General features: G+C 37.8%; 3 protein-coding genes and 1 non-coding gene across 4 annotated transcripts; 3 read left to right on the top strand and 1 right to left on the bottom strand.

Moving 5' to 3' along the window:
- Positions 1 to 27,530: 27,530 nt before the first annotated feature.
- LOC141603672 (small nucleolar RNA R71) lies at positions 27,531 to 27,639 on the top strand. Its single transcript, XR_012525530.1, has one exon. It is a non-coding gene; the product is annotated as a small nucleolar RNA R71 (small nucleolar RNA).
- Positions 27,640 to 30,586: 2,947 nt separating this feature from the next.
- On the top strand, positions 30,587 to 32,377 carry LOC141600991 (protein FAR1-RELATED SEQUENCE 5-like). The gene is made up of 2 exons (XM_074421252.1): positions 30,587 to 30,599; positions 31,512 to 32,377. The coding sequence occupies exons 1-2, from the start codon at positions 30,587 to 30,589 to the stop codon at positions 32,375 to 32,377; spliced, it is 879 nt and encodes a 292-aa protein (XP_074277353.1).
- Positions 32,378 to 33,172: 795 nt separating this feature from the next.
- On the top strand, positions 33,173 to 34,513 carry LOC141600990 (protein FAR1-RELATED SEQUENCE 5-like). Its single transcript, XM_074421251.1, has 2 exons — positions 33,173 to 34,067; positions 34,293 to 34,513. Exons 1-2 carry the CDS (start codon positions 33,173 to 33,175, stop codon positions 34,511 to 34,513), a joined length of 1,116 nt encoding a protein of 371 aa, XP_074277352.1.
- An 812-nt stretch (positions 34,514 to 35,325) lies between these two features.
- LOC141602654 (uncharacterized) lies at positions 35,326 to 37,551 on the bottom strand. The gene is made up of 2 exons (XM_074422823.1): positions 36,601 to 37,551; positions 35,326 to 36,062 (listed from the first exon to the last, which is right to left on the bottom strand). Exons 1-2 carry the CDS (start codon positions 36,650 to 36,652, stop codon positions 35,638 to 35,640), a joined length of 477 nt encoding a protein of 158 aa, XP_074278924.1. The 5' UTR covers positions 36,653 to 37,551; the 3' UTR covers positions 35,326 to 35,637.
- Between the last annotated feature and the right edge of the window lie 34,538 nt (positions 37,552 to 72,089).

Below are 72,089 nucleotides of genomic sequence, written 5' to 3'. Positions count from 1 at the left end.
TACTCTAATGATAGCATTTTTTTACCACGAATTTAATTATACTATTTTCATAATTTTTTTAACGATACCTTTTTATTCAAATGAAATGTAAAAATTTTTTATATAAAAAATAGAAAAATCACTTGAATATAATTTAGGAAGTATATATTATAACAATTAAAAGATTTTTTACTTTATTTTTTACATCAAACAATATTATTTATGATACTTTCCTAAATTGATTTTTGATGATGTGGTCAGTTTAGAATCGCTCGAAAATAGTCTCTTTTATAAATATACTAGACTAGACTAGATTTTTGAAAATTATTTAGTCGGGATATCTAATTATTCTTACTAGTATTGGTGCCCGGCTTTGTCCGGGCAACCTCTACTTACCATTAATTTTTTTTCATTAAATAAAATTATTTAAATTTGCATAACCCATAAATTTATCATTAATATATTTTTCTATGACATATCCTAAAATTATGATGAAATAAATTTTGAGACAAATTAACTACTCCCGCTATTAATATTTTACTTTTATTAATGAAACAATAGTAATAACATTTCACTACTTGCCCGTAATCATTGTTACTTTCACTACTCACGCCGTAATTATTATAACTAGCACTACTGTCGCATTAATATTGATAATTTCACTACTCCCATCGTAGTTATTGTTACTTTCACTATTGCCGCATTAATATTGATTATTTCACTACTCTCAATCTTCTTTCTACCACTTTCACTAATCTCGCTGATAATATTGTTACTTTTACAATTAAAATGAGTGATTACTATCATATAACTATATCCAATGTTACTACAATTCTTTCTTTACTGACAAAATTACTTTTACTACTTAGGCATGCAATTTTAAGAGGATTATATATTTATATAAATATATTACAAATATGCATTAAATCAAATCGAATAATTATGCAATATATATATATTATGGAATCTAACTTGAATTATTTATAACCTAGTTATATTATATTTTTGTATGTTAAATAATTAACATCTCTATACATCTAATAAACTATAAAATTTAATAAAATTACATATATTTTAAATTTAATATATAATTTTATAATGATAATAATTAATACCATAAGTGTACATGTTTATACTAATTAATTACTAGTTTGAATGCCCGTGCGTTGCAACGGGGTAATTAACTTATTTATAATGCAAAAAAAAACATAAGGGTTTAATATTTATATTCTATGTCTAATGATTTGTTTACATATTATTAAAATATTTCTTTCAAAAAAAATAAAAGATTAATATATACGTGGGCTAACTCTTATTTATAATCATATAATCACCCCCACCTTATACTAATCTTTCGATGTGGGACAATTCTACTATTTATAACTAATATATTCATTAAACTTGGATTATTTTTCTGATGTGGGACAATTCTACCATTTATACGTAGTATATAATCAAACTTGCATTGTTTTTCAATGTGGGACAAATAACATACTCAGAATTACACCATCTTCTTTGCATTTAGTTCGACATTCACCAAATCCCGAATACCGAATACGGTTAATTGTTACTCATTATATCTAATAGTTGTATTTAAATTTAATAATATGATCAAGTACTCCCCATCAATATTTGTCGTTGTTTTTCTTCATTTTTTTTATCATAATTGAGATACGAAAATTTCCTGTGGTACCCCTTAATTTTGTCAGATTTTCCACGTTACCCCTACTTTTAAGAATCTGCCTATAGTATCCTTGAGGTTCCATTTTTTTGCCCGTGGTACCCCCATATAAAGGCTGTTAAATGGACGTTAAGTTTGATGGCGTGACAATAAAATAACAATTAAAAAATAATACCTCCTTTGTTGTTTTATTGGTACGGATATCTCTCTCTTTTAAATGAAAATTTAGTTAACTATATCATTATAATATTGTAAATTTATCATGTTAACCTTGAACTTTGATAGATTACACATGGTACCCCTAATTTTAAGTTTCTACAAATGGTACCCCCTGTGTTCACCTTTTTCTTTCCTAAAATACCATTTGACAACTTCCGTCATAATGTCATTACTCCTATGACTTTTGACGCCTTTTTCTTTTGTTATCGTCTATTACACAAACACTTCATCATCTAATTCTTAAATCCATATTTTATTTAATAAACTAACATTTAATACCTAAATAACAAAACACAAATAGCATGACATGCTCAATTACTCATCTGGTTACTCATAGGAGTAACGGCGTTATGAAAAAAAGTAAACACAAGGGTATTATATGTACAAACTTAAAATTAGGGGTATTATGTGTAATCTAACAAAATCCGAGGGTAACATGAAAAATTTCCGCTATAATATTAACCATTTTATCAATCTTTCTCCCACCTAAAAAATGTTGCAACTTTAAAAATTAAACATTTAATTCAAGATTATGCTTAAAGTCTCTTATATACTAAGTATACTTTAAGAGATTTAATATATTTGGGATGATTCCTAAGTTCCAAGGATAAGTCCTATTTATAATCATGGGATCACCCCACCTATGATAATCTTATGCTGTGGGACAATTCAACTATTTATACGTAGTATATATTTATCACTGTGGACATGGGCCACGTCTCGGTCTGCGGATTTGGGCCACCTACCGGTCCGCGGTCACGGGCCACCTGCACGCCAGGCCAATCTGTGGACATGCAGCGGTTTTTTGAAAGCCACGCTCGGCGGCGTAAAAATGCTTTCGACCGGATCGCTTTAGATCGGTCGGTATCGTCTCGGCAAGGGCCGCGAAACGATGTAGAGATGTTCGGAGTCGCCACCAAGCATTTGTGGGATGCTTGGAACCCGTTCGAATCCACTTTATACCTAGGTCAACCAAGGCAAAAAGCGGTGTTTGACATAGGTACTAAAGATAAGGAATCATCCCCCTTTTAGCATTCTATGCCTAAAATGACTCTCGTACGCCCTGGATAAGGTCATCCACTATCCAAAGGTTCTGAGTAAGGGGTGAGGGTACGTATTGGGAAGCCCTTTAATCGGACACCCAATCCCGCCCGCGTTAGCGGCCTCTACTGATCGATCGTGGTTGTTTAAGTGCAAGAGTTGATAAAACGGTGTAAATGCATGAATGCACATCCAAAAGTGTTAACCTAACATGTGAGCTTTCTAAGTCGGTTTGTTAATCCAAATATCAAGTATAAGATGTCAAGTTGGATTTATGGTTGATTTGCATGTGAGAATGGAAATTAAACATCCATTTACCAAGTTCGGATTATGATGCTTAACACGATCCATTTATTTGAAAAAGTGTGTTGAATGACAAAGTGTAAAAAAACACGTAAATTTGTCAATCTGGTCCGTCATGTATACGGGTTAACCGTAGTCGGGATCGTCCTAGACAAGTGCTAAAAACGAGGCAGAACAGCGCCAGGCAGCCCCATTGGGGCGCGAGCCTATTGGCGATAGAAGGGGCTCTGCCCTGGTTTTGAAATGTGAAAACAGGCGGTCCCTTGGGGCGCGAGCCATGAGCCGACCGAAGGGGGCGTCTTCTGGTTTTTGAAAAGGTTACTTAATACCGTATTTGTGATTAAATAATTTGCAAATGTTGTTTGCATGACTCGAAATAATTACTATCTTATTAGTAATATTCGTTGTCGGATTTGCAAGTTTAAAAAGCATAGTAAAATGGTAAAAGGAAAATGTTTGATTTGAACTAATTATGTTAAGTTCAATTATTTGTAATTAGTCAAGTTTGTCATCGTACTCGGTTTAAACCGACATGGTATAAAGAACCAAGGATGATTATGAATTATGACTAATATATTTACAAATGTAAACAAATGAGAAAAATGGTAAATAAAATAAAAGGGTGTTAAAATACCCATTAAAATGTAATTAACCAATAATATCATCGAGTCACGGAATAAACCGTCATGGTATAAAGAACCAAGGATGATTTTTATAATGGTCAAAATATGTTTATCATAAAAATGAATTAAAACATTTGAAATGGTAAAAACCGTAAAAAGAAAGAAGTGAGAATAAAAGAAAGTGTTGAAGGAAAGACGAACTCAAACACGGATGAGTCTGACCCGAGACCCACAAGAGGCGCGAGCTCCCTTGCATAGCAAGGAGCTTCTGTCTCAGGCCAAAACTCGGTTTTGGCTCGTCTAACCTATAATTGAATCGTGTTATGCATTGTTCATGCTTATAGACTCATAAAAACAGTAAATACATGAAATAAAGGAGTTGTTTACACCCTCAAACTTACGTGTATTGATGTTTGTGAAGTAGACGACTTTAGAGACGGTTTTCTCGTTGTGACTAATCGCGATCAAAGAAGTTTAAAAGAGTGCCTTAAAAAAGGATTTGGTTTTGAAAATGAGTTGAAAATATGTTAATTAAAACATGTTGATTAATGTTGAGTTGGTCGAATGGGTCGGTCGAATGCACGGCGACGGTACCAAACAATATGTGTAAGGCTTGTGTTTACGATCGGTAGGTCGTAAACACGTGTCGATTTTGTGACTTAGGAAGTCGAGTCTAGAAGTTTAAGAGAGAGGTGAAAGGGCGGACGCTCCCGTGAATATTATGGTGTGTGATGGTGGGTATTTATAGAGAAATGTGGGATGGTAGGTCGGTTGTGTTTGCTTGGAGGCTAAGCAGACACCTGCTTTAGGCGCGAGCCACCCCGTGACTCAATGGGGTGTACTGTCCCTTTCGCAAATTTGGATTTTGCATTTGTTTTAACCAATGTTTTGTTGGTTGTGATTTGTGGTCTTTGAGGTTTGCTTAGCCGTGTAAACTTCCTCTTAGGTGATATTTGGGGTAGGTATTTTGTGTCTTTGACTCGGGTTTGACCCGCGTGAGTCGGGATTTGAATTTCGAGTCGGTTTTTGGCTCGGTGTCGGTTTTGACTCTAAATAAGGTCATTTTAATGGAAATGACATGATGAAGACATTCATGGCATTATTTTTGACATTCGAGATTTGGGTTGACTCGGGTTGACTCAGGTTGACTCGAGTTGCGGGTTTCTGAGTCGGTTTTGGGTCCGAAGGCGGTTTTAACTCTAAATAGTGTTATTTTAATGCAAATGAAGTTAGAAAACTTTTGAAATCATTTTTCATATTCGAGTAGTGCATTAAACCGTCTCATGTATAGCCAATCCACGCACGCATATCAAAAACACGTTATAGTCCGATCATCATCGGGTGGTTTTTGGGAGGTGCAGATACTGGGTATCTACAGAGCCCCCACTTTGACTGAGGGTTAGACAGGGCGAAAGTCAAAGTATGATCTCCAGGTCAATCGAATATTACAACCTGAAGACCATTGCGACGTCGAGGCGACTCAAAAAGGTTTGAGCCAAGGACCTGCCGTCGGGAAGGGCGACGTCGAGGCGACTCGAGGATTCGAGTCAAGGACCTGCCGTCGGGAACATTTTAGAGTTTGTCGACTTCCGATTCGGGTCGTTTAAAGTCCATTGGACTACGTATAAAGGCTCGCCAGCCATAAGAAAGAATCATACCTGAGGCATCTTCGGGATACGTCCTTCAATCATTTGCGCGCAAAGGCTCGCCAGCCGGTGTTGAAGGCGGTGCGTTTTGAGGCTCGCCAGCCATAGGAACGAGTCATACCTGAGGCATCTTCGGGATATGTCCTTGAGTCGTATCTTGTGTGCGTGCAAAGGCTCCCCAGATGTGGTAAGGAAATGTACCCGAGGCATCTTCGGGATGTGTCCTTGAGTATCTGCGAACAAAGGCTCGCCAGCCATGATAAGGAAATGTACCCAAGGCATCTTTGGGATATATCCTTGAATATTTGCGGACAAAGGCTTGCCAGCCATGACAAGGAAATGTACCCGAGGCATCTTCGGGATGTGTCCTTGAGTGTTTGCGGACAAAGGCTCTCCAGCCATGATAAGGAAATGTACCCGAGGCATCTTCGGGATGTGTCCTTGAGTGTTTGCGGACAAAGGCTCGCCAGCTTGTGAAAAGGAGTCGTACCCGAGGCATCTTCGGGATACGTCCTTGGGTTGTATCTTGCTTGCGGATAAAGGCTCGCCAGCCACATGCGTTGTAAGGCTCGCCAGCCATCGATGGTCGAATGATCAACTCTGGGAAAAGGCATGTGTGACTTCCATTTGAAAATCGGCACTCGCTGGGGAGTTAGAAACTTCTCAGGACTCGCCGGGGATATTAGTTGTTGCTCGTTGGGAGGTAGCGTACGCCATGTAATCGACAGGGTTAAAGCCCTTGGACTTGACGGGTCGGCGTTTGTTGGGAAGAACCCAATACCTAGTTGGAGTGAGTTTGTCTTCTCAACATTACCTGCATGGTTAGTGACCACACAAATCCGCAGTCGCATAGACAAGCATGTAGCACGCAAGTACATAAGCACATAAGCACATAAGCATGTGAGCAGTTAGCATATAAGCAACTATCATGTAAGAATATAAGCATATGATCACATAAGCATGTAAGCAATTAGCACGTAATATCTCGCGTGAGAAGAGATATGAGTTTTGAAAGTTGTGAAGCTTAAAGACGAGTCTTGTTACTCGTAGATCTGCGATTTGATAGATTGGAGACATGTGACCGTTGGGACACTGACTCACACAGACGCATACTGACAGACTGATAAATAGGCAGTCGTGAACGCGATGCCAACTCAGTATCGACACGACACGGAGGTGACTCTGATAGACTTTGCACATGTAAGTGCAACTCCTAGCCAAGAAAGGGTGACAACGCGTATCAAATCCCTGAGGTAGAAGATCCGCTCGGCTGGGGAATAAGAATTGATTATCTTCTCCAGACATCTTTGCCTCCGTTTGCTCGTTTGAGATCCCTTCTCGAGGTATGATGATTCGGAGAGCGGGACCAAGACCTTGTCATCGCCCGAACCGAGCCCTAGGCTATGGGCGGTTTTTTTTAGGACTGTAGTTGAGACTCAAAAGATGTTTGAGGATACAGGATGGGTGGCATCTCGAAAGAGAAGCCCCCAGAGTGAGAAGGTGAGAATTTGACAAAATAAGGAATGAGTGATGTCTTAAGAAAGAAGCCCCCCAGTAAAGAGGTATAAGATTAATTTTTGCAGCTGGGTGGGCTGCTTTTGAGGATTGATGTTAATGGTTGAGATTTAAATGGGTGTGCGGTTGTGTCCTTGTTGGGGGACTGCCTACGTATTCGCGTGTTTGCGAAATCAAACCAGATCGTAGTTCTGAGCTGTGTGTGCAATTGATTGCAAATTGAAGGTTTGAAAATTGAATGTGTGTGGGGGTGTGGTTGTGCCCTTGTAATAGGACTGCCTACGTATTCGTGTGTGTGCGAAATCAAACCAGATCGTAGTTCTAAGTATGTGTGCCTAAGAGAGCTGTTAGGACCTTAAGTGATTTTGAGGTGTATGGTTGTGTCCATGAAGGACTGCCTACGTATTCACGTGAAGTGAAATCAAACCAGATCGTAGTTCTGAATGTGTGCCTAAACGAAATGTTAGGACCTTAAAGTGTGGAGGTCACGACGGTAAAAGCCGTTTGGTGACTCGAAGATTGATTTGAGAGAACTCCTCCTTGATCATGAATCGAAGAGGTGCAATTTGTGAAAATGTTCCTTATCATGTGAGCACACTAAAAAGTGGACCCTAAGGGTAGATTGGGTATGTCCCATTCTCGGTAGCAAAGTATTCGAGGACTCCGTATCTGGGTCAGGGTGAAAATGGCTTCAACATTAGGGAATGTGGAGCTTGGTAATAATAGGTTTGTTTGACAGATAAAAATCTGGGGTTGAGGGTCACGACGGAAAATTCCGTTTGGTGACTCGAAGGTTGATTGGAGATAAATACCTCTTGATCATGAATCGAAGAGGTGTAATTTGTGAAAAAGTTCCTTATCATTTGAGCACACTAAAAAGTGGACTCTAAGGGTAGATTAGGTATGTCCCGTTCTCGATAGCAAAGCATTCGAGGACTTCGTGGGGATTGTGGTGAGAAATGGCTTCAACATTAGGGAATGTGGAGCTTGGTAATAATGGGTTTGCTTAACAGATAAAAATCTGGAGCAACAATTTTGTGGTGTTTAGGCCGAAGGGTAACGGCTTGTAGTGTGGTGCGGAATGGGGTCTCCGGCTTGATGTGGCCTGAGCACGAAATGGTTGGTAAATAACATGGGATCAGATTTCCACGCCTGGACCTTAAAGGTTAAGGTGTGATATTACGAGCTTGAGGGGAATCCTCAGAAGCCTAGATAGGTCTCCCTGCAACAGTCTCTAGAAGGACTTAGGGGTGAAGCAGTTTTGGTTATGATCTTGAGGGGAATCCCCAGGATCCTAGATAGGTCTCCTTGTAACAGTCTGTTGAAGGACTTAGGGGTGAAGGAGTTTTGGTTGAGGTTTTAGTGTTTGGTGTTTTGGACTTGTCGGTCATTGACTGGGTGTTTTGGACTCATGGGTCCTGGGCTTTGGACTTGTTGGTCCTGGACTTTGGATGTTGGTGTTGGATTTGTTGGTCCGAAGTTTGAAAAGTGAAATTGTGGGAAAATAACGAATTTGAATTTCGCTATTTCATTTTTTGAAAAGTGACGGTTTTGAATTTCGTCAGTTGAAATTGTGGGAAAATAGCGAATTTGAATTTCACTATTTCGTTTTTTTGAAAAGTGACGGCTTTGAATTTCGTCAGTTGAAATTGTGGGAAAATAGCGAATTTGAATTTCACTATTTCGTTTTTTGAATGGGATAGTTTTTAATTCCGTTGTTTGGAATTGTGAAAATAGTGAATTTGAATTTCACTATCTTGTTTTTGATTTGAAATTGACGGTTTTATTTTCGTCGTTTGAAATTTGTTAGAATAGCGAATTTGAATTTCACTATTTTGTTTTTTGATTTGGAAATGACGGTTTTAATTTCCGTCGTTTGAAATTTGTGAAAATAGTGAATTTGAATTTCACTATCTCGTTTTTGTTTTGGCTTTTGCTTTGGCTTTGGTTTTTGCCTTTGTTTTGGCTTGGTTTTGCTTGGCATTGGGTGAATGACTTTTGGCTTGGGCCTTTGATTTTGGCCTTGGGTGAAAGACTTTTGCTTTGTGTTTGGAGATTGGCCGAATGGCTTTTGGCTTGGGCTTTTCATTTTGGCCTTTCGCTTTCGCTTTGGCTTTTGGTTTTTGATTTATTGGTTCTTTGCCGTCCTTCGTTCGAGGAAGATAACGGTGCAGACGGGGATGTACCCGTTGGTAAGAGGTTGATAATTGGTGATGGGATGTTTTTTTTGTGGGGAATGGGCTTGCTTGCCTTCCGTCATTGATTATGAACAAGGAGATGTTCTGGTTTGTTATCTAGGTTCGTCGTAGGATCCCTTTGATTGAGAGCTCGTTCTAGATCGGGTGCTAATGAAAGGTTTCTATTGCCAGACATGGAATAGGTAAATAAAATGGACACGGAGTTTCGAGTCCTCTGCTTACTCGGTACGGAACGTCACTCGAGTGTACTCACATTGAATTGGAACGTGTTGTTTGTTTTAAATCAATTCTCAAATCAATTCTCGTTGTCGACGGGAAATGGTAAAGGAGAGAATATATGATAGATGGAATCGTGCTTTTATTTAGATAAATAAGATGTTAGCACAGACTCGATGGATACATGTGACTCATGGGGACAACCCCCAGTTGTCGCTTAGGAATAAAAGGACAGACATTAGGATAGATATGATAAAGCCTAAGACTCGGATTCGGACTCAGACTCAATCGTAGATACGGACTCCTAATCATCATGTTCCTTCTCGAAGATCTCCCCCGCAGCATCCAGCGGCTTGAATGTCTGATCTTGAGCGTTGACCCACTTGAGCACTTCACTCTCGTTGTTGGGGATGATATGAGGACAACAGTCCATGAGGCTTTTATCTCCTTGCAGAAAGAGATGTTCATTAGGGTTGTCTTCATCACTTGGTTGGCATAGGGATGAAGCTATCAGTTCCTGGTTGTCGATCATATCTTAAATAACATGTTTCAGTTTGAAGCATGTTTCAGTGTTATGACCATTTCCTCGATGATATTGGCAATAGGCATTGCCGTCCCAAAAACGGGATTTCTTGCATTCAGACGGGTCCGGAGTGGGCCCGATTGGTTGTAGCTTCCCTTCAGTTATGAGCTTTTGAAGAGCTTCGGCATAGGTTGTGTTGAGGTTGGTGAATGTCCTTTGAGAACGCTCAACCTTGCTGTTTGATTTGAGACATTCTGGAGGATTGTCTTGACTGAGAGGTGCAATTATGATTTTGCCAGCCTCGATCATATCTTGAATGGCATGCTTGAGTTTGAAGCAGAGTTCGGTGTCATGGCCCTTGCCTTGATGATATTGGCAATAGGAATTACCATCCCAAAAACGGCTTCTTTTGTGTTCAGGTTTGTCCGGAGTCGGACCAATGGGTTGGAGCATTCCTTCTGAAGCAAGTATCTCCAGAGCGGTGCCATATGTTATTCCCAGATCTGTGAATACCCTTTGATGTTTTCCCATGGTTCCCACATTGGTGTTTCTTGGGATGTTTTTGTGAGTTTTGTTTTTGTTTTTATCAGTCCTGGGCGGAAGCAGGATTGGGTCGTTGTCAATGGGAAGTTTTGGGAATGTTGCTTGGTATTTTGAAGGGTATTTTGGTGAGGTAATTTCGTGTTCTTTGTTGGTAGGTTCGTGGATGTGGGAACCATCGAATGACTCCTCATTTTCAACAGCTGTTGGTTGGTGAACCAAGGGTTGGTTTCCTTGATGGTCAGGTTCATTTTCTGTACTACCAAACCTCTTCTCCAAATTAGCCATTCGGGTATTCAAGTCATCGATAGCCACTTGCAGCTTTGAGAATATGTTGTTGATGGAGACAGAGAGCATCATTATACCGCTTTGTATGCCATCCTCATCAATAGCATGAATTTTCTCATCGTCAGGAAAGATGAGATGAGAGCAGTCTAGGGAAGATTCCTGACTGTGTCCAATTGGGTTTTCTAGAGGGTTGTTTTTGTTGTTTGTTGAGGGAGGTAATGGTAGCTCGCACTTTTCGATCATGTCAAGGATGACACATTTTAGGGGGAGACACATTTCAGTGTCATGTCCGCGACCTTGGTGATATTGGCAAAACAGTTTTCCGTCCCATCTATGTCCTCGCTTGCTTGGTGAAGGGTCTGGAGTTGGACCAATTGGTTTGAGCTTTCCTTAGGAGGTTAGCCTTTCCAAGGCTGTGGCATAAGGGATACCCAAATCAGGGAAGGACCTATGAGGTCGTCTGGTTTTGGTTTTGTCGATGGCAAGTATCCGGCTTTCAAGGAGCTTAACCCTTTGCTCAATTTCAGAAGAGGGAAAATTCTCGGTTACCATTTTGTCCTCAACTTGGGAGAGACGAGTGCTCAAGTTTTCCACGGTATCTAGGAGTCGAAGGACCATGTTGTTGATTTCAGCGGAAGTCATGGCGGATGAAGGTTGATCTGCTTCTTGAGTTTCTTGTCGACGATCGATGGCACCCAAGGGATTCCTATTTGACATAACGATAGGCGTTATAACTCGTCTTGGCAAGGGATTGCACAAACAAAGGCAAATACGACACATATGCACAAAAGGCAGTTTTGCTGTGAAGACGCGACGGTGTGACTAGGTTATGAGTTCATTAAAGGTCGTGAATGACCTCTTGTGTTTGAACTCTTGGTGCAAGACATTGAACTTAGACTCGAGTGTCGACTTTGGCATAGTGATGCCTAGACAGACGACTTCTGACTTAGTTTGGATGTGTGTTACTGGCATGACGCCGTTGGACAAGACACGTAAACAAACTTGACCTTTGACCCGTAATGTAGGGGAAAGACGGGTTTAATACCCGAGAGGTTTTGACTCCGCTAACGCCATTGAGGATGTCGTTTACAATTAGGCGACATGACCTAGACCAGAAGGTAGGTACTAATTTCGGCGGAGACTTGACGTTATCTAGATGACTTGATTTGAAATCGACTGGACTCTAATCGACTCGAGGCTGAATCGGAAAGGTGGACTGAAACTTTCGAAAATAGAAATTTTCAAAAAGATTCATTTGTCGTTTTATGGACAGCTTCCGAAGAGTAAGGATCTTCGAAAGTCGATCAGTTGAAGAGTTGTCTTAGGTTTGTTTTCAAAAGACAGTTTGAGTTGAAATTGTGGCGGCTCTAAAAACAAAGTGTTGTTTCCAAAGACGGATTTTGAAATTCCGAATCACGGATTAGAAAATCGAGAATCGAATAATTTGGAATCGTCATCACAATGGCCATGAAAACGGTTAAGTTTGTTTTCAAAGGATTTTGAAATTGGGTTGAAAATTTGAAAACGGTTAGATTTGTTTTCAAACAATTTGGAATCGGATTGAAATTTGAAAACGGTTAAATTTGTTTTCAAAAATTTGATTTTGAATTTGAAATTAGAAAACGGTTAGACTTGTTTTCAAACATTTGAAATTGGATTTGAAATTTGAAAACGGTTAGATTTGTTTTCAAATATTCGAATTTTGATTTGGATTTTGAAAACGGTTAAAGTTGTTTTCATTATTTGATTTTGAAATGAAATTTGAAAACGGTTAGATTTGTTTTCAAAGATTTGATTTTGAATTGAAATTTGAAAACGGTTAGATTGGTTTTCAAATATTTGAAATTTGATTGAAATCTGAAAACGGTTAAATTTGTTTTCAAATATTTGAAATTGGAAATTGTGAGGATTGAATTCGTCATTACGACGGGTTAGAAAACCGTTTTAACTTTTGAAAGACGGTATGCAAATCGAAAATTGTGAGAATTGAAATCGTCATTATGACGGCTTAGAAAAGCCAAATTTGATTTCGAAAACGACATTTGAAATTTTGGAAAGTTGCACGGGTTAAAATCGTCATTAAGACGGTTTGAAAAAGCGTTTCTGTTTAAAAATTGATTTTGAATTTTGAAAATTCGAGGGTAGAATTCGTCATTACGACGGCGTAAAAGGGCGCTTTGAGAATGCAACGGTTGGCGGCAGACCGAGTTTTGAAACGGCCATTATGACGACGTAAAAGGGGATTTTAAAATGGTTTGTGAAAACCAAGGTTTGAAATCGTCATTACAACGGTATAAAAAGGTGCATTTGAAATGGTTATAAAAACCGGATTTGAAAATCGTCATTACGACGGCCTAGAAAGGCGTGTTGAAATAGTTATAAAAAACCGGATTTTGAAAATCGTCATTACGACGGCCTAGAAAGGTGTGTTTAAAGGGTTATAAAAACCGGGTTTTGAAAATCGTCATTATGACGGCCTAAGAAGGCGTGCAACGGTCGGCGAAAGACCGAGGTTTGAAACGGCCATTATAACGGCGCAAAAAGGTGTTTTGAAACGGTTGTAAAAACCGGGTTTGAAAATCAACGAGGTTTGAAACGGCCATTATAACGGCGCAAAAAGGTGTTTTTGAAAGTTTGAAAATGACACGGAAGGACTTATGATAAAGTAGCACATAAGCACTCACAGTTTCATTATATTATGCATTATGCTGACACGGATTTTGGCTTAGAAGGGTGGGTTACACACCAAGCAATCAAACCCCGATTTGCGAGAGGGATACCAATCCAAACAAAATGTGTAAGGAGGGTGCCCTAGCCTCGTGCTCGAAAGTGATGAAAGCTCTTTGACGAAACAGAAATGTGTAACGTCAACGATATGCTTGACTCAATCAGGATTCGAAACGCGGGGATGAGAAAACTCACGCCGACGGGACGAGCCAATTGGTCAAAAAGGGTTAGGTTATGGGCTCGGACAAGGAACCCGACTTATGACCGTAATATCAATTAATGCACTTTAACCACGACCTCGTTCGAGTTTCACCTCTAAGGATCACAAAGACACAATTGTCCTAGTTTTCCCCAGCAGAGTCGCCAAAATGTGGACATGGGCCACGTCTCGGTCTGCGGGTTTCGGCCGCCTACCGGTCCGCGATCACGGGCCACCTGCACGCCAGGCCAATCTGTGGACATGCAGCGGTCTTTTGAAAGCCACGCTCGGCGGCGTAAAAATGCTTTCGACCGGATCGCTTTAGATCGGTCGGTATCGTCTCGGCAAGGGCCGCGAAACGATGTAGAGATGTTCGGAGTCGCCACCAAGCATTTGTAGGATGCTTGGAACCCGTTCGAATCCACTTTATACCTAGGTCAACCAAGGCAAAAAGCGGTGTTTGACATAGGTACTAAAGATAAGGAATCGTCCCCCTTTTAGCATTCTATGCCTAAAATGACTCTCGTACGCCCTGGATAAGGCCATCCACTATCCAAAGGTTCTGAGTAAGGGGTGAGGGTACATATTGGGAAGCCCTTTAATCAGACACCCAATCCCGCCCGCGTTAGCGGCCTCTACTGATCGATCGTGGTTGTTTAAGTGCAAGAGTTGATAAAACGGTGTAAATGCATGAATGCACATCCAAAAGTGTTAACCTAACATGTGAGCTTTCTAAGTCGGTTTGTTAATCCAAATATCAAGCATAAGATGTCAAGTTGGATTTATGGTTGATTTGCATCTGAGAACGGAAATTAAACATCCATTTACCAAGTTCGGATTATGATGCTTAACACGATCCATTTATTTGAAAAAGTGTGTTGAATGACAAAGTGTAAAAAAACACGTAAATTTTTCAATCTGATCCATCATGTATACGGGTTAACCGTAGTCGGGATCGTCCTAGACAAGTGCTAAAAACGAGGCAGAACAGCGCCAGGCAGCCCCATTGGGGCGCGAGCCTATTGGCGATGGAAGGGGCTCTGCCCTGGTTTTGAAATGTGAAAACAGGCGGTCCCTTGGGGCGCGAGCCATGAGCCGACCCAAGGGGGCGTCTCCTGGTTTTTGAAAAGGTTATTTAAAACCGTATTTGTGATTAAATAATTTGCAAATGTTGTTTGCATGACTCGAAATAATTACTATCATATTAGTAATATTCGTTGTCGGATTTGAAAGTTTAAAAAGCATAGTAAAATGGTAAAAGGATAATGTTTGATTTGAACTAATTATGTTAAGTTCAATTATTTGTAATTAGTCAAGTTTGTCATCGTACTCGGTTTAAACCGACATGGTATAAAGAACCAAGGATGATTATGAATTATGACTAATATATTTACAAATGTAAACAAATGAGAAAAATGGTAAATAAAATAAAAGGGTGTTAAAATACCCATTAAAATGTAATTAACCAATAATATCATCGAGTCAAGGAATAAACCGTCATGGTATAAAGAACCAAGGATGATTTTTATAATGGTCAAAATATGTTTATCATAAAAATGAATTAAAACATTTGAAATGGTAACAACCGTAAAAAGAAAGAAGTGAGAATAAAAGAAAGTGTTGAAGGAAAGACGAACTCAAACACGGATGAGTCTGACCCGAGACCCACAAGAGGCGCGAGCTCCCTTGCATAGCAAGGAGCTTCTGTCTCAGGCCAAAACTCGGTTTTGGCTCGTCTAACCTATATTTGAATCGTGTTATGCATTGTTTATGCTTATAGACTCATAAAAACAGTAAATACATGAAATAAAGGAGTTGTTTACACTCTCAAACTTACGTGTATTGATGTTTGCGAAGTAGACGACTTTAGAGACGGTTTTCTCGTTGTGACTAATCGCGATCAAAGAAGTTTAAAAGAGTGCCTTAAAAAAGGATTTGGTTTTGAAAATGAGTTGAAAATATGTTAATTAAAACATGTTGATTAATGTTGAGTTGGTCGAATGGGTCGGTCGAATGCACGGCGACGGTACCAAACAATATGTGTAAGGCTTGTGTTTACGATCGGTAGGTCGTAAACACGTGTCGATTTTGTGACTTAGGAAGTCGAGTCTAGAAGTGTAAGAGAGAGGTGAAGGGGCGGGCGCTCGCGTGAATATTATGGTGTGTGATGGTGGGTATTTATAGAGAAATGTGGGATGGTACGTCGGTTGTGTTTGCTTGGAGGCTAAGCAGACACCTGCTTTAGGCGCAAGCCACCCCGTGACTCAATGGCGTGTACTGTCCCTTTCGCAAATTTGGATTTTGCATTTGTTCTAACCAATGTTTTGTTGGTTGTGATTTGTGGTCTTTAAGGTTTGCTTAGCCGTGTAAGCTTCCTCTTAGGTGATATTTGGGGTAGGTATTTTGTGTCTTTGACTCGGGTTTGACCCGCGTGAGTCGGGATTTGAATTTCGAGTCGGTTTTTGGCTCGGTGTCGGTTTTGACTCTAAATAGGGTCATTTTAATGGAAATGACATGATGAAGATATTCATGGCATTATTTTTGACATTCGAGATTTGGGTTGACTCGGGTTGACTCAGGTTGACTCGAGTTGCGGGTTTCTGAGTCGGTTTTGGGTCCGAAGGCGGTTTTAACTCTAAATAGTGTTATTTTAATGCAAATGAAGTTAGAAAACTTTTGAAATCATTTTTCATATTCGAGTAGTGCATTAAACCGTCTCATGTATATCCAATCCACGCACGCATATCAAAAACACGTTATAGTCCGATCATCATCGGGTGGTTTTTGGGAGGTGCAGATACTGGGTATCTACAATCACACCTACAATATTTTTCAATATGAGATGAATAACATATTTAAAAATATAATGAAATAAACTTTTAATTATATTATTTAAACGTAGTATATTTACCACACCTACATTATTTTTTTAACACAATTCTAATTATATCATTTAAACGTAGTATATTTACCACGCCTACATTATTTTTTTATGTGACACATATAAAATCTATAGGTAGAAAATATAATGATATAAACTTTTAAGAACTCTCCAAGACAATACTTAAGAGACTCAAAAGATTTTGGGTTGATGCATAAGTTCCAAATATGCTTCCTATTTATAATTATAGAATCACCCACCTTATACTAATCTTTCAATGTGAGACAATTCTACTATTTATATGTAGTATGTTCACCACACCTACTTATTTTCCAATGTGGGAGAAAACATACAAAAAAGTACACAATTTTACATACTACGAAGTACACCGTCTTTAATATGTGCAAATAATATGAAATTTATACTCTAATAATAGCATTTTTTTACCACAAAGCTAATTATATTATTTTCATAATTTTTTTAACGATATTTTTTTTGACAAATGAAATGTAAAAGTTTGATATAAAATTGGAATCATCACTTGAATATAATTTAGGAAATATACATATTAATATGAAATTTATACTCTAATGATAGCATTTTTTTACCACAAGTTTTATTCATTATTTAAAACATAAGTCAATCTTCACTGTTAACACTAATATTCAACTTTTATACCTTTCATATAAAAATGACTCAATCTCACCGGAGGAAAAATCGGCAACCAAAATGAATTTTTGATCAGCATGGGTTATTACAAAAGATCTAATTCTAAAAAATTGTGTAATTTTATGGATGGTAAAGATTTCTTAATTACATAAGAGATTATACTCTATAGTTTTTGTGTGTACTAAAAGTTCGATTAAAAGTTTGTAGTCGCTTGATTACGTAAATTCTTGTTAAAGTCGGAAATATTTGTTGTAGATTTAAAACAAGTAAAATAAGATAGGTAAGAAAAATACAGAATTATCAGAGATTAGGAAAAAGCTCATCCCATCTAAGTGTGATATTTTAATCTTAAACAAATATTTTCCTTGTAAAAGAGATTAATTGAATTAATTGTTAGATTTATATGTGGAATTATATTTTATTCAATCTGTCTCATTGTAAACGGACACTATCGGCCTAAAACTGTAGACGGTAGTGGTCTTCTCACAAAATGTAAGTGAGAGGGCAAGTGGGGGTATCCCTTTCCACCCACTTACATTATCCACTTTCATTTTGTAAGAGGGATACTATGTGTCTACACGTCTAAAATGAGGATTTATGTATTTTATTAAGGTATTTGATATTTTTGTATTTGATATTTTTTTGACATATTTAGTTTTTTATTTAATTTAAAAAATTAAATTATTTGTTCTTCTCTCCTTTATTACACTTTTTACTAACCACTTTCTTATATATTTGTACTTGGTCTACTTTTAAGGCATTCCAGATCCTTAATTCTATTTCGGTCTTCAAAATCGTTTTAATCTTTTCTTTCGATTTAAATTTTAAGTTTTTTTTATAAAAGAAATCCGGAATTCGATTTTAAAACCTGTAAGTCTACCTTGACTCTCCATTACATTTTCGCTCCCCCTTTTGTTTTTCGTTTTCCCTTTTCTATTCGCTTTTTGAGGTGTGCGTTTGATACCGTCGTAAAGTATCAAAATTAAATTTATAATTCCAAACTAAAACTGTAGACAGTGATAGCAAGGGTCGAACCACAGAGAGACAAGATCAATTCTATTTGCTATTTTCAGTCTATAAAAGTAACAATTAAGTGGGGGTTTTGAATTGGTTTGATTCTAAAAACTAATTAACAAAATAAGAAATTTCTCAAACAAGATAAAAAGAAGATCGGGAACTTCGGTTTACCATGGCTAAGGTCAGGTCAATAAGGTAGCAGAGGTCCTATAATACGATCTCAGGAAATATGAGCAAGCCTTTCGATCAATGCTCAAATTAACCTTACGGTCTTCTAATTCCTAAGAATTTCTCAAAGCTTTCGCTCAAAGGAAATTCCAAACTAATGATAACTTAAATCACTAATCTTTCAATCTAGTAAAAAGGTTTATCAAAAGAAAACAAGATCGATATGGAAGAAAATCATACTAATAAAAGCGACCCTATTTTACGCCATGGCTCACCTCGTTCCCAATCAATAAAATTAGCTATGCATGATTAAAACTATAATAATTGCGAAATTGAAGGCAAAGAATAAGATTGACATAATTGGAATTGGATTTAAGTTTAAAGATAAAAAAACTGAATTGCTGAAAATAAATTAGTAACAACAAGAATTAAATTAACAAGAAATAAAAGAAGAAGAAAATTGCATTAAAGAGCTTACTAAAGAATTGATGAACAAAGTAATTCCAAAATCGAATCCGTCGTCGCACTTTTTTTTGTCTCCAAACTAGATCTAAACTGAGTTCTTGAATAATGAAAAGCATGACCTAATTATTGCTGCGTAACTACTGATAAAGATGCCAAAAAGTAAATTACAATTGGGCTTTTTAAAAGTCTAACACGAAAAATCAATAACAGCTGCGAAACCTGGTCGATCGACTAAGTAGCATGGTCGATCGACCAGTCAGTACAATGCAGTAGCTCCTGCTGAAATTCCACGGTCGATCGACTGAAGAGGTTGGTCGATCGACCAACTGAGCTGTGCAGTAACTCCTTCTTTCTTCAAATCAGCCACTTCACTCCAATGCACGCATCCCGAGGTGGACAAGTCCGAGCTCCCATCTTCCAAGTTCCCCTAAAGCAGCTTCCGGAGGACGATTTAGGCTTGATTTAGCCTACTTCTACTCATTCCTACAATAAATCATAGAAATCGCAAAGTAAACCGTTTCGGGAGAAATAGTAGCTTAAAGCTAACAAATACGCATGGAAATACGTGCCAAAACTGCAAATAAAGTGTATAGAATATGCACGTATCAAATCTCCCCAAACCAAACCTTGCTTGTCCCCAAGCAAGCACTAAATGCAACTAAAAGGACCTAATGGAAAGGAGTATATCTCAGAGCTAGCTACAAGTCAATGCTAAACCGTTTAATGCACGTAATCAACTACTGCAAAGCTCAAAGCAAGTGAACAAATTTATGCATATCATGGAATTAAATCGGGCGTTCGACCTTGCAAGACTCATAAATTTGGACTCTCCCGGGTCACTCTTCTCTTAGCAAGGCAAATGGTAAGAATATATGTAGAAGAGAAGGAAGAAAATACAGACTCTCACCTAGACTGCGACCGACAAAACATGTATGCTTGACTAGTATGAATAATGATTCTAGCTACCGTACACACGCATAACCACCGTCAAGGACTATTATATGCCGAATTATTGCAAGATTTGGATATGTGAGGCTTAGTGGGAAAGAAAGGGCAAAACAAGTATGGAAATGTGAGGGTAAGAGCCAAGCTAGTACCTAACAAACCATCAGAAACCGTATCCCGTTTCTCCAACTCGAAATGTAACCATTGCCTCCAAATGTCTAGGCAACACACTATCCCAAAAACAGACACCTCCATTTCATAAAATGAGCACATGAGGCGTATTCTCAACTTAGCCGAATTTTTCTTATTTTTTTCAAATTCCCTTTTTCTTATTTTTTTCTTTCTTTTTTTTTTTTTTTTTCTCTGAGCTGGTAGTGATCGACCAGTGACAACAGTCGATCGACCACCCCTGCATTCCAGTGTTCACTGCCCAGATCAGCTTTCTTTTTTTTTTTTCATTTTTCTGAGTTTTTTTTTCTTTTTCAGGCTGATACATTAGCAACTCCTGCAATTCTCATGAATACTCACTCTAACAGTACAGAAGCGAACCAAAACTGCTATAATTCGACAAATTCCTCTACTACTATCTAGCTTGGCACAATGATAGGCTAAGTATGGGATGTAGTTAAGGGCAACTGGCAGATATGGCTTATAGTGGAGTTAAATGGGGCAAAATGAGAAAGGGGGGAGATGCAATAGTTCTCAAAACATGTAATACCGACCACAAACCGATGCGTATAGGCAATAAGCAATCAAAACTCATACACGTGCAAAACATGAAATGATGGGAGTACTACTCTCAATCCTAAATTAATCAGTCATGAATGTCACCAGTTATAGGCTCTATATCTCAGAAAGTATAAGTAGTTTGCCAAAAGTAATGAGTCAAGTCTAGTAACCCGAAGTAAATTCCACAACAAAATTTGAGAAATCACTTTCAATTCTCGCTAAGCAGTTGTGAAAGGGCAAGGAATAGCATATATTTGACTAATAGTGCAATGTCATCATTAATAAACTCCAATCCGACTCGACTATATGCAAAAGTAAACGTGATATTTTTGATTTTTTTGAAATTTTTCGATTTTTTCTTTGTTTTTTTTTTTTTTTTGTTATTATTTAAAACAATGCAAGCTAAAATGCAGTAAACATGTGACTGAAATGCAATAAAAAACAAATGCAGATGCAATAGACATATGCAAATACCCTCCCCAAATCAAAACGCACAATGCCCCCATTGTGCTCAGCAGCAAATCACCAGCAGGCACAACAATATAGGGAAGGATAAAAGCAACAAAAAAGTAAAAAGGAAACCAACAGAGAAGTATAGGAAACTCACAAGAGACGACCTCCCCAAACCAGCCAAGATCAGGGGAGGTCACAAGCATCTAATCTCCACCGTCATACTTGGAACCACTATCCTCGTCTGACCCTGAGTCATCCTCCTCATCCTCCGCCTCAGCAGCAGCGGCAGTAGTAGTCGTGGGAGGAGGTCTCCTGGCAGGCTGAGAGTAACCGCCCACCGGGGGAACAAAGAAAGACGGGTGAGTCCAGGCACCCTGTGGGAGCATTCCCGTCCGAGCGTACTCCTCGTAAACCGGGTACAGGGCCAGGGCCGTGTCTAGTCTGTGCTGATCAAAGCTATTGCACAAGTCACTCAACACACGTGACATCGCCCTTTGGTCCATGACCGCAGGGAGAACCATAGGTGTAGGAGGACGGAAAGTGGCCGGGTAACCCGTGGGAGCAGGAGTAGAAGAGGAGGAGGCTCGTGAAAATGAGGCATGAGCCCCCCTCGAGGTGCTAGCAGTAGCAGTGCCCGCCCCAATAGGAAGCCTGTAGCTGGGCAAGAGCGGGCGAGCTGCCCCCGAAACAGTGGTAAGGGGCACGATAGGAGGGAGGCCAAGGATAGGGATGGGGTCGCAGATGAAAGAATCAATCTTCCACCGACTCCGACTATCGACCCACTTCACAGACCTCGCGTAGGCAAGATCCATGAAGCGTAGGTCAGGGTCAATAGGGGCCTCCTCTCGAGGGAAAAGAAGAACTAGATGGTTGGCGATACGTGTCACCAACCCACCACAAGCAATAGTGGCCAAAGTGCCCTCACTTATAGTCTGAAAGTGAGCGGCAGTCAAATAAGCGATGTTATAGATACGGGCTACCCGACTTTCAATGTTCAGATAGCCCGCCAAGATAGACAGTTCAATGTTATTCACATTATTTGACTCCTTACGGCCGAAAATGGTATTACCCATTAGCCGTAGAAAATAACGAAAAGGGGGCAAGTGGACGGAAGTGCCCGTCCTCTTAGGGCCGTTCCGGTTAGAGATACACGACCACATGACCCGGTGAACATCAGAAGTTTCCGAGGTGTTACCTTCGAAATAAAGACCCAAAAATCCAGCAAAGTCGGCTAATGTCAGGGAGTAGGTGACATTGAATAGCCGAAAAGAAATGCAAGCACTACTCCTATTAGCCTCAAAGGAAGCCTGGTCAAAAGCATAAGACGAGAAACACTCGAGGGTCAAAGTGTAGTAAGTGAACTCAGCCATGTCCACAAGACCCGACATTCCTGTCCCATTTAGCAGGGACACAACAGACTCAAAACAGCCTAATTTCTCTAAAGTCGGCCTGTGAAGAAAAAACAGTGGTCAGAATTTTCATTTTTGCGACAAAGAGAGCGAATTTAGCTCGCTGAGTAGAAGTGGAAAAAATAACCTGCGGATAGTCAGGTAGACTATCCATAGTATCCTCGATCATCAACGGCGGACCCCGCGGCCGTTTGGCAGCTCCCTGACTGGACTGCCCTTCGTACATCGCCTGCTTTCCTTTTGTCATCTTTGCTTCTTACAAAATGAACAATTCAACAACTATTTCTACATAACCTTCAACAATGACGATTTAGAAAACCCGAAACAAAAATCAGAGATCAAAAATTAAATTAGGGTTTCGAAAATTTGGGGGAAAACGGAATTAAGCTGTCCCTAGTTGCTAAAATGGCTTGAAATTCAAGGGAATAGGAAAACAAATACCATTAAAGCATAAAAATCGACAAGAAACTAGCCCTAAATCGATTTTCCCCAAATCGATTTTTCCGTCTCAATGTAACAATGCTCGAAATTTTGGCATTAAAGTGTAGCGAGAATCGAATTTAAAGGATTAAAAGAGGATTAGAGACATACCTTTGACGAGAACTTGAAGATTTAAGCAAGAAAATTCGAGATTAAGGGATGGATTAGCAAGAAAAATCGCAAGAAAGGGGAAGACAAGGGTTTTCTCTATTTTTGAGTAAGTGAAAATGAATGAAAGAATGAATAAAGAGATAGAACTTCCCTTATTAATCTTGCGTTCTGAATTCGCGCAGTGGTCGATCGACCACTTGACTCGGTCGATCGACCAGTCTTCCTTATACAGCTCTTCTGCCTTTTCGCGTAGTGGTCGATCGACTACTCTACCCAGTCGATCGACCAATATCCCTGTGAAACAGCTTCTGCCCTTTTGTTTCTCAGTCGATCGACTGATGAACTTGGTCGATCGACTGCAGGTACTGGCAACAAATCCTTTTTTACGTTAAAATTGCTTTGCCAACATAATTTTCCCGTCTTTCTCTCACATACATTCAGTAAATCACCCTACGCACTTTGCATAAAATAATCACCTGCAAAAATTTTCAAAGGCGCATATTCTCCGAACCAAGAAATTGCTAACTAAAAGAAAATAAGCTAAAGGTCCTATTGCAAATTAATTGAAATAAAACTGTAAAGTTCCTAATTACAAAAGTTTACAAGCCGGGTTGCCTCCCGGTTAGCGCTGGTTTAAGAGGTCCCGCACGACCTTTTTACCTCAGTTTGCAGCTTCTAAAATTGGGTCAAAGTACAAGATTGACCTGCCCAACGAAATTGTTCCGCACCGTGATAATGTTTCACATATTGGCCATTAACATTGAACCTTTCTCCAAAGAGAGGCCTCCAATTCAACTCGATCCGAATTTTGTAAATCGCTGTTTGTGACCGTATATGGGCCAGTCCACCTGGATTTCAGCTTACCAGGAAATAAACGGATACGAGCGTTAAAAAGAAGTACCTTATCGCCAATATGGAACTCGCGCTTGATGATTCGCTTGTCGTGCCAGCGCTTTGTTTTCTCTTTGTAGATCCTAGCATTATCATAGGCCAGTAGCCTAAATTCCTCCAGCTCATTCAGCTGTATCATGCGTTTCTCACGAGAGAGGTTAGGATCCAAATTCAAATCACATATAGCCCACCAAGACTTACGCTCCAACTCAACAGGTAAATGACATGTCTTACCATAAATCAATCGGTATGGTGACATCCCGATTGGCGTTTTAAACGCGGTTCTATAAGCCCATAAGACATCATCCAACTTAAGACTCCAATCTTTCCGTGATTTAGAAACAACTTTAGCTAAGACTTCTTTCAATTCTCTGTTAGAAATCTCAACCTGACCACTAGTTTGGGGATGATACCCCAAACCTCTACGATGTTGGACACCGAATTTAGTCAATAAAGCACTAAGTTATTTCTCTTTAAAATGCATTCCACCATCGCTAATGACAACCCTAGGGACACCAAAACGAGGGAAAATAATCTTTTTAAACAGTTTAATCACGGCCTTTGCGTCGCAATGGGGAGTAGCGATAGCTTCTACCCATTTGGACACATAATCTACAGCTACGAGGATATATTTATTACCTTGACTGCTCGGAAAAGGTCCTTGATAATCAATGCCCCAGACATCAAAAATCTCAACCTCTAAAATGCCTACCTGTGGCATCTCATGTCTCTTGGAAATATTCCCCGATCTTTGACAAGCATCGCACTCAGCAACAAAATTGCGACTATCTGCATGCAAAGTTGGCCAATAGAAACCAGATTGGAGTACCTTAGCCACAGTCCGGGATGGAGCATGGTGACCACCATAGGCAGAAGAGTGGCAAGCTTCTAGGATATCCTTCACCTCCCATTGAGGCACGCATCTCCGGATAAGACCGTCTGCGCATTCCTTGAAAACATAAGGATCATCCCAAAAGTATTGTCTAGCATCATAAGCAAACCGCTTCTTCTGCTGCCATGAAAGCTCGGGTGGTATCTTACCTGTCACAACAAAGTTAGCAAAATCAGCAAACCACGGAGGTGGATAAGGTAATAGCTAACAGACTCTCATCAGGAAAAGAATCATTAATAGGTAACGAATCCTCCCTTTCTGTCAGCTGCAGACGAGATAAATGGTCAGCCACCACATTCTCTTCTCCTTTCTTATCTTTGATCTCCAAATCAAACTCCTGCAAAAGGAGTATCCACCTCAAAAGCCTCGGCTTCGCATCCTTCTTAAGAAAGAGAGTCTTCAGCGCTGCATGGTCAGTATAAACAACAACCTTAGAACCTAACAAATAAGACCGAAATTTATCTAAGGCAAAAACTACAGCTAGAAACTCCTTCTCAGTGGTATAATAATTGACTTGAGCCTCATCCAGAGTTCGGCTCGCATAGTATATGGCATTCAAAACTTTATTCTTCCGCTGCCCCAAAACTGCACCGATCGCATAATCGCTGGCATCACACATAATCTCAAATGGGAGATCCCAATCAGGCGGCTGAATGATTGGTGCAGAAACTAGAGCCTCCTTTAACCTGTTAAAAGCTAAAAGGCACTCATCAGTAAACTCAAAGACAACATCCTTAAGGAGCAATTGTGTAAGTGGTTTAGCAATTTTTGAAAAATCCTTAATGAAACGCCGATAGAAACCAAATGACCAAGGAAACTCCTCACTCCTTTAACATTCACGGGAGAAGGCAATTGCTCAATCACCTGCACTTTTGCTTTATCAACATGTATACCTTTATCAGAAATCAGATGCCCTAACACAACTCCCTCATTGACCATGAACTGACATTTTTCCCAGTTTAAAACAAGATTAACATCAATACAACGCTGCATGACTTTATCAGGATTAGCTAAACAACGATCAAAGTCATTACCATAAACTGAGAAATCATCCATGAATACCTCCATAATGTTCTCTATATAATCAGAAAAAATCCCCATCATGCACCTCTCGAAGGTAGTCACGTTACACAACCCGAAAGGCATTCTGCGGTATGCAAAAACACCCTGTGGACAGGTAAAAGTGGTCTTACTCTGATCATCCGGATGAATAGGGATCTGAAAGAACCCTGAATATCCGTCTAGAAAACAGAAAAATGGTCTACCTAAAATAATAGGTATCTGACTGTCCTCTGCAATGTCCAAAACAACGAAATCGACAGGAATAAAAAACTTACCCACTCGAACGGGTACATCCTCTAAGACTCCTAAAGGTCTCTGAGTCGATCTATTTGCCATCTGAACGGTAATATCGGTCACCTTAAGTCTACCAATATTTAGCCTTTCGCAAATAGAATATGGTATGACACTGACACTGGCCCCTAAATCGCAAAAGGGCCTTTCCAATTTCGTGGTTACCTATAGTGCAGGGAATTGAAAAACTACCCGGGTTCTTTAACTTAGGTGGTATATTAATTTGCGAAAGAGCATTGCATTCTTCCACAAAAGCAACATTACCATCATCATGAAAATTTCTCTTACGATTCAAAATGTCTTTCATAAATTTAGCGTAAGAGGGTACCTGGGTAATTAGGTCGGTGAAAGGAATTGTTACCTCGAGATTCTTGACTATTTCCAAAAACTTACCAAACTTGCGCTCCAGCTTAGTATTCTTTAAACGCTACGGATACGGGACTGCAACACTGGCCGTATGATCAGTAACCTTCGGCTTCCGTAAGTTTAAAACCTCCGTCAAATCATCAATAAGTGTAGAATCATGCAAACTAGTTGACGGATTTGCGTCCCCGCATCGAGATTTGGTCGATCGACCATTGGACTCGGCCGATCGATCAATCATGTTTGGCGTGAACAGTTTCTTCGTCGAAATCGTTTCTTCAGAACCTCGATCGATCGATCATTGTTGGTGGTCGATCGACTACTTGTGCTGGGTATGAATAGTTTCTGGTCAGAAACTTTTTCCTCAGGAATTCCGGTCGATCGACTGTTGTTGTTGGTCGATCGACCGCCGGTACTGGCAATATAATTCGTTTTCGCATCAGAATTTAAACTAGCCTCTTCATCATTTCTCGAGTCTCCTCTTGGCTTATCGGGACCCTCATAAGAGAGGCCACTTCTGATATTATTGGCATTAATCGTTTCAATTGGCCCTTCACATTTGTTTGAAGAATTGGCGACTTGCTTAGCCTCTATATTCTCCAACTGCTTCACAAAATTCTTTGTAGATTCAATTCCAGCTGCTTCTATTTTTGCGACTTGAACCCAAAGAGCTCGGACCATTTCTCTCAATTCCGCGGTCTCATCTGAATTATAGACAGGAATTTCAACTCTTTCCTTGGAAGCTTCAGAGGTCTCGAGCTTCTCGAGACGGGCAGTAATAGAAGTTATGAGTGTCACAACGGCACTCAATTCTTCACTTTGCTTTCGCGACTTTCCACGCGAACTTCCAAACTCGGCTCTATGGACTGCCATCTCCTCAATAGTGTTCCAACCTTTATTCTGACCGGTATTATTTTGGAACCTACCATTCGCAGCTGTATCCAGGATGACCTTGTAATCATCATATAGAGCATTATAGAATAAGTTGCAAAGGTACCACTGCTGGAAACCATGGTGAGGGATAGCCCTAACCAAACTCTTGAAACTTCCCCATGCTTCACAAAATTCCTCCTCAGGTCCTTGCTGGAAATTTGTAATTTTACTTCTCAAGGCATCTGTCTTTGCAAGTGGGAAGTATTTCTTGTAGAAGGCTAACGCTAGAGATGTCCAATCTGTGACTCCAGCTGCTACCCTATCAAGGTAGCGGTACTAATCTCGCGCAAAATCCTTCAAGGAGTACAAAAACATCACCCCCTTTACTTCATCCTGAGTCACCCCAAATGGATAGGTATGGAACAATGAGAGTCCGTGAAAATTTCCATATGCTTCAAAGGATCCTCATCCGGTAGACCAGCAAACTGATTTCGCTCCACTAAATCGATATAGAATGAACGAAATTTAAGTGACCGGTAGTAGGGTAGGTAACACGTGTCCCTTTGGAAGGTGCTGCTCTTTTGGCTGAAGATTGTCATATATCGTAGTCATGTTCGCAAAACTGAGAGTACTCAAGTCTTCCTCTCAAAAACCTGTCTTCTAATTGTGCAAAAGCAAAACTAGAAGCAAGGGTAAGCAACGGCCTCAAGGAACCAAAGTTCCTTGAGACAAAAGAAATAAACTAAAAATAAAGCAAACAGAATTACACCGTCTCCCCGGCAACGGCGCCAAAATTTGATACCGTCGTAAAGTATCAAAATTAAATTTATAATTCCAAACTAAAACTGTAGACAGTGATAGCAAGGGTCGAACCACAGAGAGACAAGATCAATTCTATTTGCTATTTTCAGTCTATAAAAGTAACAATTAAGTGGGGGTTTTGAATTGGTTTGATTCTAAAAACTAATTGACAAAATAAGAAATTTCTCAAACAAGATAAAAAGAAGATCGGGAACTTCGGTTTACCATGGCTAAGGTCAGGTCAATAAGGAAGCAGAGGTCCTATAATACGATCTCAGGAAATATGAGCAAGCCTTTCGATCAATGCTCAAATTAACCTTACAGTCTTCTAATTCCCAAGAATTTCTCAAAGCTTTCGCTCAAAGGAAATTCCAAACTAATGATAACTTAAATCACTAATATTTCAATCTAGTAAAAAGGTTTATCAAAAGAAAACAAGATCGATATGGAAGAAAATCATACTAATAAAATCGACCCTATTTTACGCCATGGCTCACCTCGTTCCCAATCAATAAAATTAGCTATGCATGATTAAAACTATAACAATTGCGAAATTGAAGGCAAAGAATAAGATTGACATAATTGGAATTTGATTTAAGACTAAAGATAAAAAAACTGAATTGCTGAAAATAAATTAGTAACAACAAGAATTAAATTAACAAGAAATAAAAGAAGAAGAAAATTGCATTAAAGAGCTTACTAAACAATTGATGAACAAAGTAATTCCAAAATCGAATCCGTCGTCGCACTTTTTTTTGTCTCCAAACTAGATCTAAACTGAGTTCTTGAATAATGTAAAGCATGACCTAATTATTGCTGCGTAACTACTGATAAACGATGCCAAAAAGTAAATTACAATTGGGCTTTTTAAAAGTCTAACACGAAAAATCAATAACAGCTGCGAAACCTGGTCGATCGACTAAGTAGCATGGTCGATCGACCAGTCAGTACAATGCAGTAGCTCCTGCTGAAATTCCACGGTCGATCGACTGAAGAGGTTGGTCGATCGACCAACTGAGCTGTGCAGTAACTCCTTCTTTCTTCAAATCAGCCACTTCACTCACATGCACGCATCCCGAGGTGGACAAGTCCGAGCTCCCATCTTCCAAGTTCCCCTAAAGCAGCTTCCGGAGGACGATTTAGGCTTGATTTAGCCTACTTCTACTCATTCCTACAATAAATCATAGAAATCGCAAAGTAAACCGTTTCGGGAGAAATAGTAGCTTAAAGCTAATAAATACGCATGGAAATACGTGCCAAAACTGCAAATAAAGTGTATAGAATATGCACATATCAGCGTTCACCTATGGACGGTTCTAAAGGATGATTCATGTCCGCCGACCCAAATCATTTTGGGATTAAGGCTTTGATGTTGTTGTTGTTGTTGTTGTTGTTGTTGTTGTTGTTGTTGTTGTTGTTGTTGTTGTTGTTGTTGTTGTTGTTGTTGTTGTTGTTGTTGTTGTTATGTATTTTATTAAGCTTAATTATTATGAGAACGGTTCAATTTATCTTAAGATAAAACCAACTACAATGAATAATTCTTATGTTAGCAATTTAAGTGGCAAATTTAGTGTCAGGTTCGGCTCGATAATGTAGTGGATCACAAATTCTTATTTCAGAAAGTCCTAAGTTAAGACATATTTATAATCAATTTAAAAAATATTAAAATGAAAAGCGAATTGTGAGAAGTCTTAATTTAAAAACCTCTTAAGCAAGACGTAGTTAAATATAGTGGATGGAATGCAAATAACAAATACTCCCTCCGATCCAGAGCAAAAATAACATTCACTTTTTGGCGGTGAAACTTCGAAAACTTTGACCAAAAATATCGTTAAAATTATGAAAATTTGAAAGACGAAATTATATATATAGATTTGGTATGAAAAAGTCTTTTACAATTTTTTTGTTGAAAAAAGTCTTGTATACATGAAGAAAAATACGATCAAAGTACCAACATGAAGACCACCTAAAAGCAAGTGTTACCTTTAATATGGATCGAAGGGAGTACTCCTGATAAGAAATGGTATTCCCATATCATACTACCACACTCAATTTGAAAAAAAAAAAAAAACAATACTGTCATTCATTCACCCGAGTCTTTTTTTCCCCAATTTTCTTCTGAAAAAAAAGTCTTCTTTCCCACACTGTGATCATTTTCATTTCTCATGGCAGAGGAGATAAATCTAATAATTTTACACAATTTATACTCCTTAATTAACTACACCTCACTATAACCCCCAAACTCTCACTATAACCCCCCAAACTCTCCTTAATTAATCACACTCAATAACTAAAGTATGTCTGCTAGTTTATGGGGACACAAATTCTCATATGCAATGCACTATATCCGTCACAAGGGAGAGACGGGTCAAATAGTAGCATATTCTAATGAAATGGGCAGGTGAGTTGCTAGTGGGTTCATTATTATATTATTAGCTTATCTCGTTTTTGGTGCTAGCCCAATTATTGTATTATCAACCCAAGCCCACACTAACCCCAACCCATCACACTTTTTTGTGACGTTAGTCACTCTCCTGTCACCCACCAGTTTTCTTTCCAAAAAAAAAAAAATCCTAGAGCATCTTCATCTTCAATCTTCATTCCATCTATAATTCTTCATGTAAACATCATGTAAATATTCACCGAAAATACCCACATTATTTTTACAAATATTAATCACTAAGAAAAAATGTTAGAGGAAGATGTTTGCTTGCAAAAATGTCAGAGGAAGACGTTTGCTTGGTTTTATAGACGGTTTTAAAAGATCATATGGGTGTTGTTGATAACGATGATAGTGTAGTGCATGTCGTTACTGACGACGAATTTGTGACGATGATGATAAATAAAAGTTCGTTTTTTCCTCTTTATGATGGTAATTATTGTTATGTTGTGTTTGTTTGATGATATTTAGGGTATTATAGCTCAATCTAGGGTAATATTTTTTGTCTACTTGATAGTTTTTGTTATGGCTGATAAATCGTTAACAACGATAAATTTGTGACGATGATGAATTTTTGACGATGATGATAATACTCTAAGATGTAAAGATGTTAATTTGTTTTCTTCTACATAAATCGTGTAGCTTACTAAAAAAATATTTTCATGACTTTGTCAGTTAATGAATATGAGTTTCAAAATGTTATTAACAAGAACAACACAGATTCAGATGTAACCATGTTAATGCATATCGGCTACCATTTTAGTGTTTAATGTTAGCATCTTTCAGCAGGTTTTCTGACTATTTAGTTTACAGTTTATTACACAGTGTTATTATTCTAACACGATGTGTCTAAATCGGATGCATTTGTCACAGGTACTAACCTATCTGGTTCTCTTCTTGGAATCAAAGCAGCGAAATGGGAGCATATTTACGCTCTCTATATCAAACATTCGCAACACATTGGATTCAGTGTCAAGAAATCTACATCTCGTAGGGCTAACAAGAAAGATAGACCGTCCATTGAGCGATACTTTAGATGCTCGTGCGAAGGAAAACACGGGAACAAGAGTAAAGCTGGTTTAAATGTTGACGTTGAAGTTTTCATTAGTAATTTGAGGAATGTCTCAATTACTCCCCCCGAGTGGCAGTATCACCACAGGTCCGAGCGTAAAATTTCAGAAGCGGAAGGCGAGTTAATAAAGGCAATGAATGAAGCGCACATGTCCCCTTCGGTGCAGTTCAAAGTTGCTGCGGAAGCTGCTGACGGTGATGAGTTCGTTGGCCATACAAAGCAAGATCATATTAACTATGTAAACAGACTACAGATGAAAAAAATTGAAGGAGGTGATGCAGCAACATTGATCAACCTTTTGACTAGTAGGCAAGCGGAGGAGCCGGGATTCTTCTGCCGTGTTCAATTTAATGAAGAAGCAAGATTAAGTAACATATTTTGGTGGGACTCGATGATAAGAGAGGACTATTTGTTGTACCGAGACGTTATCATATTTGATACTACGTATCGTACAAATAGGTACAATCTTATTTGTGGAGCCTTCATTGATATCAACAATCATTGGTCGAACGCTATGTTTAGGTGTGCTTTACTGTCGAACGAGAATCAAGAATCATTCGAGTGGTTATTCAAAGTGTTCAATGAATCCATGGGAGATGAAATCCGACCAGTCTCTATCTTCAATGAGCAAGACCAAGCTATAGCTAATGCCATCAAAGAGGTTTGACATTATCTCATTAGAGCTGACAACGTTAGCATAGACAGACCATGTCGCCATTTTTGCATATATATGTTATCAAGTTAAGCTTACATTACTGTCTTACATTACTGTCTAAGCTATCAACATTTCACATTCTAATTACCATGTCACCATTTGAGGTGATATATGCCCCTCCTTTTATCAGATTACACCATTTTCATTGAAAAATATCAGTATATGATTTTGACATTTCATATAAATAATGTTTTATACTGCTTACATTACTGTCTAACCTACCAACTTTTCTATTTCTAATAAACATGTCACCATCTGAGCCAATTTATGTCTCTCCTTCTATCAATCTGAAAAGTGGTTACATTTGGACCACTGTGACAGTAACATTGTCCCACATTTATCATATGAGACCATTTTCTTCTATAAATGTTATCATTATAAAATTTTGGTACTTCATATAAATAATTTTTTATACTGCTTACATTACTGTCTAAGCTACCAACATTTCTAATTATAATTATCATTTCGCCATATGACCTGATATATGTCCCTCTTTCTACTAATCTGGAAAATGGTTACATTTAAAACACTGTGACATTAACATTGTACCACATATATCATATGACACCATTTTCAGTCCAAAATGCATGTTATCAGTAAAAGATTTTGGTACTTCATATAAATAATTTTCTATACTGCTTACATTACTGTCTAAGCAACCAACATGTTTAATTCTAATTAACATGTCACCATTTTTACAATTGTAATATTGTACACACTCCCAAGTAAACACATTACTGACAAAAAATGGCTACATTTATGCATGAAACCATGAACAAACTAGATGTAACCATCTTAATGTATATTTTGTTGTTAACATTTGTCACTAATAATGGCAACAGTGGACACATTACTGACAAAAGAATGGTTACATTTATGCATGAAGCCATGAACAAACCAGATGTAACCATCTTAATGTATATTTTGGTGATAACATTTAACCTAATAATGGCAACATGTCCACATGTCTATCCCACATCAAGACATAGGTTATGTCAGTGGCGCATTCAACAAAACGCAATATCTCACTTTGGGAAATTAAAGGGTAATCGGCCGTTCCAGAACTTATTCAACAAATGTCTCAACGATTGTTACAATGAGTCTGGATTTGAAGAAACTTGGTGCAAAATGTTGAAAGACTATGGGTTAGAGGGCCATTCATGGTTTAAGAGATTATATAAACATATAGTGAAATGGAGCACTGCATTGAACAATGAGTACTTTTCAGCCAGGATATTATCGTCTCAGAAGAGCGAGAGCACAAACCATGCTATGAGTTTCCAAGCTTCAAAGACCACGTCAGTCACCGCTTTCTTTGGGATATTTGAAACCACGGTGAAAAGATGGAGAAGTGAGGAGGAGCGGAAAGAATTCAACGGTATAATATCTATGCCAACCTCCGTGTACCCTCTTGCTGATCTGTTGTTGCATGCATCTCAAGTTTATACTGTGGAGCTCTTTCACATCTTTGAGAGAGAATTCGCTCTTGTCATGGGAACTCGGGCCACATTCTTGCCAGTCGATGATCCTTTGTTGGTGTACTACGTCCAACCTGCTGATACTGAGGAAGGGGCACATCATGTCACGTATGATTGCTCTAATCAGTTAATTGAATGCACTTGCCAAAAGTTCCAGGTTATGGGTATGTTTTGCAGTCACATCATCTGCATCCTCCACATGCATTCTGTTGGCAAGATACTGCCCAGGTACATATTACACAGATGGACTAAATTTTCTAAAAAAGCTGTGTGGGAGAGGCTCCTCCCAAGCGACATTCGCAGAAGCGCTTCTAATGACGCCATCAACTAGCACCGTTCAATTTTGATAGCTACAAACCATCTTATCACTAAATGCCACAATGTTTCAGAGGCAAGATTTGTTTTTGAGAAGCTGTGTGTGAAGGCTAATGAAGAAGTGCAGTCCTTACTTTCCAAAGTTACTATGGACGAAGACCTACGTAACGAAGAAAGTCCTAATGTAGAGTTGATTGGTCCCCCAATTCTAGATCTAGTATATTGTACAACAAAGGGACGTAGTGCACGTAAAAAGGAATCTGGGGCCAAAGAAGAAGGCCAAGAAAGCGACTGAAGAAGGCATTACCATGTACACCCCTGTTCCGTGTTTGATTTGAATTTCACGGTTCGAGATGATGAAGCTCAAACATTTTCGGGAAGGCAGTAACATTTTCGGGAAATTTTTTGGCTACAATGAACTGTTTGCTAAACCAGTTATTTTGGTGCTAACACTGTACACATATAAGCTATAACATATATGAAATCAGATTGATATATCTGCGTTCATACATGTTACCATATTATGATGCTACAAACTGGTCACATTGGTTAAACAAAGTGGTGACATTATTAGTTATAGTCAAATGTCACCCTTTGCAGTCGTAAATATAATATGTTTTGACTTTAAGTTTCACTGTATAGCCTTTAAAATGTGTGTTTCTGTTGAAATTATGGGCTAGCCTTATTCCTCTCACCTATTCATATATGCTACTACCTGATCACATTTGTAAAAGAAGAAGGTGACATTATTAGTTATACTCAAATGTCACCATTCTTTGTCGTAAACTAAGTTTATTTTGTGAAAGAAGGAGGTGACATTTTGGTTCCTTTGCCACTTTTCAAATGTGGGTTTCTGTTGATCAATATGTGTAGAATGTAGCTCTGGATGATACCATTGTTTAACAATTTTTTATTTACGTGGTTAGATACTCAAGTTAACATGGTTGGTGACTTAACTGTAAACATGGGAACAACAGTCACTAATCATGGTGACATATATGTCATTGTTGCAAATGTTACCACCTTATGGAGACATGTACCTATGTTGGAGCGTTCTGACTTGAACTTAACATGATAACAACCTCGCTTATAACTGGTGACATTTATGGACATCATCAAAATGTTACTACTTTAATACAAAAGTGTGACCATGTTTGTTCACATATGTCACAATATTTGTAGATCATAAGGTTGTTACAGTACGACGAGTGTTTGATACCTTCAAAATGTAATTACATTAATGGTAATACTAATACCACATTAGTCTACACATGTCAACACATTGGTAGATCATAAGTTGTTAACAAAATAAGGACTATTGAACAATCTCTTCACAACACGAAGGACGAAAAGTGGTGTCCCAAAATACTACATCATTATCAATAAACGACAGTTACGTTAATGACCTGTGCCCCTACTTCATTTCTTCTTACTGGCAGGCTTTATTGTTGGACGGTTTGGGACACGGGCGACATCCTTAGTGCAATTATATACAAGACCTCCTGGTGGGCGGTCTCTAGCACGAGTGTACCTGAGCTCGTAAGAGCGGGCCGGTGCTTGTTCGCCAATGTCATTTATCCCCAAGTCAAACGAGGGTGGCAAAACCACGTTCTCCAAAGCCTGGTCCACCTGATCAAGCATGGCAATGAAGTCAACATAGAATATGGGGTCGTTATCCAATTTCTGCATGAAGGTCTCTTCTGCTTCACCCGCTTTTCCAACTTCTACGTCCTGCTGTTGCCGCACCTGCTGAGACAGGGGAGGACCCGCCTTCATTTCTGCTGCTATTTGACGATGTAAGCGGGAGATCAACTGCTGGTTCCTCTTTGACTGGTAACACGCGCCTACACATCGACAAATATGGATTACGAGCATATATTAAGTAACCTAAATACACATATAATATTCAACACACCTACATATAATGTCACATTTTTACACACCTACATAACATATCTACGATGCTCACATTGTGACAGTAAATCAGAATGTAACAACCTTTCGTCAGAATGTCATCATTTTAAGTTTTCAACAAACTCAACATATTGTCACATTTAATACTACAACACCTACATATCACAAATAAAATATAATGTCATGCAAACCAAATGTGACCTGACATTGTTCACCTAATGTGACCGTTTTTATTCAACAAACAAAAATTACTTCATGCAACCATACTTGATATACAACACATCCACCAATAAATAACATTTATAAACCTAATCTAACCGTTTCTACAACCATTTTAATTACAATAATGTCACCATTCTTTACTAAACTAAAATCAACATGTTCAACAACTCCATTGATTACATCTATTCATGAATGCATGTTAATATTAATATTTTTTTAAACAAAAATCAACATCTTGAAGAATACCTTCCATATTTTTCTTCGGGAGTGTCCTCCTAGTCATTTGCTTCTTCCCCATCGTCTTCAGAATCTCAATCAAATGTTACCACACGAACTAAAGCTCGACGAGATGGAGATTTGTCCGGAGATGAAGATAGAGTGTTATATCATGCCAGGAAATCGCGTTAGTTTTCCGATGAATTTCGATTTGTTGAAGATGAAGATGTGGATTTGGTTGATGACAGAGAAGGGATTTAGGTGAGGATTTGATGAAAGAGAGTGTATTATTTATTGCACAGTTTACAAGCTAGGTTTTTCTCGTCTGTATGGGGAAGCTCCCCTTCCCTCCTTTTTTTTATTATTTGTATAATGTAGTGGGGTCAAATCAGAGTTTAAATATAATCCATCTACTTTATCCAAATAGCATAAAACCTACGGAGTCCTACTTTATTTTTATCCATATATATTTAGATTTAAGATAAAATCAAAATCAAAATAATTTTATAATGGGAATAATAATAATACATAGAACTTCACAGTGCATTCCCGTTGATATTAGATAAGAATGGGATCTCGAAAGAGTACTAGTTAGGATCTTAGATTGGAAAGAGCTTTTTTCAAGGACCCAAGCCTGTTGATATTATCAAAATCCGGTCAAAACCCACAAATACAAACACGAAAAAAAAACATCAATTGACAGAATAAGATATGAACTTTGATGCAAACTCGCGAATCTGATCCAAACAACACGCTTGCAACACAAAAGGAATACAAAAATTGACAACTTTATAAGAAAATGGTGCTCAAGATTCGAATCATAATCATTTTAGCTTCGAGAAAGGGATTTTCATATCAATCTAACAGTATAAAGTGTAAAATATGTAAAATATGATCACGTTTTGCAAAAATTAAAGGGTTTTAGAGGAGTGTAAAATGAAGAAATTGAAAGAACTGGTAGTTGTGGAAATTTTATAGTCGAAGAGGAGAGAGCATTATTTGGTAAATATTGTTGGAAAATGTTAAAGGCATGAAAGAAGTATTTGACTGTTTTGCCCTTTGTTTTATACTGAGCAATAAACCTGTATGATTTTTTGGACGCTTTTGTCCAGTTAATGAGAGGGCTCTAAATTGATTTTTCTTGATCCTAATGCTGCCACGTCAGCTATTTGAGGGTCTTCTTTAATATATATAATGATTGTTTGTTTCTCTGTTTTTCTTTTCCTTTGTTTTTAATTATTACAGTCTCCAATGTTGTTACGATCGGGATTGATGATGTAGGTAGAATCGAATCGGCGGAGTTAAATCGTAGAATCGTAAGATTTTACAAACTAATGGAATATACTTTTTTATTTGGTAAAAACATAAAATTGAAGTTCAAAATACATATTTATTAATATTTATCCATAAATTATTGACGATTAATAATTTTTGTGTCATCTATCTATATCTATATATATATATATATAAATCTATCTATATAAAAGTATAATACAAGAACCACTAAATATAAAATGGACACGTGTCAAGCTCAGGATGAATATTTTTCCGCCTAAGCATTGGAATGTAAAACATTAATCCAAACATAAGAAACCCTAAACATATCTTGGTACATATTTCGTCGTTTACTACTGCATTAACAACATTTATTTAGTCCATCTTTTGTTTGCCGTCATTATGTATCACTCCTTTCCATATATTCAATCATTCTCATCTTTAATCAAATTCATTCTTTACCAAGTAGTTGTAGAACTCTACTAATTTCATTGAAAAATCATATCATACGGGGGAGTATTCATCTAGTAATAGGTTTTTATCGATGATTCCCTCAGATCGGGTAGATGCATGCAGTTGTGCGCGCTGTTCAGCGATTGCCAAATTCTGATGGTAAGTTTTCTTAAAAATATTTCTTATGCATCTTTTCTTCTATTTATCACTAATATATTAATGTGTGCCCTAAGCACACACGTTAGACAAACCAAATTAATAATATTACCAAATCATTTACGGAATAACTGTTATTATCAGAAGAGTTTATAATTTTTTGTTACAAATTACATAATCGCAATACAAAAAGTTTACCAGAGAAGTAAAAGAATATAAATTAGAACATGATTTTAGTTTAAATTTGATTAAGTGATGATAATTTGAAGGCAAGTGATAAGTTTAATTTGATTAGTTAATCATTATATTTGATTTTACTCCTTTGTCGCAATCATTTGTTTGACTTTTTAATGTTTTATGAAGGATATTTTAATCAAAGGCAAACTAATGATTGAGACGAAGGAAGTATGTCATTATTTTCATGATCTAATGGATTCATATTGTACAATATTTAAATGTCAGTTTAAGTTCTCAAATACTTATTTAGAGCATCCATCTTTATCGTGTGTTTGTTTAACCTTTTTTTGAATAATAATTAAATTTACAGGAAAAACATCGAGCAAAGTTATATAACTCGATATGATTATTAATTTGCATGCTTTTTATGTTGATATATGTAACATTGTAACACCCCCATACACCAAGGTGCCTTGCCAAGGACCACCCTAACATGTGAAGTTGCTACCATCTCGGTTGCTCGAGGTAAGTATATCAAAAGTAACCATTCAAGAACAATTATTAAAGTATAAAGTTTAGCGAATACATCGTCTCAAAGAAAAACCAAAGTGAAAAAGTATAAATCTCAATACATCAAAACCTAAGTATCTAAACTCGTAACAACGGAAGTTAGACTCAAAGTGATGACATCCCATCCTTGTCCCCGCAGCTAAAAGTAATCATCACCTGTCATAATATGCTCACCATCCCCGAATGGATCACCACAGTTTTACAAAACACAACGGGGTCAGTCAACTGAATAATCAAGATAAGTTAATCGCAAAAAAACAACCAAAGCAAACAACTGAGCAACCATTCTCCAACTCCAATCATCTCACATATCCGGCTACACACTTAAGTGTGTAGCCTTGCCAGATTACCCACCGCAACATGTAATCCTCAACGCTAGTGGGGGACTGCAGCCATGCCCACCTAAGCCCCGCTAATCGCAACGAGCAACAACCTATGTCCATTAATGTGCACACCCCCTTGTGACGGGAACAACAAGGGGTGAATCAAGGACGTGAAGCCATTCCCGAAAATGACTCCACTCAGCCGAGGACACACCTCACCAACATAGACAAGCAACAACAATTTCAACAACCTAGAAAGATAATTCCAATTACAATATCAATCATGCCATTAACACAAGAATTCATCTTAAATCAATTAAACAGACAACTGAGTAGGGAAACCCTACCTTAACACTGATCCGAATACGAGTCTACAACGGAAGCTAGAAACGCTCTTCTACAAATCCTTCACCTAACAATAACCACAACAATCTAATCACAAATATGCAATCACCCTTTTCCCCAATTCCCAACACTAGGGTAAAACCCTAAAAGAAAATACTAAACCAAAGATACGGAATTAGAGACTTACCGACGAAACTGACGCGAGAGAGATGAACAAAGACTCACGAACGATCAAAGGCCTTGGGAGCGATTAAAGATTATTAGAGAACGTAGAATAAAATTAGATTTTGGTAAAAATGGAAAGTTAAACTGTAAAACGCGATTTATAACCTTTAATCATCCTTAACCAAACCGCAGAAATAAATCCCGTCATACTGGTTACTCGGTCGAGTACTAAGAGTACTCGGCCGAGTACCCTCTATTCGGCCGAGTATTACACTACTCGGCCGAGTGTTCCTGAACAGTAGCCCGGTTAGAAAACACTCGATGCTTTACTCGGCCGAGTTAGCCCTATTCGGTAGAGTAACAAGACCCAGAAAACTGTGGTATTACAATATCAGAATACAACAACGGGTTAACATGTACACTCATCATCAACTGATCAACTTAGCTCTTCTGAAGCGGTCAGGTAGCCTACCTGAGTGGTGATTATAGTTACGCATGATAATTGAGACAAACTCAATTTTGAACGACATTAATTATTGTCAGTCAAATTACATATTACTAGGTGAGCCACATGATTTTTTTGATTTAGACTTGCATTATTATGATGATTTTCGATTAATTTCTATTATGACTCATATAAATAATGCATGATTTTAAAACAAAGCATGTTGGACATCACTCAATGCAAAGTTTAGCAGCCGTGCAAATTAGCTGAATGAGACATAATAGGAATTAGTCGATAATCCATCGTAAATATTAGCTGAATGATTCGTTTCTTTTGAAAATTGAATAATTAAGTAACTGCAATTATATGGTATTTTTAATTTTAAATGTGTATGAGAATTTGGTGTCTAAATCTACCAAATGAAAGTGGCTTGCAAGTTATGACGGCATATGTACAATTTTTTATAAAGTACATTGTAGATTATTGGAATCCAGTTCATTTTAGGTAATATACCGAAACTCAGTTTCGATTTATTCATATTTTTACTTAAATTGATTTCTTTGTTATTTTCTGTTAGACGAAGGATGTTTTTATTGCATAACCGACTCCTCGCTTTTTTGTCAATTTGAGTTTTTTTACGGCGTCTTTATAATCGTATTCATACATAATGAATTTGGACCATTGAGGAATTAATGTATTATGCTTATAGTATGAATTAACCTATATTACAGAATAGTGTTTACTATGTTTTTTGAGGAACTTGGAATGAAATTTGATATAAACTCACGATAATGACATATATGCAACTTTATTGATTACAATTTGGCGGTTAAAATTTTTGGATTGTAGACTTTCGTACACTAATTTCGTAAGATGAAAGGTTGTTTTCATCTCATTCCAGTTAGTTATTTCTTTTCAATCTTTGAAATGCATTTTTTTAAAATTTACCGTACCCTCTATTAATAGCCTACATTACACTTTGATAGTGATTTTGATTCACACAAGAGAATAAATATGTTGCTTTATTAGGTGAATTTTATACGGTGTAGGATTTTTTAAGTTAGTTATTGCTTGAAGTTTTTCGGTGGGCATAGGGGTTCGATACTCTTTACTGACCATGATACTTATACATCCCGTACCCTTTCTTATACATTATAATGAGTAATGTGATGACTATCATATTGGACATTATAATGTACACCTTTACTTTAGGTGATTTCTGTCTAAGTTGGGAGCTTCTGTAATACTCCCATTTATTCAGGAGCCTTTACTTAGGCCTCCCAAGTAAATGAGAGCGGTACCATCTTTTAATTTTTGTCTTGAGTTGTAGTTGTGTTGTTTCGTCATAGTTGAGTATAGTGAGTTTGTTTTTCAGTATGGGTTTGAATTTCGGGGACGAAGTTCAGTTTTAAGGAGGGAAGAATGTAATACCTCAGATATTTGAGCTGTGGGGTACTGTATCGAGTAGGGCTTACTCTGTCGAGTAAGTCAGTGATGGATTCTGGAGTACATTTTGCTTTAAATGTACTCGATCGAGTAAGGGCAAATCGATTGAGTAAGCGGTACTCGATCGAGTACGTTAGTTACTCAATCGAGTAAGTCGGGTTTTACAGATTTTCGAACGGGTTTGATGGTAAACGCGAAGAGCTATTTAAAGTTTCTTTCGACAGTTCTTATCACTTTACTTTTATTTTTCTAAACCTTTTTACAAAAGAAAACAAAACGACGTTCAATATTCTCCTCTATTTGCTATGAAATAAAGGCTAGGGTGATCGGATTTCTGAGATGTTGTGGACATGGGCCACCTACGCCGCGCGCACCCGCGCATTGGTCTCGAGGCGGCGACACTTCTCCCATGGAACTTTGGTTTGCCAAAGCACGTCATGGGCCGTTACCGTTTGGTGAGGCATTGAAACCGGTGAAAGGTTGAATAAGCCTGCATTTGTGGAGTCACCACCAATTTATTGTGGAAAAATTGGAAACCGTTCGAATACCTCGTGCCACGTCAAGACACAAAGTAGTGACATGAACACTAAGAACTCGTTACCCTTAGCATTCTATGTCTAGAATGACTCTCGAGATGCCAATGGACACAGATGTCCAGAGATAATTGGAGTAAGGGGTGAGGGTACGTATTAGGAAGCTCTTTAATTCGAACACCTAATCCCCCCCGCCTCAATAGCGACCTCTACTAATGATTAGGGAAATTATTCATATTTGATATGTTGTCGATGTAATGTATGCAATGCAGCAAACATAGATTAATCCTAACATGTGAAATTAGACTATGTCGATGAACACATGTTTTAGCAAACAATTTGGTCGAAGTTGGAAGTTAGATTAATTACATGTGAATGCCAAGTAAATAAATCATACATAATATTAACAATAAATGAATTACAATAATGAAAATTACAAGAGTTATTTGATCTACGTCAAAAGCACGCTTAAAAACGGGGTTTCGAAGAAGAAAATAAAAAAAATTAAAAGAAAAGAATTTAAAGTATGAAAATACGTCAGATAGAGGTGATAATACGAATAATAGTTGATTTAAACCGTAATTAAAAACTACGTCAAAGCGAGAAAGAGTTCAGGGACAGAAGCTAACTCAGAACAGGTGCAGCATCTGCTGCGCCCCTTAGAAGAGGCGCAGCATTTTCTGCGCCTGTTCTTGAGTTGGACTCTGGCTGTGAAGTCAGAACCGCGGATTGTTAATGTTCATTGGTAAATTTATGGTCGATTATTGATATTAGAACTCAAGTTGAAGTGTTTTAATTGATTACATGTATCTGGAACCGTCATAAAACGAATTAAAGACAAGAAAATACAACGGTTTACATAATTACGATTAACTTGTGTCGGAAATACAAAAGAACGAATTTTGAATTTGAAAATGGATTTAAAATTTGGTAAACTTAAGTAAAACAAAGAAAGTATGTACAAATGACGAATTCTAAAGACTCGATATGAGAAAATCGAACCTCTAAAATCCGGGTTTGAATAGATGACAAAAACTCGCAAATATTGAGTTATAAGGGATTTGTGTCGAATTATGTATTATAATTTAAAAGGATTAGTTAAAAACATGTTTATATACTGAAACAAACAAAAGAAACGAAAGAATAAAAGAAAAATAGAAAATTGCAGAAGGTCGAGAAAGAAGAACAAGAGCAGGAGCAGCGACAGCCTCAGGAAGAGGCGCAGCTGCTGCTGCGTTTCTTCTCGACGTCAGACCTCCGCTGTTTTGCAAAAAACAGTTTAGATGGTTTTGAACGTGCTTTTGATATAAATCTTACATTAGATGATACGAAATAAAAGATACAATAAACAAATAGGGTTTTACAGCCTCAGACTTATATGTTTGACGAAACGAGATTGACTAAAGTTATCGTTTAGTTATTGCTTAACTCGAATATGCGTGAAAGTGCCCTTGATAAAGGATTTAAAAGATTGTTTGATTGATTAAGTTGATTAAGGTGGAGTTGGTCAAATTGGTCGGTCTATGCAACGTGACTGGTACTCAGAATGATCTGAGCTTACGTGGTCGATTGATCAAGCACAGGCGTCGAAAGCAATAACGTAGTCTAGAATGCAAAGAGAGATAAAGAAAGGGCGGAACACTTGCGTGCCAAATATGGAGGCCGAAGGTCTCTTTTTATACTAAACACACGATGGAGTTTAGGAATGACACGGATACGGAAACAAAACACGGAAATATTCTGGAAAGCATAGAAAGAGGGCTGGGGAAGAGGCGCAGCAGCCACTGCAACCCTTGGAAGAGGCGCAGCACCTGCTGCGTCATTTCCCCAGAGGTTTCCTCCCCAGTAAGAAAGATTTCCGCGTTTTTTATGTAATTTCGGTAGATATACACTTTCTTATTCCATAAAACACAATATACGGAAGATATTTTCTTAAAAATATTAAATTAATTAGGAATAAATATCCAGAATTCTAGAACATTCCGGAACATTTAGACTCGGTATTTAAACCGTTTTTAGAAAATGAAGTGGTTTTTGACCCAGACTCCAAATGAACTATAATTACTGTCAAAACGACCGTATCGGCGCGTAGATGACGACCATGAGGTTGACTCGAGTGTTTGAGCTATCACTTGTCGATGAACTTACGAACTGTCATAAAATCGTTTTGCGTATCAAACATGCGGCCCAATCATCACTGCGTGGTTGGCTGGAGGTGTAAAAATGAGGTATCTAAAGAGCCCCCACTTTGACTGAGGCTTGGACAAGGCGAAAGTCAAAATATAGCCATCAGGTCAGTCAAAGATTAGCACCTAACGACTATGGCGACGTGAGGCGGCTCAAGGGGTCTGAACCAAGGACCTGTCGTTGGGAACATTTTAGAGTCTGTCGACTATCGGGGAGGGTCGTTTAAAGTCCATTAGACTACGTAAGGAAGCTCGCCAGCCATAAGAAGAAACCATACCTGAGGAAAATAAAGGTCCGACACGCCCTTTGCATTACTGAGAGAAATAAAGGTCCGACACGCCCTGAGAGAAATAAAGGTGCGACACGCCCTGAGAGAAATAAAGGTCCGACACGTCCTGAGAGAAATAAAGTTCCGACACGCCCTTTGCATCGTTGGGGGAAAGAAAATCCGCTCGGGTTGTCGCCAACAAAATTCCGATAGAGAGAAGGAACTCATGAACTGTATTTGGCGATCATGAACTCTCGCTGGGAAACAAAATGTCGTGGTTGTCTGTAGTCTGTTGAGGAGAAAATACCGATTCGGACGAAGAGAACACCCAAAAAGGAGACATATGTTGGGGAAGAGGCGCATGAAGCCTGGCCCCACAAATAACGAACTTATAACGAATTTCAACGAATTTTGAGGAAGCTTGTTGAGGAAAAGGCGCAGCAAAAGCTGCGACCTTTGGAAGAGGCGCATCTAGTGCTGCGTCCTTTCCCGAGCTCGTCCCTGTCTGGGTAAAAACCCGACTTAAATCGTGTTTTGTTTTTCATTTCAAAACACAAATATTTCGTTTCTTCATCAAAACCCAACCAAATTCCGTCAAAAACTTGATCAAATCTCGCCATAAAAAATGACTAATCAAGGTATGTGTTTTGTACTGGCTTTAATTCACATTTGAGCTTGATTTTTGGGTCGAAAATTAGGGTTTTTATACCCATTTATGTCGAAAATTTGGGGCTTTCGTCCCAAATGAATTTGCCTTATGAAATTGACATTAGAAATGAGTAATTGGCCATGTTAGGAACATAACCATATATCCCTTTTGAATTTTCGTCAAGTATTAAGGATTTGAGGGCGAAATGTGACGATTTCTCTGTTAAACCATAAAACCCTTCGAAAATGGCCTTATACTAGCCCATTTTTGATGAAACTTGGTGTTATGGAACCCTTTTGTAATGGGTAAACTTGCTATCATGCCGGATTTTTGATTTGTGACAGCTTCTCCGGGACATTTTTATATGGCATAATTGACATTGTAGCGAAATAATGCTGCCGAAGTTTCGACTCAAACCCGCAACTAGGCTCGAACTTAGACTCTTCTTGACCCATACTACCACGTGTAAGGTTAGGCTTTGGAAATTTTGGCCAAAGATGGCTAGAAATGTCGCCTTTAAACGCTTGAAACGTTTAAAATGCGGGAAAACACTTCTGATATTGCTTTATTTACATTAATTTGCAGAGGATATTCCTTCTACGTCGGGGAGAGACTGTTGGAATATGTGTCCTCCGACAATAATGCGATCACAACTGTCGATCATGATGATCACATGTTTAAGTCTCATTTTAAGAATACATGTGGGAAGTAATATTTTACAGTCAACTGGTCCACACATATCGGTAATGATTGGCTGACTAGAGTTTGACATTACTGTCGTGCGACGGTGGTGATCAGTTGATCCCCTTAGGTCATACCTAAAGGGTAACACTCTTAATTGATTATTTAATTGATCGTATGACGATACGGGTTAATTAAATTACTTAAAATTGACGGACGATTTTGGAAGTAATATTTACGTGTCTCATTGTAATTTGATTAAATAAGATACGGTCTAAGTAATCGAATTGTTTTATTACTTGGATGAAATTATTGTTTACGGAAACAATTGAAACGGAATGAATAAATTATTATAAATACTGAATGTTGTAATTTATGACTCGGGAACCCATTACGGTACAAGTAATTATGAATTACTAGGTTAATTTTATAAGTGACATATTTTATTAATATGTTGATTTTTAATTGTTAAAAATACATTTTTATACACAAAATGTCATGGAACATGTTACATGTGACAAATTGACAAATAAATTGTAAAATGGACTTTCCATTTTACAATATATATACCGAAATAATGGGGTGGGTTGGGGTTTGTATTATGTTTTATAATATATATAAGAAGCATAATCATTAACCTAATTGATAGCCATGCACACCTAGTTGCTTTTGTGAAGAGCATCTTGGTCATGCATTGGCCCCTTTTCCCACCCCCTACCCGGTTTTGTCATAGAGAAAAGACCAAGGGTTTTTCTCTATATTTTTCCTAATATACACTACAATAATATGTGTGTATTCATTCATTCATTTTAACATCTAAAACTTATAGAAATTTTAGAGAGAAAAATTACTCCTTCTTCCCTCTTCTCTTGACCGAAAAAACAAGAGACCAAAACAATATTTTGGGTCAATTTAAGTAAGATAAATATAGTTCTAGTTCAAATAATATTTATCTTTTAAGAGGTTATTTTGGGTATACATCTTTGGGAGGGATTCTAAGCTTGAATCTTTGTTCTTCCATTTGTAAGGAAAGCTCAAGAACAAGTGAGAAGGAGAACTCACTTGTGCCCTAAATCCGAAACTACTATAGTAAGAATGACGATTTCTTCCCTTTTCTAATTATGTTTGCATGCATAAGATCAAGATTTAATTTTATGACTAAATTAAATATCACATATATGAATATGTCGAAATAATGAGATTAATAATTCAAACAAGCGGTATCACGAGCCTTAGGTTGTTTGCATGCAAATCGGTTATTGTTTTTCCGAGTTATAAGATTAACAAACAAAACTTATAAATTTGTGTTTATTATGATATATCACGAAATTTATTTGCATGTTAAAGTTTCTGGTCCTGAAATATATTTAGGATATTTTGGTTCATTTATGGATTTTATTGTTCATTTTATATAATAATGGCATTAAAATGTGATTTTTATGATAAAAATGTCATTTTTGGACTAAAAATAGCTAAACTTCGTTTTTTCCAGTGGTTTTTGGATATGTTTTCACATATATTATCTATTTATGACCTGTAAATTTTCATAATAAAATGAGTTGTTATGCTCGAAATATGAATTTTTCAAGTTAAAATCGTTTTTAAATGGGAAAATAGGTTAATATGAGTTATATTTCGAATCTGGTCATAGAAATTTAGTATGTTGTCATATGAAATTTTACAAGATGTGTGTAAAATGTTTGGCTATAATGAAGTCTTTATGCATGATTTATAAATTTTTGATGAAAAATCACATAAATAGTGACTTTAATTAGTAAAATTGCTAAAATACTTCATGACTAAGGAAAAACGTCACATGTTGCATTTTATCATATATTTCAGATCTAAAAGTGAAAAGATAATAAAATAATTTTTCTCATATTTTTATGGAAATAATTGATAAATCCGATAAACCGCAGCATTGTTTTTCTCGATAAATTTTCGAAATCTTTAACCTAAGTTTTTGAACATTATGAGTGTCATGGTATTTTTTCGTTCATGATTTTAAATTTCAAATTTTGAAATTATTTGAAATTTTTATGATTTAATTTGAAGTTTATGATATAATTTTGTTTTTTGAGTCCATTTATGAACAATATTAAGAAATATAAGTTAATTATTGTCAATATGTTAGTGGAGACTAATTTTGAGTCCTAAGTTGGTTAGGGTAATTAACATGTGCATAAATATGAATTTATATAATTATTGTGATTTTAAAAGGTTAAATCACGCAAATCCGTAAAAACCGATTAATATACGATATTGGCTCCTTAAAGGCGATTTAGCATAAAATTGGGCATGTTCATACATATTATAATACTGCATTTTATTTATGATTGCCATATTTTAATTTTATGTAATTTTTGAATTATGTAATTTTACTTAGTATGGCCTTAGTTTTTAATTGATATTACCCGAAATGTATGGGAATATCGATTCGGTTGTAATTTATTTGTGATCTCGTATCACCGTTTTGTAATTTAATAGATTTATTTTTATTTTAATTACAAATGTATAATAGGAAATTATGTAATTTATTATGTAATTTAATTATTCCGGAGTTCCTTGAAGACGGTGCCACTCGAGAAGACAATCCATTAAAGATAGTGTTGCCTTGAAAAGCGTGCCAAGACCGAAGTTCAAGGGACCAAAGGAGTTGGTTTCCGAATTTGTAATAGTTTATTAGATTTACTATTTTAGGAAAGCCATACTAGGATTTTATTTATGCTTTGCATTTTATTTATATGTTGCATGCATCGCTAAATCGCCATAACTAAAACATGCATTATCATTTTATCGAGTTTATAGACCGTGTCAATTACAATTATCGTAGTTCACCGCTTTAGTTCACTTAAAACGTGATAGATAATAAATTGACATGACCTCTCGCTAAAATAAACAATTGAGACTTAGCCTTACCAAAAACTAGAAACCATGAAAACCTATTTCGTGAGGGAGTGCGCTCGGCCCTACCGGGGTACAAACCTTGTTACGTAGGGGAAGTGGGTGATAAATGTCTATCCACCGAATTCATGTTGATAAGGGATGAATCGGCCCTACCGTGCCCAAGTTGATGTGGATTTGGATCATGGACACATTTATTCGAAATTTGGATTGAACTCAACGGAAGTATTCGTGACCGTAGTCGCATGTGTTCCTGGCTAAAGATAAATATTAATGTAATTTTATCGACCAAGAGTTCTAAAAGTAGAATCGATTAAAACGTTAATCCACCGAGTTATATTGATAAGGGATGAATCGGCCCTACCGTGCCAAAGTTAATATGAATTTGGATCTTGGAATCATTTATCAAGTTGGGTAGAGGTCACTAGATAAATGCAATAAAACTTGTTTAAATTAAAATTTTTTACGAGTGTTATTATTATTTTGAAAACGACAAATGTTTTATTCCTTCTATTTTCGTTTTGTAGACCACTTTTATTTCTCATAACAATGGCCGCACCAAACACCAACTGTAACACCCCGATTTATAAAAGAGCCTCTAGCAAGACATTCCCTAATAAACCGGACTGTTACCATCTCGGTTTCCCGAGGTAGTGAATAACAAATTAAACTCCAAGGCAAATTACATAATTTCTTTAACTTAACTTTTTACAAAACCTCATTTACATCAAATTACAAAGAACTAACATAAATAAAAGTGAAAGTCTTCTAAATGATGATCTAGCTACTAAGTCTTCTGATCCAGTGTCTCACGCCCATCAAGCTCCCATCCTATCTCATAAACCTGTCAAGTCTGCTCCCCAATATTTGGATCGTCACAGGTGTTCACGAATACACAGGGTCAACCACGAGGTTGAGTAGGGAATACAATGAAACAACAAAATATGATATGCATGCTCCTCCGTCACCTCCACCTCCATCTCAACTCATATCTCATAACCCGAACGCCCACCATACCGATCCCCTTAGACTATATATCGACCGTAGCCGATCCGCCACCACACTGAGGACACCAGGGCAAGTCCTGCAGAACCCGCCTGGGCCTTATCACAACATCATCATCACCACACCACGTCATCACAACATCCTCCATCTCCAATGCATATGAATGCTCAAGAAATTAATGCAACACAATATGTATATCATTGAACTCGGTAAATCATAGAATCATGCCTAATTACGAATGTTGTGATAATATACTCAATACGATCAATTCAGTCAAGCACATTCCAGGATATGAATCATAACATGAATCAACAACCACGAATCACGCCAACGTTCACGCTTTGGTCATATGTAACACAAACAAGTCAACACAATTCAACAACAACGATAATAAGTCAAGTGCATTTCCCTACCTTTTCGCAATCCAAGCACACAAGCAATCAATTATGATCCTTCACATATCCATCACCTACATAATATAATTATGTATAATTACCACCTACTCAATCAAATAATCATGCACATAACCTAGACTCATCATAGCTTAATAGGAATATCAACTTAAAGAACAAACACGATTTTTCTTGATTTTCCAGCACATGACAGACTCGGAATAAAATACATAACTAATTCCAGAAAAATCAAATTGATACAAGGCCAATTGGATTGGAACCCCATGAGTCTTAGCTACAAATTATATCTAACGTGTTTTTCTCAAATTTCAAACTTATCAAGAGTTTTCAGACTGATTTCCAAAAACTGACAGAAACCGTCGCATAAAAAGTATTGATTCATAAAACGAGTTTAAAACATTATTTTGCAGTAATCCCAAATCCTATTATCATCTAGACTATACAAAGATGATGTATGAAGAAGCCTCATAACTGAATCGACATAAAAATTAGGGTTTCAAATCATTTTCCACAACCAAATCAGATTCGCGGACTTTTCAGCGACATGTTCATAAATAAATCACCTAGGACAAACCATAAAGAATTTGACTACGAGATCTTATATGCATAAACTAGACATCAAATAAACAGGACTCTCTTTTCAAACTTTTTAAAGACGAACACTTTAAAATAGTATAAACAATGGAATGAAATCGACTTACAAACAGGGAAATCGAATTAGGTTGGAATCGATGAGAAATCTTCAATCAATTGAAAGGCTCGACAATTCTTCTTCCCCTCCCTTTCTCTAGGTTTAGAAATGGTTTTATGAATGATAAAATGAAAAGAGGGGAGAGGGAGAGCGGCTCTTAGATTAGGTTTAGGGTAAATGGTGGTTACATGTTCCGGGTAGGGCAAATGGGTTAAACGGGTATGGTCGTTGGGTAAATGTAGATGGGTAATTCTTGACCCAAAAGACAAAATGTGATGTAGCCCGACTCAACATATACGATATAAACCCGACTTAATAACATTCACGATATTATGATGCAACCAATATAAAATGTATAATACTAATATATAATAATATCCGTTTAATCGATTATATAAAATACGGGGTATTACAGTCTACCCTCCTTAAAAGAAACTTCGTCCCGAAGTTTACCCTCTCTACCAACCAACGCAAACGAATTATGAAACGCATATACAAAAGTATGTAAGGCACCCACCAAATTGAATATTAAACGCAGTATTACATTCCACCCTCCTTAAAATAAACTTCGTCCCCGAAGTTTAACCATAACAGAAACACATCATGTAACACTCCAACATAACCCACACAACGCATAACCAATATAGCCAAACTGAGAAATCACACATGAAAGTATAAAGATTTTACAATCCTACCCTCCTTAAACATGGTTACGTCTCCGTAACCTTCATTATTATAACAAAAGTTCTCAAACTACTGCTAACAACTGAAAGAGGATAAAAGATTCACAACTCACGCTCAAGTTACTAATCCCTACTAAAGACAATCAATATACAAGCTCTCTCAAGAAAGCTACGATTCTGCTTTATACAAAGACATCGCCACGGATCGGAGCAAAAGCCACGTTGAATAACTTAAGACATTTCAGTATTAAGCTAGACACTCTTCATATCAATCAATACATGCAATAACATTCACAGGATCTGCTTGTCAATCTAATTTATACATTACTACTCAGATTACAAAGATGAAGATGCCTAGATGCTCACATATGGTTCATGTCAAATAACATCGTTTCATCAAGGTTACTAAGCAAGATCACTAACGTAACATACCACGATAATCCTATCCGGCGTACTCTCGTGGCAGCATATTTTCCAAGAAATATTGGTAACATTTATTCATGTGAATAATCAAATTATGAATGGAACAATGCTTTACGAGGTTACCAGTAAAAATCATTAGTAATTATTCATTTCACTAATCATTGTAATCTCATACCTTAGAAACATAGGGAATCAATCAACATAAGAAAAGAATTAGGGTCAAAACTTAATAAATCGATTTATGAAAATTTGTAACCTAATAGGTCCAGTCTGACTTTCCTTTACATAACTGTACAGATTTAGGTCAAGACACTGAATCACCCATAAAATGAAGACAACCAGTTTCGCAGCACTTATCATCCTAGAAATATTTTTAATCCTCATAACAAAGGGTTTGGGATTTATTCACGAATGACGAACGCACATTGATTGGCAAATTTTACAAACTTATTGGTCGAGTCAATCAAGCGAGTAAACAACGATATTGGAAAGTTAACATACAAGACTATCATACATAAAATTTCGTTCTTGGTGTTAAATATATTTAAACTGCACCCAACACAATGACATAAAAGATTAAATGTATTTAACTACACCAATTTCAACATACCATGTTAACACATAACTCACTTAAATCACCACATTACATTTCCCGCTTTGACATTCGTAACTAGCCACAACCCACCAATTCACTACATGAACGAACAACATGACCAAATTAACCCACTAATTTGTGACTCCGTTCTAGCTTCATTCCTCCAGACTAGCAAATATAATGAAACCATACAACCGTATTAATCGGCCGGAAATCTCATTCCGAATTTATACTCACACGACAAAATTTGACTTCATTTTCAAAACTTTTACTTTCATACTGGACGGTGAATAACTTTCTTAACATAAATCTTATAACAGAGCCGTCCATAGAATCCATTTACAGCTTACTACGAAACTCAAAATCAGATAAACTTAATTCAATTCCTTCAAACAATACAAGCTTAGGTGTCGACTCATATTTCATAATTTACAGGTTCATCTTATTCATTTCAGTCCTATCTTTACTAATGAACGACTATTACCTCAACATCAGGATTTTAGTTGCACTTCTTTACTCAGTTATATTCACGGCTAACATGACTACAGCATTTAATCGGAGACCTTTTAGATAGTACACATTCCCTGGTGACGTCTCATCAAAGCATACGATTCGTACCATAAAGTAAAGCAAGTAACTACAAATTAACTGTATTCAATCAAATTTTTACCTCTTTATTATAGATCTATTTATCACAGGTTGCATGGTCACACAAAGTATAAGTACCAACTCAATTACATGTTAAATTTTAAAACGATTTATCACGTCATAAGAACTGGACAAGAGTCTAACCATATAGTCAATATGAGAAGATTATTAGTTTAGATCGGAGGCACACTATAAAATTCCCAGTTAAGCTCCTTACGGAACCATCGACTGTGCGTCATGAGTAATTAACTTAATAATGTAGAAGTCAAACAACTGAAATTACAATTGAGTATTAATAGTTATATGATTCACAATAACAACAAAATTACTTCCATATCACACATATGTTTAACATTTTAGCAACCATACCATTCAATTGTATCCATCAACTCAGTATAATTCATTTTCAGCAAAAATAAAAGATATCGCATAAACAACTTAAACATGTACATATACCATCATATAACTTGTAAAACATTATCTATGACAAAAGATTAGTAAGGTGAACAAGTTCTCTGGTTTGCACGGTTTGAACAAATAGGCAACTCGCGGCTCAATTAAACGTAACTATAACGACTATCATTTAAACATACGCATGACATGTGAATCATCAAAGGATTATCTCATTATAATTCGACGGTTCGAGAATATATCTCAAATATCGTAACTATATCGTAACTATATCAACTATATTTCAAATATCGTGACAATTGCAACAATCACCTTAGCATTTCATGACCATACAACTATGAACATATCCAATAAGGAACAACAACACTATTTTATTATCATATCATAAGTTTAGGTTCAACTGAAATAAATTAATGCAATGAAAGTAATAAGTATAACTATAGGCACACAGACTCACATAAAAGATATGAGAACTCAGATGACATCCTACATGTGTGAACATTTAGACATACTCATTACTACCATCCATGTGTAAACATTTAAACATAATTATTATAAATATTCACGCGAGTATATTAGAACAATCAAGTTAACATTTAACGCCACCAACTTTACCAAGATATGACAATATAGTTTTATATTTATATATATCCGACCACTATACAAATATGATGAACACACCAGAGATATTACAACATGCCAAACATATATAAAATATGCAACAACTGGACTCGTATAAAATATTTCACCCTCGATTAAGGATCAGATTAAGCTATTCAATTTCACTCATACTATCATGCCAACAATGTTATAAACTAAACTTTAATTTTTTTATCACTTGTTAAGATACCTAACCAATGAATATGTGTACTACTATCATAATATAAGGACACTATAATTTCACATTAATAAGGCTCATGAAATAATCGAACAACTGTATGTAAACTCAACATAGAATTCACATTTTAAAAATTATGATTCACGTTGTAACTTCCAAAAATCACGAATAAATAACCGTTCAACGAAAACTTGAGTTATTATTACTTTTTATAACATACAGAGAGTTAATAATTTGTGAGAAAAAGAATGAGGTCCAAAGCTCAAGAATTCAATTTTTAAAGGATTTTACAACTCAGTTGGTCCAAACAAGTATGTGACAGCAATTGGTCCGAAACTTGGGTCAATTTGAAAAACTTACCATTTAATATAGAGACATCAAGATTTTTCGTGGCTTATCAATTTGAAAACATATGCGAATCTTCTGATCGATGGAGTTGGAATTATGCAAAAATTATTAATACAATTTAAAAGAGGATTTTTACAAAATCGTTGGTCGAAACATCACTGCACAGGAACTTCCTGACCACAGCCCACTAAAATATTTATTACTCCTAATCCGTATATCCTATAAGCATGAAACCAACGCCAAATGAACATAACTCACGAGGCTATCTCTCATAAAATTTTCATTCATAGGCAATAAACAGAAAAGAAATGGCAGTAAGGTCAATTATAGAGTAAAATCAAACAAAACGAGTTTCAGCACTAGGTCATTCTTTACTATGTTACAAGCTCTTATGAGCATACTATGTATACTAACCCATCCCAACTTAAATCTCACTCTTTGTACTTACGTAAACATCTATCCCATAGAATCCCTTCGCATCTCGATCTACTCCTTACATCTAAATCACGATTGCTATGACTAGAAACATGCGATTCAATAGTGTTTCTGATTACTATCACAATACTATACTAGCATGGCTTCGGGATCACATAACCGCATATCGCTAGACATAATAGCACTATCAACACGTCATTCAACATCCATCCAGATAAATATCATCAATTCGCAATTATTTTCACGCTCACGATTACCACAATCCAACACTTCATTGATTATCAACCTGAACACGAAAATTTATTTCTCATCTCCACAACATCATATGATCACGTCATCATTCATACAAAATACTTACCGTAACGTTGTCCTGCAGAATGGTTAGAATATATGGGTCTCAAGGTTTACATCAACTCGATTATATCCAAGGTTTTCCTTCTAACTACCCCATTCACTCAATTTATCTCGGGTTACCTGGTTCAAAACTGAGAGGGCAAAAGAGCACGCATTAAGGGCGCCTTCTTAACCGCACTGTGACCTCCTAACAGTTTATTCCCAGGGGTTCATTTTATTTAGACACATCCTACGTTCATTGGGTTCATTGGTTTAGGCCTGAGGATCGTTCGCTCTGATACCACTTTGTAACACCCCGATTTATAAAAGAGCCTCTAGCAAGACATTCCCTAATAAACCGGACTGTTACCATCTCGGTTTCCCGAGGTAGTGAATAACAAATTAAACTCCAAGGCAAATTACATAATTTCTTTAACTTAACTTTTTACAAAACCTCATTTACATCAAATTACAAAGAACTAACATAAATAAAAGTGAAAGTCTTCTAAATGATGATCTAGCTACTAAGTCTTCTGATCCAGTGTCTCACGCCCATCAAGCTCCCATCCTATCTCATAAACCTGTCAAGTCTGCTCCCCAATATTTGGATCGTCACAGGTGTTCACGAATACACAGGGTCAACCACGAGGTTGAGTATGGAATACAATGAAACAACAAAATATGATATGCATGCTCCTCCGTCACCTCCACCTCCATCTCAACTCATATCTCATAACCCGAACGCCCACCATACCGATCCCCAGACTATATATCGACCGTAGCCGATCCGCGCCACCGTTGAGGACACCAGGGCAAGTCATGCAAAACCCGCCTGGGCCTTATCACAACATCATCATCACCACACCACGTCATCACAACATCCTCTATCTCCAATGCATATGAATGCTCAAGAAATTAATGCAACACAATATGTATATCATTGAACTGGTAAATCATAGAATCATGCCTAAGGTTTCTCGAATGTTGTGATAATATACTCAATACGATCAATTCAGTCAAGCACATTCCAGGATATGAATCATAACATGAATCAACAACCACGAATCACGTCAACGTTCACAGTTTGGTCATATGTAACACAAACAAGTCAACACAATTCAACAACAACGATAATAAGTCAAGTGTATTTCCCTACCTTTTCGCAATCCAAGCACACAAGCAATCAATTATGATCCTTCACATATCCATCACCTACATAACATAATTATGTATAATTACCACCTACTCAATCAAATAATCATGCACATAACCTAGACTCATCATAGCTTAATAGGAATATCAACTTAAAGAACAAACACGATTTTTCCCGATTTTCCAAAGACATGACAGACTCGGAATAAAATACATAACTAATTCCAGAAAAATAAAATTGATACAAGGCCAATTGGATTGGAACCCCATGAGTCTTAGCTACAAATTATATCCAACGTGTTTTTCTCAAATTTCAAACTTATCAAGAGTTTTCAGACTGATTTCAAAAACGACGAAACCGTCGCATAAAAAGTATTGATTCATAAAACGAGTTTAAAACATTATTTTGCAGTAATCCCAAATCCTATTATCATCTAGACTATACAAAGATGATGTATGAAGAAGCCTCATAACTGAATCGACATAAAAATTAGGGTTTCAAATCATTTTCCACAACCAAATCAGATTCGCGGACTTTTCAGCGACATGTTCATAAATAAATCACCTAGGACAAACCATAAAGAATTTTACTACGAGATTTTATATGCATAAACTAGACATCAAATAAACAGGACTCTCTTTTCCTTTTTGAAGACGAACACTTTAAAATAGTATAAACAATGGAATGAAATCGACTTACAAACAGGGAAATCGAATTAGGTTGGAATCGATGAGAAATCTTCAATCAATTGAAAGGCTCGACAATTCTTCTTCCTCTCCCTTTCTCTAGGTTTAGAAATGGTTTTATGAATGATAAAATGAAAAGAGGGGAGAGGGAGAGCGGCTCTTAGATTAGGTTTAGGGTAAATGATGGTTACATGTTCCGGGTAGGGCAAATGGGTTAAACGGGTATGGTCGTTGGGTAAATGTAGATGGGTAATTCTTGACCCAAAAGACAAAATGTGATGTAGCCCGACTCAACATATACGATATAAACCCGACTTAATAACATTCACGATATTATGATGCAACCAATATAAAATGTATAATACTAATATATAATAATATCCGTTTAATCGATTATATAAAATACGGGGTATTACACCAACGCCGCACCTCTCACTAATGCTTCATGGCTCCGATCCTTCATGAATCGTTGTAAACTTGAAAAGAATGGGTCAAATTTCTCCGTTTGGGATGCCCAACTCAAATTAGCCGCCCAAGGTGACGACAAGCTTCGTTACCTCACCGAGGCCTCTCCACCCGAACCTAATGCTAGTTCTAGTGCCGCCACTAGGGAAGCATATGAGGCTTACCACAAAGAGTCCGCCGCAATGAAAAATGTGTTGATTTTTGCGATGGAGGCGGATCTCCAAAGGAGAGCCTTTAAAATGGGCACCGCTAATGAAATCTATTCCAAACTTGTGACAATGTTTTCACAAACTCCGAGGATCGTCCAATATGAGGCGGCCTCGGCATTCTTTGATCTCAATTTCAAGGAGGGCCAAAAGGTTAGCCCTCACGTGCTCAAATTGTTGGAGCTAGTCGAGACTTTGAAGATTCAAAAAGTTGAAATCCCCAAAGAGCTCATTGTAGATAGGATTCTACACTCCTTATCCAAAGTCAAAGCGTATGTTCAATTCCGGGTGAATTTTAACATGCAAGACAAGGACGTGTCTTTTGAAGAGTTGCACAAGTTACTTGTGCAAGCCGAAAGAGACATGGGGTTAAATGTTAACCCACCTAAGGATGTGCTTAACATAAGCACCAAGAGCAAGGGGAAGTTCAAAAAGAATGGGAAAAAGGGTAAGAGGCAAGCTCCCATGTCCACCAAGGCTAAGACTTTTGAAGCTAGCACTTCCAAGACCAAGAAGGGTACTCTTGATAAATGCCATTATTGTAATGGTGTTGGACATTGGAAAAGGAATTGTTCCAAGTATCTTGGTGACATCAAAGCTGGAAAGATCACTCCAGTAGGTAAATGATGTTGGAGCTTGTGTCCTCCACAAATTAGTGTGATAACATTTATAAATCTCTTATAGGTTCACAAGGGTATACTTCGTATTTTATCAGTTGATTAACGATTACATAATAACGGTTGGCTTGCTAGAGAGTTTGACGTTATTATCATACTGATGGCGGTGATCAACTTGTCCCTAAAAGTCACACCTAAAGGATTTATTTGAGAGATATGATTGTATGAAAATATAATCACATTGATGCCTGACTAAAAGGTTAGTCCAAGTATTTGACTAAACAGTTAGTCAATGTGTTGATGAGACGATTATTTAATTTAATTAAATAATATTAGCTGAGACGAATTAACTGTCAATTCGTAAATTGAATATAATATGTTATATTTAATAAATGTATATAATGATTAGCTTAAACAAATTAAGATGTTAATTCGTGATTAAATGTAACCAGTTATATTTAATTAGCAAATTATAAATATGCGATATTTATAGTTAATGTATATATTATACAATATTTTCAGTATAAATGTTTACAGACCGGTATTAATAAATCGACTGCAAGCTGTTGTATGTAGACTTATTTATACGGAATAAATTAAATGACAATTTATAATTTATACACTTTGTATACATTTTGTAAAATACCAAAAATAAGAAGATTTAATCATCTTATTTTGGTAGGTGAAAAAAACCGAAAATAAGAAGAATAATTCCTCTTATTTTCGGTTAGGGTTGGCCGAAATTAGAAGAGAAAATATCTCCCCCTATTCACTCTTATTTCGGATATAATAAGTGTGTGGAAGATAATTTTCCTTAACCTAATTCTAACCTAGCACACTCTCATCAAAAGAAAACACAAAACCCTAAATTTGTTAAGGAAATTCGGGGATCGATTCTAGCAAAGAACAAAGGCATATCTCATATCATCTTGGGTGCAACTGATAGGAGAATATCATTGCGATATTGTTCATAGGCCATATTAGCTAGGACCGAAGGTTATTTCTTAATTCTCTATTTTGTTTATGTAATTTATTTTATGACTCGTATTCATCATAATAAATTCGTTATAATCCTTATATATATATATATTTTTTTTTTTTTTGGTGGCGAGGGGTTTAATCCCCCCGGGCCCAGGCATTCCGGCGTCACCACCTGGACCATGTAAACCACCCCAATTGGGGCCGCCGAGATAACCGCATGCAATTGCTCATCCGTGGGTTCGAACACGGGACCTCGCAATTCTTGCCTTTGCAAGCTTTGAGGTTACCCAAGTCTACCACTAGACTGCAAGCACTTGGTTGTAATCCTTATAATGTTAATGGAAGTATACCGATATTTCCTACAAATGACTCTCCTTCTTTTATGTTTCTATTTTAACTATGGTATTTTGATACAAAGTTGTGATAATGTATCCTCTTTTTATTGTAAATAGGGCCTCCTCCAAGCAAAGACAAAGGAAAGGAAAAGCAAGCTTGAGATATCATCAAGGAGCTAGGAGTAGCTTCCAATGAAGCTTGGCTTTTTATTATTGTCTTATTTTAAGTTATGTTTCGGATTTTTAGAACTATTTTGATTTCCGTGTTCGACATGGAAATGGTTGATCCTTTCTAAACAATGGTTGTATTTTGGATTATGGTGGCTTGGTTTGCAACCCAAGTCACCCCTTTTATCGTATTTCTTTGTTCTAAAAGTTCGTCTTTATATGCTTGCACATAGAAACATATGATCATCTACTTAAAGTGATCCAATAGACAATTATAATGATGGGATTCATTATATGTCCACAAGCTTAAGGCTTGTGTATGATCAATTATAAAGTGATGTTGAGTTGATGAACTCTCCTAAAGGAATGTCAATTACCAAGTACACTCATCAAATCTAAAACTATTAGTCAATCTATGAGATAGTCCTCCTTATACATCAAAATCATTATTTGTGTCTCATAAGCTATCTTTGAATATCTAGTGTATTTATTCCAAAGATAGAGTGGGAGAAAAATGAAGACACAAAGAATACAAAGATAATTTGTATACTTAAGTATATGAGATCTACGAAAGAAAGAATGATTTGTATACCTAAATAGAAAGTATACACGAATAGATGAGGTCTATGGTCTCAAATAGAAGAGATCTACATGACAAAAAGAGACCAAGTGAAGTAATCAAAAGAATATGTTCTCAAGATAACTACACGAGGAGACCAAAAGAAAGTTTTGGAAGAAAATGACTAAAGAAAAGTCTTAACAAGAGATTTGGCTAGTTTATGAACAACATTTGACCAAGAGTTTCAATATTGATATTTACTTAAGAGCCTAAATGAAACAAAGTTGCATCCTTGAAAATAAATGAGATTTATGACTAAAAGTTGCAAAGAAAGATATGCCGATATCTACAAGAGCCAAGTTAATTTTTAACCATGCTAATAACATTACTTAACCTCATTATGAAAATGAAATGGTTAAACCTCCTTCCGGAAAAGGGTATTTTGAGAAGGATGTGTATTAAATGAAATTCACATTTAAATAATGACATTGCTACGCATCATTATAAAATGAATGAGTTAGAGATTAAAAATCTCTTTCCATAAGATTAAGATTGAAACCTTTTCTAAATAGGTATTTTGAAAGGATATGCTGGGAACATATTTGGTTTTATCTTAATAACTTGGCAAAGCAAAATGTATTTCAATTCTTGAAATGTTTCGATTGAGTAGTCAATTGCGAAACATGTGGAATTAAGTGGGAGTTTAAAAATTATCATGTGCAGACATGGAATTTAGTGGGAGCAATCATCTTGTAAAATTTATAACTCATTACTCATTGAGAATGACGAGCTAGTACTATCTTTCACAAAGATATGTTTGAGTTTTCAATTCTGGATGAAAATGGACTATGATGAATCCAATCACATCATGGGATGATGGATAGGTATTGAGATATACACATCGAATCAACAAGATACGTAGGTTTTTCATATCGATGAAAATGAAATTACCATAAGCAGTCATGGTCATTCATTGAACCTAAGAATGTTTGATCACATGATTATAGATTACTAATGTTTCCGCCATTAGAATAATCATGCACATGTCCAATAATGAATCACATGCTTAAGAGCATGATGAGTCAATAGCAAGCCATAGAAGAATCGTCATGAATTCTCGAGGAGAATTAATGAGCTATTCTAGTGTTTGATAGAACACTCTGTTATGTGACAAGAAGTTGCACATATTAAAGTTCGAACACACGTAAGGATTTATGAAAATCCTAAGCTATTCAAGCTAAAAGGAGAAATAAGAAGTTTGAAAAAATACTTGTTAAAGTAAGAAGTTACTCAAAACTAGTATTTTCGAATATGCTAGGACTTATGAGAAGTGCTAGGCTAATCATCTTGACAATTGTTGCAAGACCCTACAAAACGTATACCTAGTGCATTGCGAGTTGGTAGAACACTTGACCAGTGCAAGTTATATCATCCACCACAATTCGTTGGTTATGTGATAAACAACAAGAAAGTTCTTTCAAGACAAAGAACCTAAACCTAGGTTGGGGACCTAGATGTGTACTTGGTAAGGTTCATGCTATGAGAGATAACATGAATATAAAGTAAAGTGCAATACAAGAAGTATGAGCATATGGACACATTGTATGTTAAACTTCTATTACAATCGACTAGTGTTTACACACTTACGATATACATCACAAGGTTGTAATATGTTATTGACTACCCGAATGTGATTTCGACATTTGTCGTTTGAGTTATTATTAACTCACCTTAGCTTATACTTTGTTACATCCAAACGGGTTGTAGAGACAATTGAACCCCGTTAAAGTGAACACGGATTAGCATTGTATTCGCCCATAGTCACTTACATGAGGTGACGTCTCGAAGTGACTAGAGTGTGATGCGATTGATGGCAAGTTCAAGTGCCATGGAGTCATGTGAGATGACTAGTCGATCACATAGGAAAACTGTTAGGAACACTTTGTCGGGCCTTATGACCGCTTATAGAGTTCTGGCAAATTTATATAGCCTGGTCGTGGCGAGAGCTACTATAGTATTCTAATGAGTCGATTCTTTTGACTAAAGACTATTCGCCTAAGGTGGTACGATTCTGATTAACTTTGATTTATGTTACTACGACCTTCGTAAATGGGGTCAAATGGGCATATTTTGGGTTATGATGGCTGTGGCTAGTCGAAGGGAATAAGTGCGATAGGAATTGTCCACCCCTTGTCAGGGTTATAACAATATCTCAGGGCCACTCGAGGAGTAATGAACTGGAAATGCGTGGCCACGCTCGGAAGGTATCCATGGTGGATAATTCCGGTCAATCAGTTATTCTCCAGATCGAGGAAACCACTCTAGATATGATCACTTGCAAGTACGACCTGAAAGACACCTTGCATTGAGTGGGAGATAGTAATAGGACAAGAGAATTGGTGACGCACACTTGTCGAGGACAAGTGGGATATTGTTGGAATATGTGTCCTTCGACAATAATGCGATCACAACTGTCGATCATGATGATCACATGTTTAAGTCTCATTTTAAGAATACATGTGGGAAGTAATATTTTACAGTCAACTGGTCCACACATATCGGTAATGATTGGTGACTAGAGTTTGACATTATTTGTGCGGCGGTGGTGATAAGTTGATCCCCTTAGGTCATACCTAAAGGGTAACACTCTTAATTGATTATTTAATTGATCGTATGACGATACGGGTTAATTAAATTACTTAAAATTGACGGACGATTTTGGAAGTAATATTTACGTGTCTCATTGTAATTTGATTAAATAAGATACGGTCTAAGTAATCGAATTGTTTTATTACTTGGATGAAATTATTGTTTACGGAAACAATTGAAACGGAATGAATAAATTATTATAAATACAGAATGTTGTAATTTATGACTCGGGAACCCATTACGGTACAAGTAATTATGAATTACTAGGTTAATTTTATAAGTGACATATTTTATTAATATGTTGATTTTTAATTGTTAAAAATACATTTTTATACACAAAATATCATGGAACATGTTACATGTGACAAATTGACAAATAAATTGTAAAATGGACTTTCCATTTTACAATATATATACCGAAATAATGGGGTGGGTTGGGGTTTGTATTATGTTTTATAATATATATAAGAAGCATAATCATTAACCTAATTGATAGCCATGCACACCTAGTTGCTTTTGTGAAGAGCATCTTGGTCATGCATTGGCCCCCTTTCCCACCCCCTACCCGGTTTTGTCATAGAGAAAAGACCAAGAGTTTTTCTCTATATTTTTCCTAATATACACTACAATAATATGTGTGTATTCATTCATTCATTTTAACATCTAAAACTTATAGAAATTTTAGAGAGAAAAATTACTCCTTCTTCCCTCTTCTCTTGACCGAAAAAACAAGAGACCAAAACAATATTATGGGTCAATTTAAGTAAGATAAATATAGTTCTAGTTCAAATAATATTTATCTTTTAAGAGGTTATCTTGGGTATACATCTTTGGGAGGGATTCTAAGCTTGAATCTTTGTTCTTCCATTTGTAAGGAAAGCTCAAGAATAAGTGAGAAGGAGAACTCACTTGTGCCCTAAATCCGAAACTACTATAGTAAGAATGACGATTTCTTCCCTTTTCTAATTATGTTTGCATGCATAAGATCAAGATTTAATTTTATGACTAAATTAAATATCACATATATGAATATGTCGAAATAATGAGATTAATAATTCAAACAGAGACTTCATGGAGACCGACGTTGAGCCTTCTACCGTCCAGGAGATGGAGGCAGAGGAGGACATAGTGGAAGAGGAGTCCCCACGGAGGGCCAATGTGGGACGAGGCGGCCATCAACTTGCAGGAGCACCTGAGTGGGCCGAGAAATGGGATGGTAGACATCTTATTTAGGCGGCAGAGATCCAATTGTCGTACAGGACGGTGAGGAGTATGGTAAGCCTTCAGCTTGTCATTTCTTTGTTCATTTCTTACGCATTTCCTTGTTTATTCACTTCTTATCATTTTCTTGTGTTTAAGAAAGCTTTATTTTGAATTGATGCAGGAGGCGGGGAACATGAGATCCTTCTCCGATTACACGACGATGATGGATGCCTTCGAGAAGCTGACGAAGTTGGAGAAAGCCATCATCGAGCAAAGAGCTTTTGGTGCGAGGTTGGAGGGAGATCAAGGAAAGGAAGATTCGAGCTAACCTCAGCCTGATTCGAGCCTTTCTTGATCGGTTCTGGGACACGACCTCGACTTTCTATATGCCTTTTGGAGAGATCAGGGTCACCCAGGAGGACTACAGCATGATCTCGGGTCTACCATGCGGGGAGTAGCCGGTGGTGTGGCCATCGACGGCGATGAGAGTAGACTCGGCCGAGGCGAGGAGTCTGATCGGCTGGAACCTGGCTTCTAACGCGGCCCAGGTTCCTAGTTTATTGCTGAGTACCTACGTCAGGGACTACTTCGGCGGTAGGGTTCCAGCGAGGGTGAGGATGGATGGATGCATGGTGCCTCCACCACCTTGTACCGCTGTACAGCGGGCTCGCTTGTGGCTGTGGTGGTTCTTATCTTCGATTTGCCTCGGAGAAAAGGGGGAGAGGCTGCCGACAAAGCTTCTTCCGTTTCTTGCTGACTTGAGTAGCCTAGGTCGTTGGGACTGGGTTTACTCCTAGCTTTGCGGTCCTCACACGCTACATAAGGACCATGGTTCGTCCGGAGTTGATGGAGAGAGGGACTTCTCTTGCCACTGTCGCTCCTGGACTTCTGTTGGAGGTATGAAACTTTCTTGCAAATATGAAAGATCATTTTGTCATTATTCTTCTCTCTTTTTGAAAATATGAAAGATCATTTTTGTAGAGAATGAGTTATAAATACTATTATTTTGTCTACAGGCGTGAGTGTACTCCCACTTTCCCAATTTTGCGCCCATGAGGGCGGTGAACATACAGAGGGCGTACCCCGTTGTGAGGGACTGGATCGTGTGTTGTCGGAAGAGCCAGCGGTCTTCTTACGATGTTTATCGGAGGGGGGGGGGGGGGGGTGAACGCCCTGAGCTTAGACAGCGTAAGCATCTTTGATTTTCATTTTATCTCTTTTCTTTGCTTAGAGACGATCATAGGAATGACCTCTATTCTCTTGCTTTAGTGGGTGCCCCAGCCTTGAGAGAGCTACTCTGGAGCTCCAGCTTTCGTGGCTGAGGTTCTCCGTCCTCGGAGTTCGAGTCAGTTGTTGTTGACGACGCCCATAAGGCTTGTGTGGTACTTGGGTGAGCGTTTGGCTAGGCAGTGCTCCCGCGATCCTTTTACGATTCCCATCGATCCTCCAGGGACGATGTTTAGGGAGCCTTCGGAGGCTGAGAGGACGACTAACTTGGCCAGTGCGAGTGGTGACGCTCTCCTTCTTCCTGGCGAGGAGTACGCCGAGTTTGTTCGCCGGAGGTTAGCGTACTGGCCGATCGTGGTAACCATGTTTACTTGTTGCTTTTATGAAATTGATAAATGATGAATGATCACCAAAATAATGAATCACTTGAGCTTTTCAGGAGATCGAGGTGGCGGGCGTCGAGCCCCCAGCTTTTCCAGAGACACTGGAGTACACTAACTCGGCGGGCATGGCGACGATCTCGGAGATCCGGGAGTTCAGCGAGGCAGTGACTGACGCTGGTCTGGACGAGTGGCAACACATCGTGAGGAGGGTAAGCCCCCAGCTTTGGCTATCTTTAATGTTTTATGTTTTATTACATATGAATGCATTTGCTGGAACCTTCTCTGTATTTGAATGAAAGTGGCACCATCCAGGGACGTGGAGCTGTAGAGGATGGCCAACTGGTTGCGAGCTACAGCCATTGAGGCCCTTGCAGGTGGCTCGGGACGGCAGGTATGAACCTTTCGTACCCATTTCTTATTTCTTATTATCTCCAATTTTGTGAAAGGAAGTAAAGTAAAGTAAAACATCACTTCATTTTCTTCTGTATAGAGGGAGCGTGGCTTGGAGCGTGAGCTAGCACAGTCCCAGGAGGAGACGACCCGCTTATTTAGAGAGCTCGAGGCTAGAGATGCCAAGATTGCTGCCCTTGAGCGCGACAGTGGCTGAGCTGAGGGGTCGTCAGGACTAGTTTGCCGGCTGTTTATTGTACATTTGTACATTTCTTTTGGATGTCATTTTTGGGCAGGAGCCCATATTTTGATGTACATTTCTTTTTGGTTGTATATATGATGGCATGTGTGCCTTTGCTGCTGGGTGTTTACTGTATCTGCAGGTTAGCTTTGAAAACAGGTTTGGCATAAGACGATTTACGTTGTCATGCTGCCGAAATTCACGTAGAAAATCACATAGCAAAGCATATAATTAACTTAAACGAATGGCCTAAATAAGCACGGAAAAAGAAAACAAAATGAAAAAAAGTGCTCGAACATGGATAAAAATTACGAAAATGAAAAAAAAGTGCCCGAAAATGGACAGAAATGGCGCGACCAGACGGTAGGGAGGGCTACCCCCTAAAAAAATTTAAAAGAAATGTCTAAGTGTATTAGAAACATTTTGAAAAGAGGGAGTGAAATGATTCCCCAAAAAGAAAAATAAAATAAAAAAGAGTAAGTGTGCATATTTGGCAAAAATGTTAATTTTGCTTCGAAAAGCGAACTCGTAGCGATTAGGAAACACAAATTTGGCATTAGTCGGAATTACCGAAATAAATCCCTGTAGAAATAGGAAATTTTAACCAAAATGGATTTAGGAAATATCCATGGCCGTCAAACGAGGAAAAAGACCTGGGGAAGCGGCGCAGCAGGAGCTACGACCCTTCGAAGAGGCGCAGCAGAAGCTACGACCCTTCGAAGAGGCGCAGCAACTGCTGCGTCTTTTCTCCAGCTTGTCCGTCTTTAGCTAAAATTAGGAAACTGCGAATAGTATAAATAAAGACTTCGGTTGAGCTTCTATTCTCACAATTCCCTTCTCGATCTCGTCAATTACATAAAATCTCTTATATATCTTCTCAAAAATTCCAACAAAATGGATGCCTTTTAAAATCGCATTAAGAAGTGGACGAATGAATTTACAAATGTGGAGAAACACGACATGGGTGCTTTCAATTTAGGATCAATCATAAGTTTGAAGCTAGTGAAGGCAGTGAGGCCCTTTTTGGATTCTTGTCTTGAATATTGGGACCCGAATTTCCATGTATTTGCCTCTCCGGAAGGCGAAATTTGTCCCTTTCCTGAAGAAATTGCTGCGGTTGGAGGATGGGATGCAGAAAGTGTTCCGGCTATACCTCCTAGCCCTCAAGGATATAAAAACAAATTTAGGGACTTGCTTGGTTTGACCAACGCTGAGGTAGACCGTCTTGTGACCTCGAAAGGTGTCCGCATGTTTGAATTTGTTGATCGATTAATAAATAGGGAGGACCCTACTATCTCCTATGTGGGGAGGCATCTAGCTTATGTATTTTGCCTTCTTCATTGCTATGTCCTTCAAGGGCATGTCGACCAAGAGATGACCCTCGATTTCTAGGCATAGTGGAGCAAATGAAACTGCGTAGGAGCCCAGCATGCTTGATTCTAGGGGAGACCATTCTTGGTTTGGACAACAGGAAGGCGAACCGCGAGCATCCTTATCCTGGGAGTCCTATTATTTTACAGGTAAGAACCCGTTTTCCTATCTTATTCGGCCGCTTTTATTTCCTTTTTTTTTTAGCCGAATATGGGTCTGAATCTCGTCTCCTTCTTTGCAGATCTAGTTGATGGAAAGACTGCGACTAATCGAGCCCCCAGTTGATGTGATAGCTCATCGCTCTCGATCAATTGCGATGAGGACAAGGCTATACATGGTGGACTTCACTCGAGTATGCGATTATTGGGAAAAGAAACTGAAGAGTGAAGGTGGGCCCTTGATCAGGTGGATAGCTCCTTGGTGGCATCTTAGGTCAGTGACTGGAGTATCATCCTTCGATCCGACATGGGCAGTTCGTGTTCCCGACTTGGAATTCGTGGTCCATACTTTTCCAGAGAGATTGATGAGGCAAGTGTGCCTAAGACAGAAAATCCCGAAGCTAGACACTGTCCCTCAAACTGCCTTGGCACATACTTCGGAGTCTTGTTGAGAGTGGGCAATTCGTTGGGCCCAAAGGAATATGTGGTTCATACCCGTTCTGGTTGGCTCATTATGGGTATCTGCCTCATATCTGCAGTGGAGGAAAGCTAGCACCCCCGAGAAGTGTGAGAAGCTAAGGAAGCACGAGCCTGTAGACTACAAAATCCGCGAAGTGGCGAAGGAGAACCAAAGGTACTTGACTGAGGAGGAAGAAGAGGCCGGATATCGGGTTGTTCGTCCGTCGAAGAAACCAAAGAATACTCCTGCTGAGAAAATGGTGGTGGATCGAAATGGGAATGCTAGACCGCAAGAACGACCGTTGGTGATTAGGTCGGAGATAACGCAAGAGCGTCCCGCTCGTGGTCGAGACAAGAATTTTGACAAAAGTGGCAAAGGCAAGGGGAAAATGGAAGAGTAGCCTTAGTCATTTATAACAGTATTATTTATTATTATTTGAATTTTAATAAATGGCGGGGTTTTTAGAATCCTAGCCCAGCATTTTAATTTTCAGCATTTAAATTTATATGTATTCGGCGTATTACTATTATTTATGGAACAATGAATAAAATATTTATTAGTTAAGAAACTTTCATAAATTTCCTTTATTTATTCTTGTCGAATTTCAAATGCAACATGCAAATGTCCTTCTATTTACATCTTGAAATGACGGGTTGTATCCGGTGAAGGATTGCTTACGTATTCATTAAAAAATGAAATCAAACCCTGTGCGTAGTTCGAGACAATGTAAAAGAATAAATCTTCGAAGCAAGAGCTTGTAATGAACTTAGAAAATAAGCATGTGCTTTACTTACTCCTAAGGAAATGCTATTTAATTTATTTGATGATATGAGGATGTCAAAATGTCAAAACGCAAGAGCGTAATGTCATGAGCTTTTTAGCGGGCTAGGGCCGATTTTATTTCGTGTCGCACGAGCGGCACGTGGGTCACGCTAGGCGCGTTTTTATCCTATTTTTAAGGGTAGTACTGTTTCAATTGGTCTAGGTTAGTTGGATTATAAAACTCATTCCCGTCTAGGTTTGTGATCTTAACCGCACCCTCTGAAAGTATGGACTTGACCAAGAATGGTCCTGCCCAATTAGGCATAAATTTTCCCCGTGGATCGACATGTAAGAGAGCTCTGACTGACTTGAGTACTAAATATCCTTCCTTGATATTTCTGGGTTTGACCCATTTATTAAAGGCTCGTTTGATACGTGTCTGATATGTCTGCACATTATGCAATGCGCGTAGCCTTCGTTCGTCCAAGAGGACGAGTTCGTCATACCTATCCCTTTTCCAATCAGCTTCTGGAATTTGACTTTCGAGTAGAATGCGCGAAGCTGGGATTTCAAGCTCTACTGGTTGTTCAGCTTCCATGCCGTAAGTCAAATAGAAAGGAGTAGCCCCAGTGGGCGTTCTAACTGACGTTCGATACCCCCATAATGCAAAGGGTATTTTGCTAGGCCAATCACGATAATTGTCGATCATTTTCTTAAGAATTGTGACGACATTCTTGTTAGCTGCTTCCACCGCGCCATTAGTTTGAGGTCTGTATGGCGAGGAATGGTGATGCTGATCTTATATTTGGCTAGCAATTGTGCAGCTTCGGCCTGAAAATGTGATCCATTGTCACCGATGATTTGATGTGGGCAACCATATCGACAGATGAGATTGGTTTGTATGAAATTTGCCACATGTTTGGCTGTAAGGCTGGTGTAAGATGCTGCTTCGACCCATTTAGTAAAATAGTCGATAGCCACTAAAATGAAACAGTGACCTCCTGTCCCAGCTGGAGTGATCTTCCCGATGATGTCTATTCCCCAAGCAGAAAATGGCCAATGAGATGTCATGGTATATAACATCGAGGGAGGAACATGTTGTACATTCCCGAAGATCTGGCAGTTATGACAATGTCTGACATATTTAATGCAATCTGACTCCATTGTCATCCAATAATACCCTAGACGCGTAATCTTCTTTGCCATCATAGGTCCACTCATGTGAGGACCGCATTCTCCATCGTGAACTTCTTCCATTACTTTTTATGCCTGTGAATGATCAAGGCAGCGCAAGACGACACCAAGAGGTGTTCTTTTGTACAACTCTCCCTGCATAAGGAGGTATTGAGAGGTAAGTAGGCGTATGACGTGTTGTCCCCTCTTATCCATATCTGGTGGGTATGTACTATTGAGCTTGAAATTGAGAATGGCATGGAACCAAGGTTCTTCTGGATTTTCCTCTTCATCTGTATGAAAATGCACATAGGCTGGCTCTGATCGCCGTTCGATGCATAAGGTCATTTCAACCATGTCGCCTGGCATATAAATCAAGGATGCAAGTTTTGCAAGAGCGTCCGCAAACTGATTTTCTTCGCGTGGTAGGTGTAAATAAGTAACCTGATCGAAGAATTGAGCGACTTGATCTATCCTAGCCTAATAGGGTGCTAGACTTTTACTTCCGATTTTCCAAGATCCAGTGATTTGGTTTTAAAGATGGTCCCCGTGAACTCGAAGATTTTGATCCCCAAACTCACTGCCGCTTGTAGACCGATGAGACAGGCCTCATACTCTGCTGCATTATTTGTCACCTCGAAGTCGAGTTTGACAGAAAGTGGTGTATGCTCGCCTTCAGGAGAAATGAGCAACACTCCTATTCCGAATCCTCTCAAATTGGATGCCCCCATCAAAGTAAAGATCCCAAGAATCCATACTGGTTTGTAGAATATCCTCATTTGGAAACGATCATGTGTCTATTGCATGCGTATCGTTGATGGGATTATCTGCGAAGAATTCAGCCCCGGCACGTCCTTTTATGACTTTCAAAGGTACGTATTTGAGATCGAACTCTGAGAGCATTAAGGTCCATCTTGCTAAGTGTCCGTTGA

Source organism: Silene latifolia, chromosome 9 (assembly GCF_048544455.1).
Source record: "Silene latifolia isolate original U9 population chromosome 9, ASM4854445v1, whole genome shotgun sequence".
In the NCBI taxonomy this organism is placed as follows: Eukaryota; Viridiplantae; Streptophyta; class Magnoliopsida; order Caryophyllales; family Caryophyllaceae; genus Silene; species Silene latifolia.
This window is presented reverse-complemented; position numbering and strand designations above follow the sequence as displayed.

Bases quoted from the DNA above. Each gene is read 5' to 3' on its own strand.
- LOC141600990 (XM_074421251.1), top strand. From the start codon at position 33,173: ATGGCTACATTTATGCATGAAACCATGAACAAACTAGATGTAACCATC. The intron at 34,068-34,292 runs GTATGTTTTGCA...ACAATGTTTCAG, and splicing joins CCAAAAGTTCCAGGTTATGG to AGGCAAGATTTGTTTTTGAG.
- LOC141602654 (XM_074422823.1), bottom strand. From the start codon at position 36,652: ATGGGGAAGAAGCAAATGACTAGGAGGACACTCCCGAAGAAAAATATG. The intron at 36,063-36,600 runs GTATTCTTCAAG...GTCGATGTGTAG, and splicing joins CCCGAAGAAAAATATGGAAG to GCGCGTGTTACCAGTCAAAG.